The 71810-nt window shown below is 42.5% G+C and overlaps 5 protein-coding genes across 34 annotated transcripts; 2 read left to right on the forward strand and 3 right to left on the reverse strand.

The window, feature by feature from the left end:
* The first annotated feature begins 12732 nt into the window (after nucleotides 1-12732).
* Nucleotides 12733-19756, forward strand: LOC109785321 (uncharacterized). 29 transcript variants are annotated; one of them, XM_073507686.1, is made up of 6 exons: nucleotides 12733-13189; nucleotides 13979-14053; nucleotides 15897-15944; nucleotides 16754-16820; nucleotides 17715-17843; nucleotides 18037-19756. In XM_073507686.1, exons 2-5 carry the CDS (start codon nucleotides 13979-13981, stop codon nucleotides 17831-17833), a joined length of 309 nt encoding a protein of 102 aa, XP_073363787.1. In that variant the 5' UTR covers nucleotides 12733-13189; the 3' UTR covers nucleotides 17834-17843; nucleotides 18037-19756. The 29 variants fall into 29 exon arrangements, 4 of the variants coding, with proteins under 4 accessions (XP_073363787.1, XP_040257225.1, XP_040257226.1 ...); XM_040401291.3 differs by having other exon boundaries at nucleotides 17715-17791; nucleotides 18034-19756; XM_040401292.3 differs by having other exon boundaries at nucleotides 12735-13189; nucleotides 17715-17791.
* LOC109785320 (uncharacterized) lies at nucleotides 14352-15500 on the reverse strand. The gene has a single exon (XM_020343917.4). It carries the CDS (start codon nucleotides 15498-15500, stop codon nucleotides 14352-14354), a length of 1149 nt encoding a protein of 382 aa, XP_020199506.1.
* Nucleotides 19757-22388: 2632 nt separating the features above from the next.
* LOC109785323 (uncharacterized) lies at nucleotides 22389-23538 on the forward strand. The gene has a single exon (XM_020343919.3). It carries the CDS (start codon nucleotides 22481-22483, stop codon nucleotides 23270-23272), a length of 792 nt encoding a protein of 263 aa, XP_020199508.1. The 5' UTR covers nucleotides 22389-22480; the 3' UTR covers nucleotides 23273-23538.
* Nucleotides 23539-31699: 8161 nt separating this feature from the next.
* LOC109785324 (meiosis-specific protein PAIR3) lies at nucleotides 31700-38876 on the reverse strand. 2 transcript variants are annotated; one of them, XM_020343921.4, is made up of 11 exons: nucleotides 38559-38876; nucleotides 37609-37686; nucleotides 35683-37494; nucleotides 35417-35564; nucleotides 34404-34493; nucleotides 34214-34277; nucleotides 33988-34137; nucleotides 33793-33851; nucleotides 32891-33025; nucleotides 32266-32357; nucleotides 31700-32182 (listed from the first exon to the last, which is right to left on the reverse strand). In XM_020343921.4, the coding sequence occupies exons 2-11, from the start codon at nucleotides 37639-37641 to the stop codon at nucleotides 32114-32116; spliced, it is 2652 nt and encodes an 883-aa protein (XP_020199510.1). In that variant the 5' UTR covers nucleotides 37642-37686; nucleotides 38559-38876; the 3' UTR covers nucleotides 31700-32113. The 2 variants fall into 2 exon arrangements, with proteins under 2 accessions (XP_020199510.1, XP_020199509.1); XM_020343920.4 differs by having other exon boundaries at nucleotides 34353-34493.
* A 2427-nt stretch (nucleotides 38877-41303) lies between these two features.
* On the reverse strand, nucleotides 41304-46639 carry LOC120974836 (uncharacterized). The gene is made up of 5 exons (XM_040401294.3): nucleotides 46163-46639; nucleotides 44788-46054; nucleotides 44601-44699; nucleotides 42981-43107; nucleotides 41304-42119 (listed from the first exon to the last, which is right to left on the reverse strand). Exons 2-5 carry the CDS (start codon nucleotides 44893-44895, stop codon nucleotides 41944-41946), a joined length of 510 nt encoding a protein of 169 aa, XP_040257228.2. The 5' UTR covers nucleotides 44896-46054; nucleotides 46163-46639; the 3' UTR covers nucleotides 41304-41943.
* Between the last annotated feature and the right edge of the window lie 25171 nt (nucleotides 46640-71810).

A 71810-nucleotide genomic window follows, 5' to 3' on the forward strand; every position in this document is an offset into this window, starting at 1 on the left:
ATGCCCGATCTGCAAAAAATGTGCAGAGGATGTATCTCACGTTTTATTTGAGTGTGGCCGAGCTAAAGAGCTGTGGAGGCTTCTCGAGCTACATGGAACAATAGGCACCATTTGCACTAGAGAGAAATCAGGAGCAGAAGTGATCGAGGCTCTCTTATGTGACCAGATTAATCACAAGCAATACTTGGACGTGGTCCAGATCCCAGATATGGTGGCGGTTACATGCTGGTATATTTGGTGGCAACGGCGCTTGATAGTCAGGGATGAGGAGGTCCAAAATCCTATCCGTAGAGGAGGTGCTATACAAGCTTTGGCGCTGAATTTTGTTCGAGCTATCGGCAAGCCTGCTACTGCACCACGGATAAACAATTGGAGAAAACCACTAACAGGTCAACTAGCTCCTAACGGTGATGCCTCTTTTTTGGAGGACTATTCAGGATCATGTGGAGCAATTATATGAGATCACCGAGGTATGTTCATAGCTGCTTCGACTTCACAGCTAGAGCATGTTCCTGATATTATTTCTGCGGGAGCTGCCGCACTTGTGGAGGGCCTCAAGCTAGCACTGAATATTGGATGCAACTCCATATATATTCAAATGGACAATTTGGTGATTGTTGAAGCACTTAAACAAAACACAGGATATTCGATGGTCGCTGCCCCTATACTTGACGAATGTCGAAGTCTTTTAGAGGAATTCGGGAAGGTCCTTATTGAGCATTGTAATCGGGAATCTAATTTGGTAGCTCATGCACTGGCCCAGCAGGGCCGTGTTGATCCACCGATGATGTGGTTGGACGCACCCCCTGGCTTTATTTTGAGTTTCTTAGCAGATGATGTAACTTTTATTTGAGTTAATAAAGCTAGTCATGAAAGCCTTTCCGTCAAAAAAGCGTTCACCACAGGCCAGTAGGTCACTCGCAACAGTCCGACGTTTGTTTCTTTCGATCTCCAGCACGTCTTATGGTGGACCCCAATGGCGGACAAGTAGGAGGGCGAGGACGGCAAAAGCCGAGTAATATAAGGCAAACTCCAATGCGCCAACCCAAAGTGACGCGAATTTGGTTTTTTTGTCCGTTTGGGTCGGTTGGACGCGCAAATCTGGCCGATGCGCCCAACCAGTCGACCCATTTGGTCCATCCCGGCCTTTGGGAGGCCAAATTTTTACAATTAGACAGTCTATGCATATAAATCCAAATAAAAAGAAACATTACAACCAAATAAGTCGCATAGTTTTAACATCACTATAAATAGTTTACGGCCAAATAAAAATCTCATAGTTTACGACCAAATGAAATCAAAATTGCTACAGATACATTGAAATAAAATGGTCGATACATCTATTGATTGCCAAGGTGAGTCCACGTATGCTCAACCAAGACATTATGAAGTTGAATGTGAGTTATCTAATCACGTATTTTTGTATGAAATTGGAAGAACTGTGCAAATGTTGTCGGTCCGTGCTCAGGCTCAACATTTTCACCTTGGAAATCCAACCCTTGGTCGAAGATGCTGTCATCACGCTCATCCTCTACAATCATGTCACCTCTCACATCTTCTTTGTGCTCCATATTCTAGTAGGGTGTCAAAAGTCCATCGAAATTGGAGCACACCAAAAGCACGCTCCATATACTTCCTAACAATCTCTTGTGCTTTGGCAAACATAACCATCTTCTCTCCTACCGGCTTGGAGATTGTCTTCACAAGAGTTGACCACTGAGGATAGATATCATTAGTTAGGTAGTATCCCTTGTAGTGGGTGGCCATTGATCTCAAAGTTAACCTCTGGGCAGTTGCCTTCTACAAGCCTTCTGAACACCGGAAATCGTTGAATCACGTGGATGTATTTGTATGAGCCTGCCATGCCGAAAAAGAAGTGCCAAATCTAGAGATCTTGTGATGTCGCAGCTTCAAGTATGACCCTGCAAGCTTTAACATGCCCCTTATATAGCCCCTGCTAAGAAAATGGACAATTTTTCCACTTTCAGTGCATACAATCTATGCTATCAAGTATTACTGGAAAGTCTCTCGATTCATTGATCACCTACAACCGGGTTGTATCCGCAACATTTGATTCCCTCAAGTACTCTGGGCCAAACACTGCAACCACAGCTCGACAAAACTTGTACAATGATGCAAGGCATGTGGACTCACTCACGCTTAAAGACGGTTTGGATCTTCGCCAAACTGATTGGTCCAACCTTCGCCTATGCCCGAACTGATGTTGTACATTGTAGTCAGAGATGATATCGTCGCACTATGAGAAGTTCCGCATTTTTCAGATTGGATTTCCTCAATTTTATATTTCAAAACCCATTTACCTGCATTAAATATCTATAAATTCATTTAATGCCCTAAAAAATTAAATTAACCCTAATAGGTGCCAAATTGTTTCATAGAACTTCCAATTATGTACCTTTAATGTAGAAAAAAATTGGATCGTAACATATACCTAAAATAGTAAAACCCTAACATTACAAAAAAATTGCCAAAATTACCAGTGGCGGGCCGGCGAAAAGAGTCTGCCACTGGTATTTCCATCCATGGCCCAAACTACCGGCGGGCGGCACATATTTGTGTCCCCCACTAGCACCTCAAGTACCAGTGGCGGGCATGTGTTTTGTGCCCGCCACTGGTACAGTGGCGGCCATGACTTTGCGCCTTCCACTGGTAAGTGGACAGGTTAACCAAGGCAGACGCTAGAGTGCACCCGCCAGTATTGTGACCCCACCTATAAATAGTTTCCTAATAGTGATACCTGTTGGGATACGTGAATGTTGGAGGATACCTCCACTCCCCACACCCCCCCGGTTGCTGGCCTTCGCCTCCCCGCCTAGCTTCCCCATCTTCCGTCTCAGTCGACCTCTCCATTATCCGCCACAACTGGCCTCTCCATCCTCCCCATAGTCAACTTCCCATCATCGGTCTTCATTCATTGCACCTCCCATCATCTCTCGTTGTGTCGCCTACCATCTCTAGTCGTCATCCCTGTCCTTCGCCTCGAACAACATCCATGTCTAGTACCATGGTCGGATCTCGAGTACTGGGGACAAGATGGTGCATCATCGTTTTGGCTCAACATTGTACATGGCCAAGGCAAGAGCAAGAGCTGCAGGGGCATGTAACGTCGGGTTGGTGTACCTCCTGGCATAGTCGTCGTCCTCTATGTCTCCTGTCGTGCAGTTGTCCACAATAGTAGGGAGGCGGGGGTTGCAGTCGTGTAGAGTTCAATTGAGGCATACAGAGATGCTTATGGATGAAAAAGGGAACAATAAATGTTCATTGCTTTCATATTAGCTTAGTCAGGAAGAGATAGTGTCTAAATCTACACCAATATAAAAAAACCAAAGGGGCAGATCCAACTGATCTCGGTCATCGAACTAAGTCAATCCAACGATCTAGACGCGAGCGTTAAATGTGTTTAACGTGCAATTAATATCATACCAAATATTGTGCTAATCACAGGATTAACGTACAAATAATAGCATACCTAATATCCGTGTAAAATTAATATATTGCCTAAATATTAACATGCGTTGCACGTGTACATTTACTAGTAATACAAATTGCACACCTGCACTCTTGCGACGGACTGGTCCATTTCGGGTGGGGTTTTTTTTTGCGGCCTTCTAACTCTAGGTTTTCTAACAAATCGTGTACCTATCGTCTTTTGTGAACATTTTTTAAGAACTTAGTGTGCATATAAAAATCCATCAAATACTTTCAAAAATCACGAAAAAATAATCCTAAAATATTTATTTACATTCTTGTACTTTTAAATATGTGAACAATTTTTAAATCCACGAAGGTTTTATTAAACCTTTGCCTTTATTTTCCAAACATATTCAAAAATGTGCATATTGTTTTCAAACGCACAAAATTGTCTTTTCCGGAATATAGGAACCGCCTCAAGATATAGAGTGAATGCTATACTTCGCTTAAAGCGAGTATAGCATCCATCTCACCTGAAGCATGCCTGCATATGGACCGCCCCGTTAGCGCACCTTGTTCGTGCCACTGTAGTTGGTTCATGTCGCGATAGTTCACTACGCTCTGTTATTTTTTCTTTTCTTTTCTTTTTCACTTATTTTCTTCGTTTTTTGCAGTTTCAAGGTCTTTCCTCCTTTATTTTCTTTGTTTACCTTTTTTTTATTCTTTCTTGGCTTTATCCTTTTTTTCTTGTTTCTTTTTTTTGCATTGGTATTTCTACGGTTTTCTTGTTTTCTTTTTCTTTCTCTCTTCAGTTTTCTTCCTTTCTTAGTTTAGTTTTCTATGTTTTTCCTTTTTCCTTTTCTTCTTTTCAGCACATATTTACTTTTTTCTTACACATCTTCCATTTTTTGTCGGCGTGAAGAATATTTTTTAGTACATGTTTAGCATTTTTAAATACATTATTAACATTTTTCAAGTATATATTTTGGTGCATCTTATTTTTAAATTATATTATATTTGTACACCTTGTACATTTTTGTGTACATCCAAAACATTTTTTATACATGTTCAAAATTTTCCATATACATGATTAATAGTTTTTTCAAATTTATATTTTGATATCTACTTTTCCCGTACACATTTCACATTTTTGGTATGCATCCAAAAAATATATATATGTTTCAAAAAGTCTATGTTATACACTAGCAAAAGAGCTCGTGCGTTGTAATGGGAGAAGAAAATACCGCACGGTCATAACCCAATAACCATGACTAAGACCCCAATAGGCTTGCGGAGGCGTCTCTCTCTCTCTCCCTAGGCATAAGATGAGAAATATTTTCTTTCATGCAAGAGTTTACTGAGGCATACATGCACAGTTATCGATGGTTTCTTTCGTCTCCAATTTGGCTTTGATGAGGTGTTCATTGCAATCCGGGTCAGTGTCGGTACAAAAGAAAGATGGATCGTGTGCTATTAATTAAGGTTGCAGCCTAAACAACATTTTGAAAATATTTAACAGGTAAAATAACATCATATTCATATTCTTCCCATTTTTCTAATTAAACTTCACATATAACATGTTAAAGTTGGAGTTAGGGTCTAAAAGAAATGGGCATTTAAAAAAATATTATTTGTTCTAGATGGATTATGGATAAATTATAGAAATGGAAGTGAGTGTTCCTTAAAAATACTGATTGTGAACGGGCAAAAGCAAACCGTACTTTATTAGTAGGTATACATTATTAAAAAAAAAGTTAATTTGTTTTGATTTCTATTATTTTTGTACACATTTTACTTTTTTTATTACATATATAAAAAATATACATTTTTTATAAAATTCATATCCATTATTTTAAAATATATGTTTTGATGTCTACTTTTTCTTTTATGCATCACCCATTTTTATTATACACTTGAAACATTTTTTTAATTAGAAGAACATTTTTGTCTAAAAAACTAGAAAAACATTTTGGGAACATTCAATAAACTTTAAAAACATAATGTACAGGTTATGAAATGCGTGAACATTTTATAAATGTGACAGGCATTTTTTTGAAAGCTATCAACATTTTTTGTAACTTATGATAATAAAATAATTACACTGCGTTAAAAATATTATAATCCCTTTTTTTAGTTTTGTGAAGTAAATACGATATTTTCCATTTCAAACTTTAATTAACGTTCTAAAAGGAAAAAAAACGACGAACGAATGACCATAGTGAACGAAGAATTAACTGCGCCGGCAGTTATCGACAAAATGCGCACCACGTAGATTTTGGGACGGCCCAAGGAGCGCACGATCACTCTTCGGGTTTTGGAAATGTTCCGTTACCTTCCAGACCGGGTTTGTTTTCCTTTTCTTTTTGGGTTTTTGTCATTTTTTCATGTTCGTTTTATTTTTAAATTTACTTGTTGTTTTCTTATTTCTTATTTATTTTATTTTCAGGAAAAAAATTCAAATTTGAGATACTTTTTTGTTTGTCAAATTCAAAAACAATTCATGAATTTCTAAAAATGTTCATCAAATTTAAATTTTGTTAAAAAATCAATTTTTTGCATCAAATTCAGAAAAATGATCAATTTCTAAAAATGTGCATCAGTTTCGAGAATTTTCAATCAATATGTTATTTATATCTATCAAATATTTTACAAATGTAAAATAATCAAACAAAACACATTTTTTTATTTTAGCTCTTATATTATTACTCCAAAAATCCATGTTTCATACAATGAATATCATTGAAATATGTTGCAAATATTCACACAACAACGGGCGGGGTACCGTCCAGTAACTAAAAAATAAATGGAAAAGAAAGATGAAACAGAAAAATGAAAGAAAGTGGGTGCCCCGCCATGCACATGGGCCGGCCCAAAAGAGGCGCTTGGTTGGCTTTCTATCGCGCGGTCGTCAAATAGGAGAACCCATAGGGAGCTACTATTTCTCGGTAGCAACTAACATAGGGGTACTCCTTCAGGATCCCCTGCAAGGGTCACCAGGGAAGGGGTGAGAGGGCGCCACTTGACGCGCTCGCAGCCGCTGCCACTGTCGCGCTCTGAGCGCTTCCTCTGATTTTTATTTTATTTTTTCGCACGCGTTTCGACTTTTTAGATGTTTTTCCAATTTTTTCGACTCCCCCCCCCCCCCCCGGTCTTTCTTAGGTTTTGGAAAAAAAATCAAAAAAATATGAAAAAAAACTCATTTTCTTTTGCTTCCATGAGAGGCACAGTCGTGCCTCTCAAAACCGGAAAAAACATGCCTTTTATTTTCTTTCACGAGAGGCACGGATTTGCTTCCACGAGAGCCACAGTCATGCCTCGCGAAAACAAAAAAAAATGTTTTATTTTTTCCCCTTCCATGAGAGGCACGGATTTGCTTCCGCGAGAGGCACAATCATGCCTCTCAGAAACGAAAAAATTACTTATTTTCATTTATTTTTCTTCCGCAAGAGGCACACATTTACTTCTCTTGGAAGCACGGATTTGCTTTCGCAAGAGGCACAATCGTGCCTCTTTCGGAAAGGAAAAAAGTGCTCTCGGTTCAGGGTTTTTTCGTGGAAAAAAATTTCGTCAAAAACTATCAATATAGGATCTAGTTTTGAAGAACTCGACGCAAGAAATCCAATGGTGCAAAGTTTTGAGATTGGAACGCACCATTTAAGATATAAAACATTTTGAATACATGGATCTACGAAAAAAGAAAGAACTCTCAAGTTTTGTTTGTTTAGGCAAAGAGAAAACTCTCAAGTTGCGACAAGTGGCGCACATGCCAGCGCGCACCCACTCCCCTCTCGCGCGCCCCTCATGTGTCGGCCCATAAGCGGGGTTGCGCGCCCAAGTTTTTTTTCCCGTATTTTCCATATATCTTTTTGAAAGAGTGTTCATCTAATTAGAAAAGGTGCTTGACACATTTTTACTAAAACCACATATTTAAAAAAGTGTTCGATGCATTTATGAAAGAATGTTCATGTAATTGGAAAATGTGTTTGCCACATTTTTACTAAAATCATGTATTTTAAAAAGTGTTCCATGCATTTTTGAAAGAGTGCTCATCTAATTAGAAAAGGTGCTTGACACATTTATACTAAAACCACATATTTAATAAAGTGTTCGATGCATTCTTGAATGAATGTCCGTGTAACTAGAAAAGGTGTTTGAAACGTTGTTAAAACTGTTCATCCCTCCTATCCTACTTAAAAAGAACGCAAGGTTCTGTCGTCCACCTCATCTATCTTCCAACATTTCCCCTTCCCTCTAGTTTTTGTTGACTTATTAACTTACCAAATATTATATATCTTGGCAAGACAATAAATTCTTTCCAAATAAAATATTAAAAACAATTAGGTAGGTAAATCCCATGCATGACTTGATAAACAAATTTATACAATCACTATAATGGAAGGTGATCATGGGCTAAAATACCATCGAATATTTACACATGTTGGAACGAACGGGCACTTATCTAGTGTACCTCAAATAAGTGTTTGATGCATTTTTAAATAACATGCATGTAATTAAAAACAGTGTTTGAGACATTTTTAAACTTGTTCGTGTAACTAAAAACAATGTTTGATGCATTTTTTCCCCAAATGTAAGTAATTAGAAAATTGTTCACATATTAAAAAATGTTCATATGTAAAAATAAGAAATGTTGAATACATTTTAAAAGCTCGTCCATGTGTCCCTCCCTTACCACCCACAACCCTCCCACCATTTCTTTCTTCCGCTCAAAGACTCCTCTATCTTCCACCCAAGGGCAGTGCAGAGTTGAAGGATGCACCCTCGGAGGACATGTGTGTGGCTTCTTTACCCCCTACGTCCATGGTCTGGACAACGACAACCCTAAATGGGCTAACTGGACCAAAGTGAAGACTCGACCTAGACAAAATTATCTATAGGTAAAAAAATCAATAAAATATCTTGATCACCTATAAAACTTATTGGAGATAAAACATAATAGTGCGTTTTATTTTGCAAGTAAAAAAATTTAATTCAATCTAAGTTTAGAGCTTCGATGTTGTTGTTTTTAGTAAGCCCTTCTTTTGTTTCCATTTAACGTTGCTACAAAAAAAATGCAATTTAGTGCTAATTCATATTTTTGTCATCCACCAAGCGTTCATGCTTGAAACACACTGTAAGATATTCTTCCATGAAGAAAGTTGAACGCAATAGCTCAAAGGAAGGAATTATGGTGGCTGTAGTAGAGCTAATAGTAAAAATAAACAATCTAGTTACTGCTATGACCAGATCTTAATCTTTTGAGAAAACTTTGTCACGAAAAGCTCGTGAAGTCAAGGGGGCATCTGTTAGCGAAAATGACTCTAGATCTTAGATTCCAGTAGATTACTCTAGTTACAATGGTGGTCACCAGCCATTTCATAGTGCTTGAGGTTCTTGGAGGACACTTCCATGCATGTCTTGTTCTAAAGCTTCTCCTTGAGAGCCACATAACGTCGGGTCGGTGCACCTCTATGTCCGTTCATCAGCACAGATAGAGATGGCATCTAAATTTCTATAGATTATTACGTATGCCCTCTTGCAACACGGACTAGTCCATCCGGGAGTTTTCCTTTTCTTTTTCGGGCTTCAGACTTTGTTTTTTCCTACAAACCATGTACCCACTAGTATTGAAAAATAATATACATTTTTAAAAATTCATGAACATTTTCAAGGATTCATGTACATCTGTGAATAATTTTTAAAAATTTATGTCCTTTAGATATGTGAACATTAATTACACTAATTTATTTTTGAAAAGTTTATTAAATCTATAAACATTTCGAAAATATGGGAATTGTTTCTAGACGTGCAAACTTTGTCCTTTTCAAAATAGGAACTGCGCTGAGATTTTTATTTTTGAGCAAAACCGCGCTGAGATATAGCACTGGCGCTCGGTAATGGACCCAAACCGCACTATCTGTGGCCGAAAACTGGACAGAACTGCCCAATGAGGCCCAAATATATTATTTGCCAATAAGGCAATAAGGGCCTAACAAAGATGCGCCCCTATATCTCGCCTTCAGCCAGTCCACCTCCCGACTCGCTGAAGGGGCGAGCAGAATGGGCCGGTGCACGCACGCGGCAGGCCATAACCTCTTTTTTCTGTTTTCTGTTTTCATTTTTTGCTTTATTTTTGTACTTTACTTTATACTTTAACATATTTAAAAAATGTTGAACGAGTATTCGAATATTTTTAATCAAGCATTTGGAAGATGTTGAACGTCTAGAGGAAAAATGTTGATCATGTTTTTAAAAAAATGATGGAATTTTTTAGCATTATATAAAAATGTTAATCAAGCATTACAAAAACAAATATTGAAAAAGTATTTGAAAAATGTTAATCAAGCATGTGGGAAATGTTAAAATGCGTATAAAAATGTTAACAATGTATTAAAAATGATGAAATAAATTGCTCATGTATATAGAAATGTTAATCACTCATTTGAAAAAAATCAACAAATGTTTCAGTAATGTTAATCAAGAGTTTGAAAAATGTTAAATGTGTATAGAAATATGTTGAACATGTATACAAAAAATGTTAATATTTTTATTTGAAACTGTTAATTAAGCATTTAAAAAATGTATAAAAACAATGTTGATCATGTATTAAAAAATGTTACTCTTGTATATAAAAAACTTTAATCAGACTTTTAAAAATGTTTAAATGTGTATAAAAAAATTATTGACCATATATTAGAAAATTGTTAAGTTTTATTGAAAATATGTAAAGCGTGTATTAGAAAAAAATGTTGTTAACATATACAAAAAATGTAGAATGAAAAACTAAAAAGGAAACAAAGAAAACCAAAAATATGGAAACTGAAAAAGAAACAAAATAAACCAGAGAAAAAAGGAAATGAAAAATAAAAGTAAAGAAACAAATGCAAAAAAGAATGAAAAAAATAAAAACCGGAGAAGAAAAAAGATAAGAAACAAAAGAAACGGAAAAAAGAAAAAAAAAACTGAGAAATCCGGCTCTAGTTACCTCGTGAAGGACGCCACGCACGACTAGACACGAACACCGGGTGGGTGGAGTGGCTAGCAGTGCTTGTCTTCTTCTTGGAGGAACTATGATCGATCCCCCATGCATAAGCGATATCCTTCAGCGAGAGCAGCTTCCGTCCCGCTTAATGGAGACATAGCTCTCGCACAAATAAGGCGGCTCATGTGATTTCCTTCAGCACAAAATCCAGACGAGAAACAAGAATATTCCTGTGTCACATGCACTCCCTCCTCAAAGCAATGCATCCTTTACTGTTTTGGACTTTGATCATGATTCTTTTAATTAGAATATATGCATAAAATCAATATAAAGACATATGACATAAAAATATTTCACAAGATAATACGAGGACACTATTCATATATGGTAAACCCAACTATTTTGTTACATGTCAATGGTTAAAGTCGTGCATCAAATACCACACGAAGTCAAGCACACTTTATATTTTGAGGAGGAAATAATGCATAGCACTAGATAATATTTGGAAAAACGCTAGGTAAATGTTTGGGTTCCACTTATCATGCAAACATGCGGAACAGTGAACACCACTAATGATGCTAATCATACGTTTGTTATTACCGTGTTGAGAAATGCTACAAGCTTTCTTATTGCTGGAGAGAATGTTATTATAAGCTACTCGCTCCGTTTCTAAATATAAGAACATTTAGAGATTTCAATATGAACTACATAAGAATATATATAGGCGTATTTTAGAGTATAGATTTATTCATTTTTGCTCTATATATAATCTCTATTGAAATCTCTAAAAAGGCTTATAATTAGGAACGGAAGGAGTAGTAATTAAAATGTGAACCAGAGGGGTCATGATCATACCAAATGGGAAATATATGCATACATGACTATATGAGCATAGGCGCATGTACTGTGCTTTTAAGGGTCAGAGGTATCATCCAAGAAATATATCACATATTTTCTTTTTTGAAATGTACCCCAGTTTTCTTGATCCAAGTTTTGGATGGAATGTGAACCAATCTATGGTTGAATGTTTAGAGCACCTACAGTCGGGTACCCCAAACCCTCCTCAAACGCCCGGGCGGCCCGCCTGATCACTGATCGGTCACGATTGTTCGACCTAGACGGAAGCCTCAAACGGGCCTCAAACGTCTGGGCTGGCCGGCACCTCTCATATCCAGCCCAAATAAGGGGCGGATATGGGGCACTCGGGCGTGCCCGGGCACGCCCGCCACGTCGAATCCGGCCCATGTTGTCCTACCGACCCCACATATATTCGTCCCCATCTACGCGCCAGAGCAAACCCTAGCCACTTCCCTCCACTCCCCTCCGCCACCCGAGCTGACCTCCGCGGTTTCCGACCTTCTCCGTCATGGCAGGCAGCGGATCGGACTCCAACCAGTTGGGATCCGTCAACTGGAGTGTCATCCCATGCAGGTTGGAGGAGGCAATGGCAGTCCGCATTGCACTCCCCCGCTCCCGGGAGGACAGCGCCCGGCCGAAGGAAAGATCTATCCGCCGTGACTCCATAGCGTCGGCTCACTGAGTGCTCGGGTCCTCTAGGGCGGGATCCTCGCGGTCCCGGCAGCCGGAACACCTCTCCTTCTCCATCACCAGTCAAGCAGACTATGAGTCCCATCGGGAACGGGCGCCCCGCCGTGGGAAGGAGAGGATAAGGGCCACCGAGCCCCGTATCGCGGCGGAGGCAACTGGTGCGGCGGCACAGGCGGCCGCAGAGGAGGAAGCCATCCACGCCCGCATTGTGAAGAAACGGCAGCAGAGGAACACGCGCGCCCTCGTCCGAGAGCAGAATCGGGCGGTTCGTGCCATGGTCGGACTGCCACCGATGAAGGAGAAGGCAGACAATGACGGCGAGGACAGCTCCGGCGATGAGCAGTTCCAGCTCGATCCGTACTGCGTCTTCGACCGGTACTTCCGCGAGAAGGACGGCAAGGACGTCGAGAAGGGCCAGGGGAGTCGTGGATAAACTCCACCGTAGCCAAACATGTCAAATTTGGTTGTCCGATGGCATGTCTAGTTAGTAGTGATGGAGTAGCCGGACGATGTGTGTGCATCAACGTAGTTGCATGAGTTTATATGGATTTAAGATATGATAATTGAGGTGTCCGGATGTGGATTACATTATTTTAGAGGTGCCCGGTCAGTGACTGCGAACGCGCCCGGGCGCTTCCGCAGGCATTGCTCTTAGGGAGACAGTCATATCCTCATCCCACCAGGGTTCTAATCCTGGTGTTGGCATTATTTCTGGATTTATTTTAGGATTTCCGGCGAAGCGCGTTCAGTGGGAGGAGACGTTCTCGTCGACCAAGAGGCGTCTGCGGTGAGTTCGTCAATGTCAAGATGATATCCCAGCCTAGTCTTTCAGAGATGCTCATAGAGGTAGAGTCTGCGTGTATGTTTTATAGGGATGAGTGTATGCGCGTATACCGTGTTCTCAAAAAGTTTTTGATTGATCAAATCATTTTCAGTTTTCTCCAGCAAAAAAAAATGTTAGTCTTTTCCGTGGGACCCAATTGTCAGCGTCTAGTCCATCTCCAACCCCCTTCATCCCCAGCCGAGCCGCCAAGCACAAGCACGCAGGTGTCGCCGTCGTGCGGATCCACGGTGGTCGCCGACGCAAAGCTGGCGGAGGGAGGGAGGGGAGGCGCCTAGCTCGGTCGGTTGCGCTTAGGGCCTACGGGCGCCGGAGCGGAGCCTCGCTGACGGCAACCTCGCAGATGCAGCGCGCCGCCGCGTTGCTCTGCCGGTTCTTGGAAATCCCCGGTAAACTCAATCTAAACCTTCTCCGACCTCCCAAATCTCGCCAATTTTACTGATTTTTTCAAGGACCCAGGCACCTAAGCAGACTTATTGAATCTTGATCTAATCGCGTCCTGTGATTGCAACTGCAGCCTGATCTGATCTGCATTTCCAATAGCGTTACCGTGACTCTACAGAGTTGATGGTTGGTATCAGAATGCTAGCCAGACCCAGAACCCTTTCTTTTGGTCTGATTTCTGCTTGCTAGCAGACCAGCTTACCGAGACGGGCTAAGTGATAGTGCGGAGTGGCAGCAGTGGGTATCTGATCTGCCACCTTAGATGATGTCGTTAGTTGAATTCGCTATCTAAGAAAAGCAGGAGGGGTTGTTGGATCTGATAAAATATGGTACTCCCTCCGTCCCATAATATAAGAGCGTTTTGTTAAACGCTCTTATATTATGGGACGGAGGGAGTACAAGTTTGCTGTACGTCAATTGAGATACGGCAAGGCACTGCTACCTTCATGTGTATCATCCTGACCACGACTTGTCACATGATGAACAAATGATTTATGAGGGGGTATCCTTGATTCCCATGCGATGCGATTAGAGTGAAGTCTTGTTCCGGTCTCACACCAGGGTCTGCTACAAGTGCCCCTAATGACACAGTTGGTGATTCCTCCTTGATTGTACAAGGCATCGTGATGTTGGGTGCACGCCATATATGGAGAGGTTTATGTTGACTAGTCTGATCCCCTTGTTCAGTATGCATGTGCAACGTTTGACCATGGAATTTGTTTGGGTTTTTCCAGATGAACTTCAGCGAAGACTGGAGAAGCGGCGGGCAAATCATTGGCAATGGAACACTATATGCTCTTTTTATCCTGGTCAGTTATGATGAGAATCACAACTCCATGCTTCAGTAATCTTTCAAGGTACATGTAAGCATGTTTGTCTGTACATTTGCTCCTCTGGTTGGTTTCCTCAGAACATAATCAGTCTCCTTGATTCCCATGTAATTAGAGTGAAGTCTCCTTTCGGTCTAACACTAGGATCTGCTAGAATTTCCCCCAATGTCACCCTTAGCGATTCCTCCTTGATTGAAACATCAATTGTATGATGTGTCGTGCTAAGTGGACACAAAGCAAAGTCTGTTATGTCCAGTGGATGCCCTTGCTGTATGGCCTATTGGTTTCTGTTAGCATATCTTCTCCCCTTGTCCAATATGCAACGCCAAAACTGAACATTGAGATTCTTTCTCAACACATCTGCGTACAAATTTGTTGCGACAATTGAACCTTCCATATTCTGCAACACCTTGACGAATTCATCTGCTATTTGTACTAGCCATGGATGTTCTGCACGGTCTACACTTCCGAATGCCAGCTTCTTGAAAAGGTACCTCAACTCGTCGTCAGACAGAAGGCTTAGGAAAATTGGTTTCACTGATCCAAACCGGGCTAATCTTTTAAGTTTACTTATGATGATGATCTTCCTTCCTCTGCCCATTGTTATGACAAATGAGTGAAACCTTTTCCAGTCATCGTCACTTACATCAGAAGCAAACTCAATAACTATCAAGATCATCCCTTCCATGGTCCTTCCATGGTCAAGTATTCTCAAAAGGTTGTCTCCATTCAAGTGCAGTACAGAGGAGAAGCTCGAGCGAACCCTTTCGTCGCCGCACATATGAGCAACCAAAGATTTCTTCCCCGTTGTGGCATCACCTATGATCGGAAGAACTGCCAGAGTATGATCTCCAGGAGGGCCTTTACGCTGCAACAAGAAGCTCAAGAGCTTTTGCTTTTCAGCGTGTCGGGCAAACATGAAGTTGTCGGTGTAAAGATAAACATCATATGGCCTACGAGACATACGCTCAAATCCACCCAGAAGCACAGCAAATTCTGCCATGTTAGCAACAGCAATTTCTAACCTTTCCAAGGCACCATGTGACTCGAGGCACGTGGCCATATCATTTGTTATTCGTGAGCGCTTGGCTATATATAAGTTGTTCCTAGATGAGTCGTTGATTCTAACCTCATCGAAGCCGGCACTGTCTTGGAGGGCATGGTACCTTGAGTTGTCCAGCACACGGTATCCTCGGTACATGGCCTCTGAGAGCGTCTTAAGCTGCATCATCATCCCGGAGTTGGTTATATATCGCGCGTCTGCCTCCTCAACGATGGTGCCAGCTCTCATCAGGAGGTGCTGCAACCTCTCCACCGCCTTCTCCTCCTCTGACCAGGCATGGCTGAAGGAGTTGTACTTGTTCATCAGGAAGGAGATGAACTGGCTCACGAGTTCACCTGCAACTGCAGATATGGCAGTCTCCATGGCTGGGATTGATGAGGTAAGCTGCTGGTTGGTCTCTGGACAAATTAAATTTGGCCTCTGCCAAGTCTTGTGGAGATTCTTGGCAAAATAGAAAAGTCTCCATGGATGACTTGGACTGTGACTGTGGACGGGTGACACACGGATACTTGTCTAAATGTCCAAACATGTGACAAGGACAACCGAACTGCCAAAGCAGCATCATTCTTTTACCAGTATTTCTAATATTCACGGTAGGTCCAAATTGATTATTATTCCATTGCAAAATGTATATTTAATTTATTTGGATTTGTCTACCATTGGATTCCTTTTTCCATTTTACATATGCGGCAATGGCATCCCACATGTGTAGTGTACTATTGCAACGTTTGACCATGGAAACTGTTTGAGTTTTCGTAGATGAACTTCAGTGAAGAAGCAGCGCCACAGCTCATTGACAAGGAAATTGTACGCACCCTTTTATCTCTGTGAATGATGAGAATCACAACTCTATAGCTTGGTTTCGGAGCACATGTAACTAGTTTGTTCTACATTTGCTCCTCTGGTATCATCAGTGTCCTTTGTGCCTATTTTCGGAGCAGACGAACAATTCCAGAAAAGAAAATACACCTGCGCCACTATATTTACATGCCGCTAGATAAATGTTGAAAAAATATTGAGCTCCATGGGATGTCAAAACAAGAGTTGAGCTCCACCTTGTACTTAATGATGGCACTCGTGCTCTGTCTCACTTAATGCACAAGTGTGCGATCAAACAGGGCATGCCACTAACTCGTGGCTTCGTGTGGTTGTTTATCACAATTTTACCACAGTAGAAGTTTCAGAGACCATGGTTATGATCATATTTGAGAACCATGGTGGACTTTCTGATGATCCCCGTATTTGCCTCGAACTAGTCAGGTGGCATTAATACAACAGCAGGACTCTTGGCAAAATAGAAAAGTCTCCATGGATGACTTTGACTGTGACTCTGGATGGGTGACACACGGATACTTGTCTAAATGACCAAACATTTGATAAAGACATGCCAACTGTCCGAGCAGTATGAAAATATTGACTAGTAAATCTAATATTCATAGTAAGTAGATTCAAATTTACTATTGTTCCATAGCAAAATGCATGTACATTTACTTATATTTGCATTTGTCTTCTTGCCTTGGAACTCCTTTAATCCTTTTACCTTTTACATGGCATCCAATATATGCGCACTCTACTCTGGCAAAGGTTGACAGTGAAAGTTGTTTTGGGCTTTCTAGATGAACTTTGGTGGAGAAGCAGCACCGCAACTCATCGGCAAGGGACGATATGCGCCCTTTTATCTTGGTCAGTGATGATGAGAATCATAGCTGATAGCTCCATGCTTCAGTAATCTTTCAGGAGACACGCAACCTGTTTATTTGTACATTTGCTCCATGCTTCAGTCTGTAATCGAAAACTGTTGCATCTTAAACATCCTTCATGGTTGTGGATTCTTCATGGTTCTGATAGTATGGTGCAAAACTGGTTTTGTTTCCTTTCAAAACTGGGAGTTGCTTTACCCTTGTAATCACTAGAATATCCGTTCAAAACTAACTGGTAGCATTTGCACATTATTTTTTTAGGCTTGTTAGAGCAATTACAGATGCACGAGACACTGAAATTTGCACATCTGTATGCCAGTTTTGGAGGGCTAACCTCGTCGAAGCCTGCACTGTCTTGGAGGACTCGGTACCTTGAGGTATCGAGCAGATGTGACCTCGGTACATGTCCTCTGAGAGGATCTTGAGCTGCATCATCATCCCATAGTTGGTTAGGTATCGGGTACCCGCCTCCTGGATGACGGTGCCAACTCTCATCAGGAGAAGCTGCAACCTCTCCACCACCTTCTGCTCCTCTGATTGTGCATGGATGGACGAGCGGTACTTGTTCATCAGGAAGGAGATGAGGTTTGCTGCCAGTTGGTCTGTGGACAAATTTGACTAGGCTGGCCTCTGCCAAGTCTTGAAGAGACTCCTGGCAAAATAGACAACTGTCCAAGCAGGATGAGAAAAAGACTGACCCACCAGTATTTGTAATATTCACGGTCGGTCCAGATTGATTATTATCCCATGGCAAAATGTATATTTGATCATCTTTACATTTTTCTTTTGTTGGACTGCTTACATTTTACATACGGGGGAATGACACTTTACTTACAGATGTGCAACTTTTGACCATGGTCCATGGAATTTGTTCCAGATGAACTTCAGAGGAGACTGGAGAAGAGGCGGGTAAATCATCTGCAAAGGAATACGATACAGGCCCTTTTTATCTTGGTCAGTGACGACGAGAATCACAACTCCATACTTCTTCAGTAATCTTTCAAGGGTACATGTAGCCTGTTTTTCTTGTACATTTGCTCCTTTGGTAACTTCAGAACCTGATCAGTCTGTGTGTGGCTTCTTTTGTGCTAGTTCAGTTTTAAATCAGACTCTTAAGAACTTACTTTGTGCGGTCTTCTGAGCTGATTTTGATCCCCACAATGCTAAAGATGGAATCGTTCTGTGCCTGTAATCAGCAGGACTAGAGCAATCACAGAAGCCCGAGACATTCTGAAATGGACCAAAAGTGCGTCGTCGTTGTAGCCCAAAACCCAACATGATGACCTCAGAGAGGGCCGCGCGGCCCAAGGTAAGTTCTTTGCCAATGAGGCCCAAAAAGGGTGGCTTTTCTGCTCATTTTCAGACAAGAGCTGTAAACCCGAACGTTGATGGCTTTTTTTTTTTTTTTTTTTGCGAATCTGAACGTTGATGGCTTGATACTGAATAAAGTGCTAAACCTTCTTACTCTTGTCTCACTCGACAGTTGACACGCAAACGTGTGAACAGGGTGCACCACTAACCCGCGGCTTCGGGTGGCTGTTGATCACGCGTTTATTACCGAGGATATTTTGTGGACTGTGCGACCTATTGAAGAAATTTGCATTTCGTAACCATATCTGGCTAATGATTCCATATCTGGCTCAAACTATTCGACGCGCATTAATCCAGAAGGTCAGTGGCTCTAGCTACTATACCGCTGGTACACATATGAACGCATAGAAATCTTATAAGCTACTGGCGAACTGGGGGATATATGCATGCGTACGTGCATGGTCTATAGCCTTATACAGAAGCAATAGCTTAGATATCATGATTCTCTTGACTTCCGTTGTTGATGACAAGACATGGCAAACAGGGAGCTCAGTTTTCGTTATCAAATTGATTAGTTATGCTCATAGACCACTAATTGAACTAGTTAATGAATCAGTCTGCATGCTGGTGTAGATTAATGCTAATAATCACACGAGTAGGGGGTAATTGAAAATCAGATCTCTACCTTCTTCGCAAATTTGCGTCTTTCGCTTCACAACTTTTGACCATTGCATTTTTTTCCAATACTGTTTTAGGAAGAAGACGTAATAATTGTACCCGAAATGCACCACAGAATCCTTTCGTGGCTTTGATGCAAAAATATCTTGATAACTTTGCGTGATTTACTGGTCAAAAAGGTTGATTGTACGCATTCTACGGTGGCAAATAAAAGAGAACAGAGGGTGTAGTAACCTCACTGTTTTGTAACCCCTTGCCTTGTTTTTATCATGACTTCCTAATGGGAGCGCAACCACATGAGATGCTAATTAGAGTCGTATATGTAGCATAGGTAGAAGGAAATGCGTTGAACTTGAACAGGGCTGTTGTGCGTTCAAATGGAGAAATGTTGGATGACAGTGGTACACACCTTGTCAGCTCTGCCTAACCAAGTCTTGGATTCTTGCATGAATATTGTGTGATCCGGCCCCACGCTGCATCATATCATATTGTCATCGAAAATCCACCATTCTTTGCGATGAAAAAACATATCGTGACTGGAAATCCACCGAAGAGATAATCTCACAGGTCGATCATACATGTCGATGGCACAGTCGTTAGAGCCTGGTCGACGAGCAAACGACTTCCATCCGGTTCTCATAAGACAATCGTGATCCTACAGAGATTGTCTAAATTTCCCTGCTAGGAAGCACATCCCATAAATGAGATCAGCATAACAAAAAAAGTACACTATAATCCCGGAATTGTCAACTAAACCACCACACTTTTTCCAAGGGTTGAAGCTCTAGAAGCTATATGATTTGCCCCTCTCCATGTTAGACACGGAGACTTTGATGTCACCATGCATATGTCAAGTAGTCCTCTGAAGTTCCACCTGAGAGGTACCCCTGCTTGCTACCAACTCACAGCCATACATGCATGCATGCACACACGGACAGTACATTCTCCTAGTCATGAGTCATGACATGTATAATATTTCTAGTGGCATGTACTATGCAGGTTGGCATGCACGCATGCAACTTTAGTTTGGCCTATCCTTTTCCCACAGAGCTCATGTGAAAATGATATCTCTGGGGTGTAATCATCAGTGCAAACATGCTCAGAGGCAGCTAGCTAGCTTCCTCCTGGTTCCAACAGGCTTTCACAGTTCACATTTGCGCCACTTGCAGTGCAGTGCAAGCCCATGGCTAGCTAGATCCCAAACAGGTGAAGAACTATTTTTTTAGCTGCAACACCTTTCGGATAAAGTTGGGCAAAGGGTGAAAGATGACTTGCCCGGTGATGATGATTACAGATAGGGACACAAGGCAGAAGAACCTAGGGCCAAGATGCATTATTGGCTACTGGAACTAGAATATGATGGCATGCATGTCATGCATGGTAGCAGTTCCCATCTTGGATTCCCTTGTTGTGGAAAACATAGGATCCATGCACAAAAGGGAAAGGGGTGAAATCAAAGCAAGCTAACAAAGATACACAAAAGGAGCTTGTTGAATTAACCATATTAACTAAAAGCCATATTCCCTTGTGAGTAAATTGCACATATGTATGTGTGCCGAAAAAGGAACTTTGGTCACTTTTCAGCCGAGGTCCGCGTCCCATTTCTCGGTTAATGGTGGATATATATTTTGTGATTTGTTTTGTACATTAATCTTATATTTAAAAAGCTGTTCCAGAAATAAGTTATGGAAAGTGTGACTCAAGTGAGTAATTAAAATCAAACAATTTATATTTTAAAGCAATTGATTATTGAAAACCGCAAAAAATACAATAATCCACCATAATACAAACCAAAACCTACGAGAGCACCCTTCTAATCCCGAGCTCAAATGCTCCTCTATAAACAGTAAAATAAAAAGAAAAAAAATCTTCTTTTTTGAAAAACAAAATCTGACTTTTTTTTACAACAAACATTGCTTAGTATTCTTCATGTGTACAAATTTTGGTAATGAAATTGTATCTGTGGAGGTCTGAAAAAATAAAATAAAAACAGCACTTCAAAATGCTTCAAAAAATAGTCTTTTTGAAGCATCGATTTTGTTCATTTCACTCAGGGCATAAGCAATGTTTTCTTCTTCACGTAGACTTGCATTTTTTTTAACACGACTTGCATGAATATAGAACATTCAATAATGATTGTTAAAAAATGAACTATTTTATTATTTTCTTTGATTTAATTCTTCACGGTGGTGCATTTGAGATCGGGAGCAGAATCTTCATGTCCCCCGAACGTACGAATTTTGTCGTGTGCTTAATTATTTTACCAGTCATGCATCTTGCACTTTTTTGTTTTTGCGAGGAATGCATCATGCACCTTTAGCACATAAGGATTCGTGGATACTATCGGTTCCCAAGGCAAAAAGGAGAAGACTCTTTCTAGCTTTTTGTTTAATTTGGAGTTGTGTTGGGTGGTTGTGAGCCAGCATGTCGCCCTTGTTTCAGGGAAACGATGTGCCTGTGCACTTTTGTGGGTTTCTTTCCTCCTCTAATCCCTACTCCACGCTCTAGCGTGTTTTTATATTGGGTCTGACTGCTCACAAGTCGACTTGATATCTTTTACATACTAGTCAACTGGAATATTTTTACGCTGCGGAGGCAAGATTAAAGAAGCCAAATGATAAGTGCAACACGTGTGGCACGAAGTAATCTGGTCTTGACGTTTTTTACAACTAAAGTTGTCATCCTAAAATAGAAAATAAACCCAAAAAACTGACAATTACCATGCTTGACAACTAAAGTTGTTATTCTTGTATCATTAAATTTGTCATAAAAAAGTTCAGAGTTGCCATGCGTTCATGCCACATATGTGGCACTTATCAGGGTCCTTAAAAAAAATTAGTCATCTGGATATTTCATACAAACCAATTAACAAAAAGTTTTAGACAAACCAAACAAGTAGAATGTTTTACACACCAGAGGAAAGACACAAATCAAATTAAGTTCAGTGACACAAATGAATCATCAACACATTAACAGCACAAATTTCTGTCAGCCAAAAAAGAAATGCAAGAGTCATCGGAAAAAAAAGCAAGATAAGAACATATGCAATAAAACAAAAACAACGGTTGCACAAATTTGTAATGTGCATCTACCGTAGATTAAAAGTGCACTGCATAGGAAAAGAATAAATGGTTCATTTCTTTAAAAAATCGACTGCAGTAAAAAATAAATCAAATGGAATAAAAAAGCACAGCTGACTGGCAGGAAAGACAATTCCAGTCGACTGATATCCAGCAAATCTGTTATATTTTTGTGTTTCTTGTATGTGCTTTCTTGGTTGGGCCTACTTCAATCATTTTTGTCAATAAAATAGCTAATTGTTGTTTCTGCAAAAAGCATATACCACCCTTCCAAAATAAACATATACAACCTGCTAATATATGCATTTGCAATTATTAATATTCATACCTCCACCACACCTTCTCTAATTACATTATCCACCAACAATCTTATGACAACACTGTTTTTCTATTTTATTATTTTAAAAAAATGATAAAGAAAGCTGAAAGAGATCGTGTGTATATATATCCCCATCCCCAAGCCAAGATCCCACGCACGCACCCACACCCATGCACATATCATCCTCACCATCATCATCCCATCATCCTCGCTAGTAGCACACATTTCAAAACCCAAAAACCCAAACGCTCCTCCATGGAGGACCACGGCGCCGGCTGCCACCCCTTGCTCCACGGCCACCTCCAGCCGGCCCACCCCGCGCTTGCCTACGGCCCGTGGGACCCGCCCCTCGTCCCCTTCGACGACGGCAACCACCACCACCAGCAGCAGCTGGAGTGCTTCTCGACGGCGTCGGAGCTGCGGGACGCGCTGCTGCGCGCGCTGGCCGAGCTGGACGCGGCGCGGGGCGCGCACCGGGAGGAGCTCCGGCGCGTGGAGCACGAGGCGGCGCGGCTCGTGGCGTGCGCGGCCGCCGAGCGCGACGAGCTCCGGCGCCACTGCCACTCCCTCCTCCTCCTGCTCCACCACCACACCGCCGCCCAGCCGCCGCCGCAGAGCGTGCCCGACCCGCCGCTCCACGGCGTCCTGGGGCTGGGAGGAGGAGGAGCGGGCGCCATGGCCGTGGCCATGGACGAGGCCGCCACGTCGGAGGAGGAGGCCGAGGTGGAGATGGCGCTGGCGCGGCGGCTGCCGGAGAAGGGGCGGCTGGTGGAGGCGGTGGTGTCGGCGGGCCCGCTCCTGCAGACCCTGCTCCTGGCCGGCCCGCTCCCGCGCTGGCGCCACCCGCCCCCGCCCGCCTCGGCCGACGTCATACCGCCCTTCAACCCCGGCCGCCCCGACGGCAACTACTCCCTCTCGTCCGCGTCCGCGTCCGCGTCGTCGTCGCCGGAGAGCAACTGCAGCGGCGGGAACGCCCCGCCGGCGGCAGCTCAGCCGCAGCACGCGCTCCCCTGCTTCCACATGAGCTCCTCCTCCTTCTGCATGTAGCGGCGGCACGTGTCATGCAGACCACTCATGGATCTGTCACTCACTGCCGCTTGTACTACGGTCTACTGCTACTACTAATTATAATCACGTCCGCGGTCTGGGACTAGTATAGCTACTTAGCTAGTATATATAATTATATAATGATTAATTAGTATAATTAGCTGGTGATTGTGTGTGGTTTAGTATCAAATAATTGTTGCTGCCTGGTTAATCTGTGTGTAATAATTAATTAAAAGTGGGCAAAGATGCCATCACTTTGTCAGTGAGAGGATGTGTGTATTTCAGTATGTATCTGTGTACTCTTTGAGTGACCACTGCACAAGAATGCGCTGGGTCGCAATAACGCTGGAAGGTGATCTCTGCATGGAAAGCGATCTCTCAAGCACTCACGTCCTTCGTTCAAGGTGATGAGCATGGCTACAGTGCATTTGAACTAAAATCACGAAAAGAATTATGGAACGGGTGAAGTCCAAAATAAGCCAAGGGCGACGAGGGAATTAACCAAGTCTCATCTGATTTTATGAATTGTTCAATAGATATCCAAAAATATATCCATATTTTTGTTTTCATAGCTTACAAAAAATAAATCGTGCATGGATTCCATTGTACATGATGTCAATTTGACGTTGAGAATTAGCAAACCCGTGCTCTTTACGGAGGCCCTTTCGTAGGCTTTTTTGTGGGAATGTCTCATGTAAGCGCCCTTTATCAAGTTAGAGAATAGTTCATTTTTAGCTTTGTTATTGGCTTTAAATTAAATTTGAACCAAATACCAAAAATCTAAAGAATGCCCCTCGTATAAACACCCTCAAGAAGTGGTCTTTAGCAATTGTTCTAGAATTCGACAGCATAAATCCAAAATATTCCGAACAAGTGTGTGCAATAGTGGGTGAGATAAATAGAGACCGTTATTTTATCTACAATACTAGACAATAAGTGACATAAAAAATGGCACCATGATAATTAATATGTCTTAGTCCATTAACGTTAAAACATATTATACATTTTGCTTATTTCAAAAAAAAGGTTGAAACCCTCGGCCCTCTGCATCACTGTGATGCACACAATCATTCTTATTTGTTACTCCCTCCGTCCCAAAATAAGTTTCTCAACTTTATATTAACTTTAGTACAAAGTTGTACTAGAGTTGTGATATTTATTTTACGACGGAGGGTGTATTAAACAGAGTATGTAATAAATACAACCACTACAAAACTGTTACGGGGTATGAAATAAACACCTACAAGCAGCGGCGGCGCCAGGAATTAGGCAAGCCCCAGGCCGACCCAGGCAGCCTTCGTTCATTGTAGCTTACTGTAGCATTATACGTACAATACTCGCTACTGTCAATGAAGCAAACAAGCATCACGCCCCAGGCAGCCGCCCGGGCTGCCTGGGCCTGTCTCCGCCATTGCCTACAAGTAAATTGACTTCTTCCACATCAACGCCTTCAGGGATACATCGATCGAAGGCGTTGCTGTGAAAAAAGTCTATTTACCGACGAAATAGCTCCCATTTGGTGACATGTCTTAGTCCATTAACCTTTAGGGATACATTTAGTAATATGTATATTTTGAAACATCAACACGAAAAAAATATTATGCTCCTGGAAGACGGGTAGCAACTAGCAACAGACGCACACAGCCAACTACATCCCGTGTGTATGGATGTAGGATAGCACCTAGCTGTTGCATCCATGTATAGTAGCACGAAAATACTATGCAGTGATTGTAGCATAGAACTTTTCTTTTTTTCCTTTAGGGAGTAGCAGTACCATGGCACTTTTACTAGACCAGGTTCTGAACTTTGCTAGGAGCATATGGGACCAACATGGATTCCACACAAACATAGTTCAAACTTCAAACAGGCCTTGCTGCTTGCTTTGTGTCAGTGCAAATTGGCCGGTGGGCCATGCTTCTGTTTTGACAGGCAGTGGGCCCTGCACATCTCTGGCACAGGGTAGGGCCGTCTGTTCTTGCACTCGGTTGATCACAGCCGTTTATTTTCCCTTTCTCTGACGAAACAGCTCGAGTGCTCCACAGTCACGCAGCAGGCACGCAACAGCGTGCGTTCAAACGGAGGATGCCTCGTATACGTTATACACAGGTACAATGGTTCTCTACGTATACATATACTCCTGGAAAGAATACCGCAATACTTCCTTTTAATGTATTCACATACAAAATACGTGAGTTGCGGAAAAATATCATGGTGTGAGCACTCAAACGAAATTTAAGGAAAATGTAATCTGAAAGAAAAATACGTGAGAAGAAAAAAAAAACAAAGATCTCTAGCTAGAGTGCACTCGCCGTCTATCACATGGGCTTGAGCGAGCGTGGAGTATGCATGGCGGCAGCATCGGATCATCCATACGTACGTACGTCCGAGGCCAGGAAAAGGAGGTAGAGAAAAGTGTGTATAGCCTAGCCTCTAGACTACTTCATCCATACATCTAGAGTATATCCTCTCCTCTCTTTAACATTTTGGACTTTTTTCCCTGTGGCTAGCCCCAGCTCAAGGGCCACCCAATGTGCAGCACATGGTGCACGCATGCTTGCTTGTTGGCTCGTTGCTCCAAGATATCTTTGAATATGTGTGGGTGATAAACTTGTGTGTGCATTACAACTTTTTCATAACATGCATGCATTAGTTTTTTCTTATGGAAAGGAAAAGGGGAGGCCATCCATGTTTCATGGGAGGGATGCATGGTTGATCACTTGATCTCATTCTGATGATTTCTCCACGTGATTTCCTTAAGATGGTGTATGAATATGTGGTTATCTATGGGAAAGTACCTTTGAAACTACTGGCAAAAGAATATATGTATTCCAACAAAGGTTATACGCGTGTAAGGCACAATGATGTGCAAAATAAGCCATGTACTAGGTCGGTGCGGTGGTGGGTTAATGTAGGCTTGCTATAAAACCATAGTCTAAAATGCAATCGAAAACTCTAGGAAAAATATCAAGAATTGTATGTGAGATTCCCGCTCGTCATGGCATGCCAATCCAACGCGTATGTGGAGTGATTGATGGGTAGTTAACATTGAACCATCACATAGTTGTTTCCCACAAGCCGCATTTGCCAAATGGATCGCCAATGGAGTGTGCATCGATGCACTCATCGACATGTATCACTACACTAGCGGTGATGTGATCATCGTATTTTTTATGTCTATGCAATTATAATGGTACACTTTTATACTGGCAAAGTGGTTGATGCACATCCTACAATCCCATATCTCTCAGGACCACAAGGTCCACTATAAATTTGTAGTGCTCGGATCAAGCTTACACCCACCTTTGAATGTAAAACCACATGTAAAAGAGAAAAATTTGGCACTATGCATGCTAACCTCCAAATGGTGTCATAGGTGCCATGTGAGTAGCAACACACTCCCACATGCTTGCTATGGCTTATCGACCTTGCACACTCAAAAAATCAGCCTCTCCATGGCCATGCGTGCTGCCTCCCCTTAGCCTCTTTTGGACTGGTCCATAGCAACAAGAGAGGAGGATAATGCCACTGCTATTGCTACACTGCCAAACAATGTGGTGCATCTAGAAACATGTGTAGTACCACCCTAGCTAGATCCATTCATGCACCTTTAGATTTATTTTTATTTTTGCTCGCCAGTTTCTCATGAAAATCACTATAGTGCGAGTCACATCCAGGATATGTGTATCAAAATTGCTCATGAGTCACTGGTGTGCCAATCACATCGTGTATCAAATAAGGGGGGAGCAGCATGGTGAGGAATTGACTAGTGATACTCTAGCTGCATAGGTAGCCATGAGAGCTATGCTCTCTCCTTTCCGAAAAGGAGAAGAAGGGAGGAGGGAGCAGAGATATAAAATCTTTTCAATCATAGGCTACATAGTTTTTGCTCACTAGGCACTTGTTTCTGTCTCAAGGCTGCAATCACAGCGTACGTGCTGTCCTTGCTCTGCACTGCCCTGCTTTATCTTGAATTTTTTGTGTCTGTGTTTTTAAATTTGTTTGGCCTTGGAGAAAGCAGGACCCTGCCACTCAAGTGCTGCGAGACTGCACGGGTATGCATGCTACGTGGATGAGTGGGCTGGATATCATCATATATAATAATAATATTTATCTGATTCTCTCATTATTTATTTAGTTATGACTTTTTAGATGGTTCTAGAGTGTACATTTGTGTGAGAGAATGTAGTATGCTTGAGTTTACAGAGTTGAGATGGTTCTCGTTTTTTCACATTAGTTTTGTAGCATTGTGAAGAAAACATTTATTCAAAAGTTTTATATTCAGGTAGTTTTCTCAGGAAAGGTTGTTGACATGCTTCTACCCACAGAAAGGTACCACGTTTCTACCGACTCAAGTTGCCGACATGATTATAGTTACCCCATATCCTTGTGACAGCTTAAATTTATACTACATAATATTGTTCTGAAGTTGCCTTATATATGTATTTTCAAACGTTGTTGTAGAACTAAATGCACATTCGTCATCGGAGCAACAAGCTAGTTTCGCTCACATCTGAACTCTTCCGTGTGCACGTAGTATTACTTTCTAGACAGACAAAATTAAACCATGGAAAATTCGTTGGTGTAAAATAGGGAGCAAATCAAGAAAGGGCATGCATGCATGGTTCGACGGTATGATATGGTTGGAGGAAATTGGAAGATGCACAGACAAGTCATGTTTGCTGAATGAAAAATAGAAGTGTGAAACATGGCACAAAGCTGGCATCTTGAGAGAGAGAGAAAAAAGTTATGCAGTGCAACTGAGCACCAAAGGCTTAGAGCATCTCTAGCAGACCCCACATCCCGCCCCGATCCACAAAATAACCGCCAAAATACGGGTCGGCGCAGGAAAACCTGCCCGATCAGACACCACATTCGCAGCCGACCCGTAAATTTTTTTGCGGGGCGTGGCAAAAGATCTCCCCCGACCTCTAGATTCACAGGGTGGGAGGACGACCCGAGCTCGGCCCCTATCCGCAGCGAGATTTTGCGGGTGGGACATTTCCGTGCGGCCGTTCCTGCTCCCCCCACCCTCCGCCACCATTGCCCCGCCACCTCCCGCTCCGGTGCATCTTCCCTGACCGTCCTTCGCCGCCATGGATGACTCCCTGCTGTCCCCCGTCACCGTCGAGGTCGCGCACGCTTAAGGGAATCTTCAACGCGGACCCTCAAACCGCACACAACCGTTCAGACCGCGCGATCTAGATGAATTTTGTCATCCAACACGGTCATGTATCCGTCCGCTGGTTTAACATACCAAAAAGGAGGTCCAGCTGGCATTTTGAGAGAAAAAAAAGAGTTGTGCACTACAGCTGAGCACCAAAGGTTAACATACCAAAAGGTTACAAGCTATATATATCAGGACTAAGTCAAGTTCCTTTACTGAAGGAGTGAGAATACACAATTTACACCACCTAGGTTCAATTCGCAGACATGAATTTACATTATAGATAGCTTTCTTGCACACATATATAGGTTTTATTAATACTAACGAAGTTTTTTCTAAAAAAAAAAATTCTTTTTTTATGTTTTATGTGATCCAGATGCAGTGTTTTTTCCTCACTCTCAGTTTTCATAAATCTTATGCACCTAAAATTGCACGTAAGTAATTCGACGTTGCATGTTTCAAAATGAGCACATTTTAGTGTAAATTCCTGGAATTAAGATGTACTCTAGAGGTTTATGTGAATTGAAGTGAGATAGGAACGATTAAACATGTTGATGCACATATGCTTATTAGAAAGGTGACTAAAATGTAAAAGACCCTCAACTTATAGTGTAGAACTAGTGTAAAACTCATGCTTTGTTGTGGTATGATTAGATGTTTTCAGTGAATTTATTACACACGCTTATACATGAAATTATATTTTTAAGGAGTTGCAAAGTAAATTTTTGTTGAAGTGTATAAATGAATTAAAATGCAAACAAAATTGTACATTCATTTTTTTGAAATGGTTAAGTCGATTTCATTGGTCTCATTTTTTACGAAGTTGCCAACTGGTTTTTGTAACGTGTCAGTATACAATTATTATGACTCTTTTCAATATTTATTGATACGTATTTTCATGAATAGACATCCTTTCACCAAAGGGTCGGTCTTTCTACAAAGAGATATATGTTCACCAAGTGATGACATGCCTTTAGGAGGGGTAATGATGGTGGTGGGTCTTCGGCTCGCTCCAGTGACAATAGTTGTTGCTAGATGGTCTCTGGACATGGATGTAATTTTTTTTACTTCTGGTCTTCTTTGTACTGTCATGACAGTTGATGAATAGATCAAAAGTTTTTCCAAAAAAGGGACCGCATGCCTTTTTCATGAAGATGCATCTATTTCTTAACGGGCGTATCTTTCCACAAAGACACATCCTTTCGGTAAGGGACATGTCTTTTTAACTAAAGGACATATTTTCACCAAGGGGCTTGTCTTTTAACTCAAGGACATGATTGTTTGTAGCCTCCAACTGTCAAGATCAGCAGACTTAATTGCTACTAAGGTCGACCCTGAGTGGGGGCTCGGGCGAGCACGGAGCAGAGAGCATCCTTTTCCCAATCACCATTCAAGCACTAGAGACCTGGTCAATGCGTCTCCGGGAAGGAAAAAAGCTGAATCGGTTTTCCTTTTACCAAACTGGGCCTTCGGACTTTCTCTAGGAGGAATGATATTAAGTGGTGGTAGGCCTCAGTAGTTTTGGCTAATACTAGCTCTAGTTCGTTTTGGTGCTCTGTTTTGGGGCATTGCCTATACAGCGCCTTAAACGCCGCTTAAGGGCCATTTCATATATGGCCCACATCCCCCTTCCAGTTGGGCTGGCCCATATTTTTTTTTACTTTTCTCTTAAAGGTCAAAAACAGTGCGCACGGCTGACACGATCAAACCCGAGATATGTTTGTTCGGAGAGAAGCGCATCAACCACTAGGACATCGCAACGCATGTGCACACGTACTTTTTTTTTGCATTATTCCTTTTTCAGTTTGCGGAATTTGATTTATTTTTCTTTTTAATTTTTTTCTTGTTCTTTTTAATTTTTTGTTTTCATAAATGTGCAAACTTTAGTAAAATTTGTGAACTTTTTTTAAAAATTGATGAACTTTTTCCATATCCGCAAACATTTTCTTCAAAGTTGATGAAATGTTTTCCAAATTCGTTAATTTATTTAAATCGACAAACCATTTTTCTGAAATTTGGCAACCTTTAAAAAACAATTGATGATCTTTTTCAACTTTGTGAACTTTTTTTAAAAATGATGTAAGTTTTATCAAATTTGTGAACTTTTCTTTCAAAATCGATGATTTTTTTTCAGATTTGTGAAGTTTTCCAAATTTGATGAACTTTATTGGAGTTTGTGAATTTTTTTCAAAATCGTTGAACTGTTTTGAATTCAAAGACTTTTTCGTAAAACACACAAACTTTATCTCAAATTAAAAAAAATAGATCTATGTTTTTTTTTCTTCAAATAGTCTACGGTTGACTGGGGTAACGTTGACCGGTCAACCTTGAATCGTGATAACCCACCACTGTGCGATCGAACGAACTGGCGATGAAAAGGTTGTACCATTAGTTCACCCTAGATGGACCAAACGGAGTTCTTGGACACATTGAGCACTTGATATATGGACCTAACACAAGGAGGTTGGTCCACATAATTAGGGGTTCTTCACCAACATTTAACTTAAACAATGCCATGACATAGATCAAGTCCCCGATTGCCTACTACAAGGTTTGCCGGGCTCCGGCGAGGGAGGGACGATGACGGCGGCACGCCTTTGCCTTCTTTCATCGCTTATAGTCGTTGTTAGGTGGTCCACGGACCTGGTAGTAATTTTTGTTACTTCTGGTGTTCTCCGTACATCCACGACAAGTGATTGGAGATTCCCGTAAGAAAAAAAATCTCATCTCAAAGATAAATGTATGTCCACTCCGTTTTTTAATTCTTTTTGCATGGAGTATCCACTCTTGAAGCGCATACATGTTCCGTGCCAATGCATCTGATGCATTCCTATGCACAATGCTCGGTCAGAATGCTGCGAGAGACGGTTTCTCTATCAACCCGTGTCTGGCGGCAAGTTTTGTGATTTCTGCTTCCTGCAAGCTGCAAACCGGAATATGCAACACGCATAACGTGTGCCATACCTACCAATATCTCTCATCGCATCCAAACTATTCCAAAAAAAAAAGAGAAAATCTCTCATTGCAGTTCTGTTATCTGCGAAGGGCATGGTAGGTTCCTGTTTTGCATGTACTACATACTTTATCATCGGCGTAGCAGCTTGCTTTTGCATCTACTGTGCCACAACTTGGGTACATACAGCTGGAATAATAACAGGTAAACATCTGCCTCTAATTTCCTCTAATCTAAATCTCATGCACAAAAGCTCGAAGAAAAAGAGCATTGGCAGAAAGAAATCAAATATGTCACCAGACGAGTACACTTGATTTAAACCATCACATTCACATGGCAGCAAATCTAACTTAAGCATTTGCGACTCTGTACTTGATCATTACATTACTCAGTCTGGAAACAAGAAACAATACCAGGACATTATTCATTTAAAGAAACGCGGCACGGTTAAGTTAGCGATTCACTGACGCAAAACGGTAGAGATGGTGAAACGGTATGCATTGTAACTACGGATAGCCTCCTACTACTTGGCATAGTTCTTCAAACTGTAAACTGTAAGCAAAGGAACCAGATATGCGTTCTGGCACCATCCTTCTATATATACCCTACAGGTTTCGCCTTAGCTATCAACTCCCTCCGTAAAGAAATATAAGAGCGTTTAGATCACTAAACACTCTTATATTTCTTTACAGAGGGAGTACTTCTGCAGAGCAGGTGAGATTGATCAATCTGCGGTGTCGGTGATGAGCTCCTTGAGCACATGTTTCAGGCCATTCATCTTCTTCCGGGCTCTCTGCGAAACCATTTTCATTTGAAAAGGTTAGCGTCTGATCGATACATACGGCATCCCTCCCTGGGGAACAGTGTTTGCCTTACCTTCTGAACCTTCGCGATTTTGATTTCGGCATCGTTGAGCTGAGAACCAACTCTGCTCTCGGCATGTTGGAGGAGCTTCTTGTGTGATGCTTCTGTTGATGCAACCATACAAGTACACCATGGTTCAGTGGTAATTCAGGTAAGGCCAAGCGGTTAGAGACAGAAACAAAGCATTTAAACAGATTTCTTCTAGTGGCCGCTGTATGATGATTCATTCCATTTGCTTCTTAACAATGATAACAGTGAGCCAAAAACTATAATTACTTAACAAAATTATAAAAAACTTCACTGATGACTTTCTTCTAATCATGTGCCAATGGAGATTGGGCAATCATTCTTCTCAATTAAAAAGAACATGCGATTTAACCACATTATTCAGCAACAAACTTCATGCATGAAACAATGTTGGAATCTTATGTGCCTGGATCAGTTATATGACATAAAGCTTGCAATCTATAATCAAAGTGCTCCAATGGTGATACTTCATAAGGCTCCGTTTTGACAAAGGTTAACATGATTCCACATTTTTGGGAGTCCATGCAGAGCATCAGTTTGTAATAAATAGTGCGGCGAGTAAGTATTTCATTTGCATTCCGCAAGTGTAATGTCTTAAGTTAAAACTTACTTTGCTTCTCAGCTACTGCCTTAAGTTCTGCATGATAGGCTTCAAATTCCTCGAGAGAGTTCTTGCAACCAAGCAACTGCTGGTTAACCTCCTCCTTAAACTTCTCATGAAGAACCCGTAACTGTTCTTGTTGCTCTGAAACCACAAGACATAGAGGACAAGGTTATATCATTTGAGTAACTAACATTTATTCCAAGAGAAACAACACAGGACATGCAAGAAGACAAGGTAAAGTATAAGTATTTACAGAGGAATGTTGCCACAAGTGTGCCTTCTACTAACCAAACAGGCAACTAACCTGGTCATATACCTAACTAACTTGTGGTGTGGCATGGTCAGCATTCCAACCAAACAGGCTCTAACCCTATATGCATACACAGTATAAAGTCCAAAGAGCAGAAGATAGTAAATAAGAAATAACCAAACCAGATTGGATAATTGCAGGCAGATTCAAAGAAGTGGTGCATTAAATTTTTCTCAAATTAATCTTTCATCGCACTGATTTTATGATTCAGTATTCAGACAATGGAAGTGATTCAAGAACAAAATCAACCTATTTAAGGTTAGTTCTTTCTTAAGGGAGGGGTCTTTTATATGCAAGCATTCATCTTATTGTGTTTTCTTGAAGTTTAGGATATGCTGGACCTACATAACATAAAGGAATCCAATCATGACTAACTTTATATGCCTATATGATTACTCTACTTCTTATTGAAATAGTACGTTGCCTGAGCTGAATAATCCAAATAGGTGAAGTACGAGTGGCACAATGTATCAAAACACCAGTACATCACATCTATATAGATACTGCTTTCTGAACAGTTTCTGACAAATGGGTCTCATTGTCATAAAACTCATGATTCACAATATTAATTTCTGCAGTGACACAATATAGACTGTACCTTCAAATGTTGAGTTTAGTCGCTTCCTTTTAGATTTTCCTGCATTGACCAGCTTATCCCTGAAAGTACAGTTGAATGCGTCAAAAAATAGCTTCACCTCAATATATATGATACTTCTAACAAGCCTATATATACAATTAGGTGTGCGTATGCAGATAAGATGTAGTTTCTTTGTAACACCAGTAAAGATCTTACACATCATCCTGCATCTGCACCTCAACTCCCTCGAGGTGCTGGCGAATTATCTCTCCAGTACCTGCCAGTATCTCAGAACTTCTATTTCTTGTTTCAGACTTGATCTTGGTTTGAAACCTTCCCAGCACCAGCAGTAACTCATCAAAAGCCCTGCTCACAATCAAGAAATGAAATTGGACCAACCAACAATATCAGATTTGTATTTCTTATACAACCTAAAACGGACCTGTTTAGGTAGTCATCTGGGCATTGCACGGGTTCTTTGTCTGACATTATAGTTTCTTGTGTTCCTGAATGAATTAGTAATGACATATTAGCTCTAAACTGCAACTGTTAAATCAACGCAAGAAGGTAATCAACTTTACCAGAAGTGGCAAAAGGAACAGGCGAAGGTAAGCGCCGTTTGCTTCTTTTACCCTCTTTTAGATGTGATTTCCTATCCAGATTTTCTGGAGGAGATTTATCAGGACTGTCTACATCTGAAAGCCATTTGCGAGTTCTATATCCTGCACATGGAGAACCAGTTACAAATAAGTAACACATCACAGGTAAACAATCTTTGCATATGTGACAATGTAATTTATACATCTCCAACGGCACGAGGGAAAAGCTTGGATCACGTTTTTAATTTTCCAGAACTAGAGTGGTCAAATTCCTAAACTTAAAGCACTTATCAAGACACAGTAATGAAACGCATTTAAAGTAGCATGCATGCACATGACAGAATATGCCACATGTTGCTTCTATTCCATTGGAATGGCTTCTCATGAGCAAGCACTACATACAATAGTTAAGAGTGAGTGTATCATCTTAGCATACCAGCAATCATGGCAGTACTTTGGAGAGCCCTAACCTTAAAGCCACAGTAGGATTATTGGAGGGTCTGGCACTGATAGTGATTGATCAATGATTGCTATGAAAATTCTGTGGAAATAGAGCTGATGCAATAGTAGGACTATTGGACATAGTTAAAAAAAGGCGTGCCTAGGCTCTATGCGATAGCAAAACGCTTAGCGCATAATTGCGCTTAAGCGTACACTATGGTTAGAAAAGCGCAAGGCAGTGGCAAAATGCACAATTAATGCCTAACTCTTTTTTTTTTACTTTGCTACTGGATGCTCGGACCCCCAATGTTTAAATATTTTTTCAGGAAAAGGGCAGAAGCTCTGCCAATAGTGTTTAACTGGTAATGGACGCATAGAGAAACAATCGATCTATATATGTAAATACATAGAGAAGAATGTGTTCTACATGAGTACTGTCCTCATGCAGAACAAAATGGGTAGTACTCTGTAAACTAACACTGTCACCTTCAGTTCTACAAATGTGGCAATAAATATGAAAGGAACAAAACATACTCTAGGAAGCTATTGTTTTGCTTGTATAAAGTATCAATGTGTATTGAAAGTTGCAAAGTTGATATTCTGACCTTTCCCAAAACTTGGAATAGAAGTTTGAGCCATTTCATCTTCAGTTGGCAAAATGGGTGAAAGATATGGTTGCTTTTTGTTCTCTCTTTCTTCTGAAGAATTAGGAGATTCACTTTTAGGTAACTCATAGGTTTTATCCATCCCGTCCTGGATATCAGCAGTACATGAATGAGTGACAAACAGATAGGAGTTACTCTGTTACATGAGTATAGACAAAACAAATTTACTATGGCTGTGAAATGATTCATAGATGTGGAAAGCCTACCAATGGCTCAGACCCTGGATCAGAAGCAAAGGAACTTGATCTTGACCTGTTCACACTTTTTGGATACTTGGGGCTGTATGTGTCATCATGTAGCACTTTACTTCTAGTGTGGTAGCCATTTACATTAGTTGCAAAAGTAGGACTTGCAAAGTCATCTCCCATGTCTCTGAATCTGTCTGCCAATGGACTGGCAAACTTCTCTCCCAGTTTACCATTTATCTGGGGGCTTGCCTCGTTCTCCCATAGGTACTTTTTCGCTTCAGGTGATGGACTAGCAGCGCCAGATGGTTTGCCATTTATCTGGGGACTTGCCTCATTGTCCCATGGGTACATTTTCGGTTCAGGTGATGGACTAGCAGCGCCAGATGGTTTACCATTTATCTGGGGACTTGCCTCGTTGCCCCATGGATACATTTTCGGTTCAGGTGATGGACTAGCAGCGCCAGATGGTGGCAAGTTAAAAGTATTCCCCGCTGGTTTATGTGCCTGAGGGCTTCTGTCTGAAGCTTTGCTCAAATTAGAATTCTCCTTCTGGTGCAGCAATGAAGAATAATTTTCCTTGCTTTTTGATGAAATATTCTGCGAAGAGACCTTATCTTCACCCTCATTCAGTGTCGTGGGCAGCAACTTCTCTGACAACTGCATCTTCTGAAGCCCAACTTTAGCCATTCCATTCAGCCGTTTCTCCCTTGTAGGGCTTCTAGAATGGCTCTCAGCAGTTTTTCCAGTTCGGGACAATGAAGAAAAGGAGGTGGTTTTCTCTCCCTTATTCTCTGATGCTGCATTTCTAGAAGATAGCTGTCCTTCCCTAGCATCCTGTGTGATCTTGTCAGAAATCTTGTCAGAACAATGGACCTTCTTAAGCTCTACTTTAGCCTTCCTATTTGAGCTTCTAAGATTTCTCAAGCAGCGAGAGTTACCATTTGCAGATTTCCCCACGGTTTTGGGTGTGCATTTCTCATCAAAAACAAAGACATTGTCCAGTGTTTTCTGTTTGGGTGCAGAACGTGAAGTAGACAATGGTTTCTTTGCACTCTGGTTCTTATCCTGCTTCTTGGAGGCTGCTGGTGCTTTCTTGCGACCCAAGGTGCGAGTAACAGGCCTCACTTCAACTACTTGTGGAGTATCAGAATCTGACTCAATTGGATCAGAGGATGGTTTGCTCTTTGCATAGGTAGCTGTTTGACAGTTGAGCAGATCAGGTGTCTTGATAATATCAGGAAAACGTGACGTGTAAACCTTCTTGATCCCTGAAGATGGTCCATTGGTTGCTAGACTTTTAGGTTGGTCAGGTGTCTCAATGTCTTCAGGGTTTGGTGAAGCAACAGCCTGCTTGGTTTGTGATGTACCAAGGATCCCCCGCAGCTTCATCCTGAGCACTTCGCTGTTGGACTTGGTCTTATCTGCAGATTCCACTTGGCGCTTTCCTTGTGAATTGACGAAGGATGTCTTCTGCAGTTGGTCAAGCTGGCTGCCTTGTTCTTTTCTTGTTCCAAAGGAAAAGGTTCCGGTTTGCTCACGTGCATGGTCATCAGGTTGTGACAGAGAAACCCTAACATGGGCAGCTTCAGGTGCCTCTGTAGCAGATCCACCATGGTTTGCAGCTTCTTGTGAGACCCGGAGTGAAGCATTATCCGCCTTCGGGGGTCTAGATCTTCCATCAGTTCTCTGAGACAGGTTCCTCTCGAATGCAGGGGCAGCAGCAGCAGCAGCAGAACTTGACCTTGTATGAAGTATGCCAATTGATACCTTAGGAAATTTACCAGATGGATACTGGTTGCTGGCCAAACTCCAGTGATCACTTGATGTAGCCTAGAAACATCATAAAGCATGAGTTGTTAAAATAGCACTAGTGTGAGGGAACAGCTAAACCTGAAACAGGAAGCACATCCTACAATTTAGCACAGGAAGGAAGTTGCTACTCACTTTCTGGATATTCGGCAGCTTGATCTCCGTCATTGCAGCTTCTGGGATAACAATAGACCAAATTAACTAGAGCTGAAGCTGGTAAACAGGAGAACAAGAGCATTAGGTAAGGTTCCACCAATGTTAAAGCATCTTTTATTTAGGATCAAATTAAGCTCCACAGAGATGTATAAATACAATATATATGAGACTATAAACCATGCCTGAGACTGGGACCAGATTTAGAAATGAACAGTAACACAGAAGACAGAATTTGTGCAAGATACTCTTGTCAAGTGTAACTTATGCCAAGGTCTGAAATGCTATGCAGTAGTAATTAAAATGAGTCAACTGGAACAGGCTGCTAGCTGAGAGCAAGAGCATACCAACCAGATCAGACTTAGCCTAGTCTGAGAAATGCTAGGTATGACTAGCCCCTTGTAAGCATATTTGAATTAATGGCAGATTAGAAGTAACAGGTGCAATGCAACTGTATCATATACATTGGGCCAAACGTGGTCTCAGCATTCAGAGATCATCTTCCACAAGCAATGCATACAGCTTAGGTCGTCAGATAACTTAACTCGGGAAAATGCTGGGACAAAGCAATACTAGTGACACATTTGCAAGACTTGCGGCAGCTGACCTAACCCAATCGCCTGTACGGAAGCATTCCAACAAAGAGATCCATGGAAGATCAGGTCTCAGGTGCTTGACCGACGGCGACCAACTGAATGGAACCAAGCGAACCACGGCCAAATCAAACGACGCGAGCAAAACAAATTCGCAACAACAAGCAAGCGTGCGACGCGATCGAGGTGAAATTACAGCATACAGATCAGGAAATCCACGGCTGCGGGCGCCTGATCCCAGCCCATGAGTAAACCCTAACGAAACCTTGCGTGCGGGAGACCAAGGCGCACGAACCGGGCCAACCCAACCCAGCCCGCCGGGGGATTCGAAATCGGTACCTCAGGACTGAGAGTCCCTGGCGGCGACGGCCGGCCGCGCGCGGCGACCGGGGACGGCGCTCCCTGGCTCCCGCGGCGGCGGTGCGGCGCTCGGCGGGGAGGCGGGGGCTCGATCTGGGCCTGGACGGGCAGCTTCTTGGAGGGTAGTCGCCGCGGCGTATGGCCGGCCGGTGGTGGTGGTGGCGGTGGCGGAGGTCGGCGGAGGCTAGGGTTTCGTGGAGAATTGAGGACGGAAGAGAGAATTCAAAATCGAGGTCGCAGTCGAAGGGAAGGAGAGGGGAGACGAAGGCAGGGGACGACTGATTTCATTTCTTGGATAGCCCGCATCAGTGGAGTGGTTCGACTTGTATCCCACACACTTCTGGCCCATGGGCCCGACGGGTGAGCCCCACACTTACTTACAAGGCCCAAGGCCCACGCAACACAACACACACTGGCCCATTCGTATCTGAATCCATACACAGACTCTCACTGCCTCTTCTCATCTTTTCTTTTCGGATGGGCGACTCAAAGAGCGACAACATCGTTGCTCCACTCCAATTGCAGCCTCTGTACCAAAGCCTCTAGAGTATTTCTTGTAGCAGAGGTTGATACCACGAAGAAGGTGTTTCCAAAGGATTTCGTTGTAATCCTTAGTCGTAGGAGTTACTTTGCATTTTCTTGAATCTTAAATCCAAGTCTGCGTATCTGTAATTGTAATGAGTATATGAATAAAATTACACATGTTTCTCAAAAAAAAAGGTCTGTCAGCTCTGAACCTCTTCCAGGGTAGCAGTGATGACAGCCGTCAGACTGTCTCTTGGTTTTCCCAGGTAGCAGATTCTGCACGTAAACTAGACCAATGAGTGAGCGCTTGTAATAAGGATCCATTGTGTTTCTTGATCAGCCTTCTCTCCAAAACTTCTTCTGGAATGACATTGTGTATGTCTAACAATGGTGGTTCAGTCACATTAGTGAATACTAGACTGTGGTTTGAAACATGAGTGTTACATTGAGAAACATGGCACACGGGGTGAACCAGGCTTTTAGCTGGTAACGCCAGTCGATAAGGAGCTAGACCAATTCTTTCCAGAATGGTAAAGGGTCTAAAGAGCTTCATGGAGAGATTTGGAAAAAGGTTTGTTGACCACACAAGTCTCTCCATAGAATTGAAGTTTTAGATATAGTGAATCTCCCACAACAAACTCTCTGAATGTTCTATTCTTATCAACATCAAATTTCAACAAACTCTCTTGGAGACAATTACCCAACTCGGCATGTGCATTATGGAGGGGTTGTGGCAGTTCCCAAAATGGACTCATGCCCATAGATGGCTTCAAAGGAGTACACTCCAGTGAAGAAAGAAAGGTTGTATTGTACCAGAATTCTACTTAGAGTAACCACTGAGCCCACTGTTTGGGAGTGCCATGTACATCACGCCTCAAATACATTTGCAAACATTGGTTAACTCTATCAGTCTAACCATCCATTTGACGATGATAAGCAGTAAACATGTAAAGCTTGGTGACCCACATTTTGAATAATTTCTTCCAAAATTGCTAGTAAATATTTTGTCTCTATCTGAGGTAATTGTATGCAATACCATGTAACTTGACAATGGTCGATAAAAAAGGATGTGATATATGTGCAACACTGAAGGGGTATTTCAAGGGTATAAAGGGACTCTACCTGGTATATATTTGTCCACCACAACAAGTATAGAAAAATAGTCAGCAGACTCAGGCAACCCTTTGATAAAATCTATAGAAATGGCTTCCCATGTCCTTGGGAATATGTTGAGGATACAACAATCCAGGATACTTACAATGCTCATGTTTTGGTTGTTGAAAAATCTAACACTATTGAACAAAGTTATTAAAAAATTTAATTGTAGTTTTAATCCCTGCCCACTAAAAATGCCTCCCCCCACTTTTGTAAGTTTCTTGGCTTTCAGAAAATGCCTCCCCCCACTTTTGTAAGTTTCTTGGCTTTCAGAAAATGCCTCCCCCCCACTTGAGATGAATATAATGCTTCAATGATTTTTGTCTGAAGGCCGGGATTTACATCTACCAAAATCCAACCTAGATTTTTCAAAAGGCCATTTTCCAAAGAATATTCAGACTCTTCATCAGGGTTCATTGCAAGTTTATGAAGCTATTGACGATCATGAGTGTCAATCTCAGAAGAGTTCATAATTTCTTCTATCCAAACTGGTTGAGTTGAAGAAACTGTTGGTAAAGCAAACACATGTCCCACTCTAGAAAGGGCATGTGTTGCCTTATTTTTAGAATCTTCTTTATACTGAAAAGTGAACTACAAGCCCACTAATTTTCGCATGGCCTCTTTTTAAATCAATAATTAATTCTTGTCTGTCCAGCTAATAAAGGCTTTATGACATGTTTTTATAACAAAAGGACCTCTAAGGCCTATCCACTACCACAGTAATGGCCATAACCTCCTTTTCAGAAATGCTCACTTTCTGATTAGATGGATTTCCTTCTTGGCTGAGCACTACTCCAATGCTAGTATCATAGGCATTTGTTTCAATACAAAAATGTTTGTTAAAGTCAGGGAGGGCCATTACTGGAGTTGTTGCCCTGGCTTGTTTCAATTTCTCGAAAGCTATTTGAGATATAGGATACCACATAAAAGCTTTCTTCTTCAAACTTTTGCACAGAGTCTCAACTCTTGAATTGCTACATTAAGAACCCTACATACATGTTTCGTGCCAATGCATCTGATGCATTCCTATGCACACTGCTCTGTTAGAATGTTGTGAGAGACAGTTTCTCTATCGTCCAGTGCCTCTCTAACGATAAGTTTTTGTGATTTCTGTTTACTGCAAGCTGCAAACCGGCATATGCAACACGCATAACGTGTACCGTACCTACAAATATCTCCCATTGTGGTTCTATTATCTTCCAAGGGCATGTAGGTTCCCATTTTGTATGTACATACTTTATCATTAGCACAACAACTTTCTTTTGCATGTGATCCGCCACAACTTGTGTACATAAAGCTGTAATAATAACAGGTAAAAGGATCAAAGATGTCTAACCTTCTTTGAGTACGACCGTACATATACATTTGCCTCAAATTTCCTCTGATCCAAACCTCATGCACAAAAGGAACATATTAACATAATTTATTGAGGTCTTCGACAATCATTCAACCCAATTAAGTCTAGGGGATCATATCCCCCTTTTATTCTAAAGACCGACTAAACTTCGTACTAATAAATAAAACAAAAGCAATACCAAATGATGGCCAAATATGTCTTGTAACTTCCATTGGTGCTTTATATAGTTTAGATCCTGGTTTAATGTGCCAACCATTTATTCATTGCCTAGTCCCATGTTTGTTTTCCCTTTGAAACCTAGTCATTTTTTGTTTTCACCGTCTATTCTTATTCCACATATATGTCTCCATCAGTTTGCGTCACTACTTCAGATGGCCTCCCTGTTGGACGCCTTATAGTTTTGGAGGAGTATGCTTCTTTCCCATTAGCCTTCATGCTTTTCTTCTTGATTTTTTGGTTCTCATCTGGTGAATATAAGTTTGTAGAGGTGTTGTTGTCCCCATCTGTAACAAATAAACCAGAAGTTATTATGAAAGAAATACAAATACGATCCTTAGACTAGCTCCATGTATTATAGCCTTGTGCATTCTATAATTTTGCAAAGAAATCCTAACTATTTTCATTATGTTTTAAGCTTTTCGGAAAAGAGTACAAGCAATGTGTATTAGGGGCGGAGGAGAAATATTTCATATATCTTAATATGTTCTTTAAACTTTTACATATGCACCAATATGGTTTTCAAGAAAACCAACATAATTTTTAATTACTCAAAACTAATTACAAAATTGCTTGCAAATATACTTGAACGTTGATGTGCAAAACTGACAAATCAATTGAAAGATCCATGTTTGATTCAGTTGTTAGTGTTCATTTTCTAAATCTCACATAAATATAAACTATGTATATCAAACATTTATTCAGTTATATAAATCAAAGTATCTTGAACGCTTTCCAAAGCTTGGGAAAATTGCGTATAAAGTCATTAAGCAACTTGAAAAAGGTTGTAGTTTACTTGTAGCTTTCTAACTAATGGACATTCTAAGATAGAAAAAGAGCAAACAAATGTAAACACGCTCAGGTAAAGCAATCTCACACAAAACAGAGGAGTGCAAATAAGCACACAACAAAAACTAAGTACCCACAAGATTATGTAGTAGTATGAATGAGTATTTGTTTTCGTCATTTATCTACTTGTGCACTAACATATTTTATACTAGCACATGCTATTTCTATTTCTCCTCAATAACAGTGTAAAGTATTTATAGTAACTTGGCTAGATTGGATGGCAGAACCTAAAGGAAAAAAAAGTGAAACACATGCATGTATATATAAATACCATAGCAATGATGAGAGAAGGAACTTACAAACACTAAAATTTCGCTCATTGAGATTTATATTTTTCCCAATTTTTAATCTTCTAGGTATCGACGGACTTGCTTGAGATGTATTAGTCATCACATTTTTCATAAGCCTTTTGCGGAAACTCTCATGCTGCAAAAAGAAACAATTAAAAATAAATACCAAATATCCAGAAACATAATTTACTTACATATTAGAATTTTGGAAGTTTAATAATGTTAATGCAATCCATTTGTTGATAAAGCTAACAATTCAAATAGTTGGACACATTTTCAACAAATTATATATGATATACACAATATCATAACACAGACTACATAAAAAGCATATGTTTTAAGAGCTGGGCTATTTTCAGCCACCACATTAAGATATCAAGTTGGCATGTTATGATGGGTCTTATAACAAGTTACTAAGCTCTACAAAGTTGCCTAAAACAATTGACACGCTAGTGAAAGAAACCGAAAATTCATCATTTCCATGTATGGTCTAACGTACAGGTAGACCAAAGTCATGACTTTGTTTTTGCAAAAAATGTGTTTCTCATGTACATAACAAAAAAAAATTTGTTCAGTGTGTACTCAAAAAATAGAGGAACATTAAGTTGCGCACACTTGGAAACAATAAAAACACTATTATATTGCAGCTGATGATATTTTTTTTAACAGAAAACAGTAAGGTATACCAAAAGATACAACAAAACCAAAATGTTCCATTTTTGGTGTGGTTATGAACCAAAACCTATGATACACCTTATTGCCTAATAGGTTGATAGATAATTGCAGAATTAGTCGGGAATGCACGCATTTATATGATGTGACGGCAACTTTGAAATATAGGATTGCAAAACAAAGAAAAAAAATGCAAGGACGATCATCTCGATATAGCACATGCGTAGCATATGAAAACTACACTAATCGCACATTAATCTTGCATGAATAAATGAAAATGTGAAATTAGAGTGATCACATAATTTCCTACATAATGAGAGGTAGAAGGGTGGAATCCGCAAGAATTATGTAGCATTATCACTATGACCCTCCTTCAATAACACGAATCAAGTAAAGAACCTACAATCCTACTTAAGCTAGTTTAACTGGTCTAATTATTTCAAGAATAACACAAAATCAAATTATATGGAAACTAAGTCAAAAAATATTCCACTTGCAAATTTTAGGATACCTTATTATTTTCACATAAAGTGGAGAATTTTGAACAATTAGAATGGCAGTTTATAAAAAGATATAAATTAAATTTTAAAGAGTATAAATGCTAATGGGAATACCAATGTATGTTCTTCTAAGACAAGTGAAGTTCTTAGAATGACACATTAATTTTGAGAAAATGAAATGATGTACGAAAATTACTCATGATACATAATCTTGAAATGCTTAGTTACGAGATCAACAGACTTCTCAAAATTGTACAATTCATCTACACTTGTCCTTTGAACAAATGATCGTTTTGTAAGTTTTCCCGTTTGAACGTAGTGAAGTGCAGACTTCAATGTCCTGAATGCACAATGGCTAATAGGGTCCGTGTAGTACTGTATAATTAATAATGATTAGGACTATGAAAATATTTAATCGAAAAACAATGGAGTGATTTTGGTTTTCATTTTTATTTACCTGGTCTTTCCTTGTTCGTTCCAATGTTTTTCTGTATTCCAATTCCTTCACCCAGCCATGTGGCAGCTCAGATGGGTTGAACTCCACTTCTGCAAGGATCTATAAAACAAGGAAACATATTAGCTTTGGAAAGTCAAACCTTGGTGTACATAAAAAATTATTTATTTAGTGATAGCAAGAAATACACATTATCTCGAGAGTTTGTGTCGCATTGTCCATTAATATCACAACTGGAGATCTTCCCTTCCTTAACATAGAGTAGTACATCTTCTTTAGAAAACAATCGTACTCCCATTGCCGCAGAAACATAAAACTGCAAATTAATAATCGTGCAAGAATTTACAATCAAATTAAAGTTATTTGTTGACAACTTGACATGAGTAAATAATATGCTTGAGATCCTTAATAATTATTTTTATGGGGCTAATGAAGGTAGCTAACTCTAATCGTTGATTGTTTGTTTTTTGTATAGCTTACACACGTGTGCAAAGTTACCTTACACACAGGGGGAGCGAGAGAGACCGAAAATATATTGCAAAATTAGTTCTCAAAGCAAATCAACTAATCCTAGGAATGTATCTGGCAAACATGTTCATGTCTAATCCTTGACCAAACTGAGGGTTATTCATGAAAATTATAATGGTTGTGAGCATAAAAGAATATTTGGAATTCCTAAAAGATTCAAAAATAACATAAGTTACTATATATCAACGGTTGGTGATCATTTTTAAATTATGTACATATAAATGAAGCTTTTTGGGGGGCCATTCGACAATACATCGTTGGACACTACCAATATTAACATTTTTTGCATGTCACTTTTAATTTCCAGTGAATTAGCAATTTTAGACAACAAATGATTTCTTTCCTGATTTTATTACCGTCCTCACTTTGTTATACTAGACAGACAATAGTTTTATTATGAGCATTTTTTTGGAAAACTTAGTATTGGTAAAAAGATGGACATACAATTTATAATTCTGGTGTGATAAAGAAATGATGTGCATTTTATGTTATAACGCATGAGGAAAGATGTGAACCTTTGGTGACGATTCTTCATCTCCTCTCCAATAGACAAATACAAATAAGCATTGTTTGAGCTAGGAAACTACCAAAGTGAAACTAATAGATTTTGGTGGCACTTTTGTATTCCAATTAAATAATCACATCTATACCATCGAAGATGAGCATAATTTAATAACTTCGCATATGACATGATAACATATCCAGTTAAAGGATTGGATACTCATGGGAACAAATTAGTAATTATGAAAAATATTTTCATGAAAGAAAACTTAGATTAGATTGACATTTTCTTGGAAGTCATTCATTATGAATAGAGAGAGTACTTGCAAGGAAAAAGGTGAAAAGGCTACCTTGTACATCTTGTCCATATTCTCGCCGCCAGCTCTGATCTCGACCAACCACCCCTTTGGAAGCCATTCATGTGACTTCTGCATATCATGACATATCAATAGATGGATCAGGGATATGGAATGTTATATGTATATACACACACATATATATATACATAATGACTACATTATATTAACAAAACATACAGAAAGCATGCTATCAGCAACAGAATAATTGGCTTCTATGTAGTGCTCATCCATCTCAGAGAAAAGGTAGTCCAGGACCTTGGACTTCATCGTGAATTTTGCCCCTGACACTGGAGAAATGAAATACTGGAAATAAAAAAAAGCAAGGAGAAATATCAGATATTTCCAATAATTAAAACAATAAAAAAACTAAAAAATATAGAGCACAAACACATGTTAAATATATTTAATATCATGTTTGTTTGTATATAACATACCTGATAGAGGGCACCATCGTCACCACGTCTAACCTCCATGATCCAACCATCTGGTAGCCAATCTGGTGCCTCCACCACACCATCTTCCATCTTCTTCTTGACATCCTCGAGTAGTTTCACTTCCTCAACATCCGAGATCCAGTCTTCCATTCCTAGAACTGCAAAAATTAATATCTCCCTTCTCTTTCAACTCCTTGGAGATAGACCACCATAACATTACTCCTCGGTGAAATCCCTCAGTGGTAATCCACCCACACACTCCCATGGAAACGATATGCAAACCCACACTTCCTAGCTAAACTTTGTATATGGACTTCTCCAAAAATGAATCCACTGTCGAGACTCTAGCTTCCCAAAAATTGAAGTGTTCAATTCTAGATATCCGTATGATGAAGCATGAAGGTATATCACACCCGCAAAGCCACATGGGAGGCTGGATTTGATCAATCAGATAAGGAGTCAAAGAGTTGGTTTCATGCCAAAGTAGCATCACTCGTCTTTTGCTATTGTACTAGCAGCGAGAGTCACAGCGGTGTTTCTCAGTTCTCAATTTGTCTAGAATATCAAAAGTAAACTTGTGCAGCATCTGAGTGGGCAACGGAGGAGACCAAGGTTGAGCAGTGTTCTGGGAGCACGCGAGGCATGGGAACGTTCGACTTTGCATCCATATTGCCACTAGGATCTAGTGTGGTGGTGCTACCATTATTTGGCATGCCTAGGATCCGCGGCTGCGGTGGTCTAGCATGCCTTGGTGCCAGGGTGGGGTGCGGACATCGACAACGACTTTGGGACACCGGCTGCATGCAGTGGGAGGCGTCGTCTAGTGATTTTACTTTATTTTATTTTTGCCTCGGATCGAAATAGCTCAAGAGCCATAGTATCCCAGATACGACACAATATGACTTTACTCTCTTTCTTCATATTTTTTAGAGAAAAATATTGGACCAGCAAACAGAACGTCTGAGGCCTCCTTTGTTTTGGAGGAATTTCATAGGAATTCTATAGGATAGGATTCTTGTAGGAAATTTTCCTTTATAGCCCTTTGGTTCATAGGAATGGATTCCTATTGCTACATAGGATTGGTTCTTACCCTCCATATTTCAAAGGAAAATAAACATGAGACTAGACTCAATGGAAATATTCCTATAATGTGAACCAAATGGCATCTCTTTTTCTATTCCTACTCATAGAATTTGAGATACATGTCATCTCATTTCCTACAAATTTCTTGTTCCTATGATTATCCTATCCTATGAACCAAAAGGATTTTTTGTTCCTATGTTAATCATATCCTATGAACCAAAAGAGGTATGAGAAGATACAATAAGTGGCTATGCAGAATTAAGTACAGTCAAAGCCCTGACAAACAATCCAAAACCAAAAGCCATGGGGAAAATATAAATCTGTAAATCATGGCCTCCAAAACAACCCTGAATCTATCATGCAAGCTCAGTCAAGGAGCGATGATGGGAATCGACACCGAGGCCACTAGTTGGAGCCATCATCATCTTGTGACCTCAGATAAGAATGAATCGAGTTCCCGCTACATAGATCAGATCCAGCTAACGGAAAAACAGAAACTCTAGCTAGTTCCATCCCCATGACGGGCTTGGGAAAAGTTTCTTCCTATAAATGGCACCTCCAAGACCGCTACACAGATCGGATCACCACTACAACCAAAGTTGGAAGCAAAGTACATGAGCCACATGATGATAGTAGTACATGCACTCTGCGAAACAATCCGTCCGTCACGACCCAAATCCGTACCACCAAAAAAATTCCTAATACATCAATAGACAGACCAAAGGGTCGTTCCCCAGCGAATTCTGGCGCCCAGATCCCTGGCGCCACCAGCCCCAAACCGCTCATCATACCTTCGTCAACTCGCGAAACCCAGACACGACCATGCCTCAGATCAAACTCGGAACAGAGCGGACCATCTTCTAGCGACCTCTCTGCCCCGTAGGACGCCGCTAAGCGAACAAATCTCTATCTCCCACCCCATTGATTACCAAATAAAAGGTGATTAGTAAGGAGAAAGGAGGATTTTTTGCAAACCTTGGGTCACCGTTGGGTGTGCCATTGAATCGCAAGGTGGAGAGGACTATCCGACGACTTGTTGTTGTCACCGCCTGCCCTTAGCGAACGCTCTCGCTTGGAGATGTGGAGAAGACCACGGACGATGATGAGGCAACGAGACAAGATGCGGGGTGGCTGGAGGCTGGCTGTGGATGATGGAACTGTTGAGGGCCTCGGTCAGCGCTATATATAATCTGACCGGGAGGAAAAGGTAAGTCGCTTCCACCGTTGTCTTGTCCTAGCCCTAGATGCTATATATAATCTGACCGGGAGGAAAAGGTAAGTCGCTTCCACCGTTGTCTTGTCCTAGCCCTAGATGGTCCATCGGACAGTGGAGAATGAGTTTGTAGGAAAAGGGGTCTAGGGTTGAGAAGGCCAAAACTAGGTAGGTCATTGAAATTTCAAAATGGGAAGGGCGGGGTTGGTGAATTTGGTCCAAAAGTTTTTTCTTTCTTTCTTTACTGGTATTTAATTTGGTTATGTGGTCTCACCGTCCATTAAATATTGATTTATTTGTGTCCTAGAATTGATATAACTTTAATTGGTGATATTCCAAAGATATATATGAGGATACGCATGGTTCCACTATTGACTTTTTGCAATTAAGGAAATTATTTATTAGAGGCTGTGTACTGGCTGCCAGCGTAGACACACAAGTGTTCTACCTAGAGTTACCAAAAACCTGTCATGTCGATACGTGACCGAGCGAATTCCTGCCAGATCCCTCGGTAGGGTTCATGACGAGACCGGAAGTACCATAATGGAGTCTGCACACATAGTTTACCCAGGTTCGGACCTCCGAAGAGTAATACCATATGTCCTGCTTTGTCTTGGTATTCACGGACAGGGGATACCTCGTCCAGAAGATTACAATGGTGGTTTGAGATGTCTACCAAGAGTTTGTTCTAGATTGGATCCCTAATGAGGGCCCTAGACCTCCTTTTATATAGACATGAGAGGTCTCTAGGGTTTGCACAGAGAAGATATCAGACGGATCTGGCCGCCGCCGTCTTCCTTGGGGACACGATCGCCGCCTCTCCTTCTTAGGGTTCCTTGTCGCTCCCTGGGCCTGGTGGGCCCTGGCCAAGAGAGGTTGGGCTCCTTTACGTTAGACGCCCTGGGTCAAGGACCCCGTCAGTAGCCCACGAGTGTGACGGAGATCGTGAGCATCCAGGCTCCAAGGTCTCCGTCGGGCTCTTTTTCTTGTGCCTCCGGCCTCCCGAGTCGTTAGTGGGCAGCCCCGTTCTTCGTCTTGTCGGCAACGTCGCCGTGCCGTCTTTGGATGACAGGACTGGACAGATAGTTAACGTGCCGGCCCACCAGCCGCGCAAGCTTCGTCCGGGGGCACGATTCGTATTCCAGCTCCCCTTTTAAGGTGAAAACGGAGTGGCGCCTCTGGAGAGCGATGATACGTCCATTTTGCATCATGCTTTTATATCAATATTTATTGCATTATGGGCTGTTATTACACATTATGTCACAATACTTATGCCTATTCTCTCTTATTTTACAAGGTTTACATAAAGAGGGAGAATGCCGACAGCTGGAATTCTGGGCTGGAAAAGGAGCAAATATTAGAGACCTATTCTGCACAACTCCAAAAGTCCTGAAACTCCACGAAAGTTATTTTTGGAAATAATAAAAAATACTGAGCGGAAGAAATACCGGAGGGGGCCCACACCCTGGCCACGAGGGTGGGGGCGCGCCCTACCCCCCTGGGCGCGCCCCTGCCTCGTGGGCCCCCTGTTGGCCCTCCGGTGCCCATCTTCTTGTTGGGGAACGTAGCAGAAATTCAAAATTTTCTACGCATCACCAAGATCAATCTATGGAGTAATCTAGCAACAAGGGGAAGGGGAGTGCATCTACATACCATTGTAGATCGCTATGCGGAAGCGTTGCAAGAACGCGGATGAAGGAGTCGTACTCGTAGCGATTCAGATCGCGGTTGATTCTGATCTAAGCGCCGAACCACGGCGCCTCCGCGTTCAACACATGTGCAGCCCAGTGACGTCTCCCACGCCTTGATCCAGCAAGGAGAGAGGGAGAGGTTGGGGAAGACTCCGTCCAGCAGCAGCACGACGGCGTGGTGGTGATGGAGGAGCGTGGCAATCCTGCAGGGCTTCGCCAAGCACCGCGGGAGAGGAGGAGGACATGGAAGAGGGAAGGGCTGCGCCAAGAGGGAGAGCAAATCATATGTTGGGCAGCCCCCATACCTCAAGTATATATAGGGGAAGAGGAGGGGCTGCGCCCCCACCTAGGGTTCCCTCCCCAGGGGTGGCGGCAGCCCCAGATCCCATCTGGGTGGCGGCCAAGGGGGAGAAAGGGGGGGGGGCGCACCTAGGGTGGGCCTTAGGGCCCATCTGCTCCTAGGGTTTGCCCCCTCTCCTCTTGAGGGCGCCTTGGGCCTTGGTGGGAGGCACCCCAGCCTACCTAGGGGCTGGTCCCTTCCCACTATTGGCCCACGTAGGCCTCTGGGGCTGGTGGCCCCACCTGGTGGACCCCCGGGACCCTCCCGGTGGTCCCGGTACGTTACCAATAGCACCCGAAACTTTTCCGGTGACCAAAACAGGACTTCCCATATATAAATCTTTACCTCCGGACCATTCCGGAACTCCTCGTGACGTCCGGGATCTCATCCAGGACTCCTAACAACATTCCGTAACCACGTATACCTATTCCCTATAACCCTAGCGTCATCGAACCTTAAGTGTGTAGACCCTACGGGTTCGGGAACCATGCAGACATGACCGAGACGTTCTCCGGTCAATAACCAACAGCGGGATCTGGATACCCATGTTGGCTCCCACATGTTCCACGATGATCTCATCGGATGAACCACGATGTCGGGGTTCAATCAATCCCGTATACAATTCCCTTTGTCAATCGGTATGTTACTTGCCCGAGATTCGATCGTAGGTATCCCGATACCTTGTTCAATCTCGTTACCGGCAAGTCTCTTTACTCGTTCCGTAACACATCATCCCGTGATCAACTCCTTGGTCACATTGTGCACATTATGATGATGTCCTACCGGTCTCGATTCGTGCCAACCCAACAGACACTTTCGGAGATACCTGTAGTGCACCTTTATAGCCACCCAGTTACGTTGTGACGTTTGGTACACCCAAAGCATTCCTACGGTATCCGGGAGTTGCACAATCTCATGGTCTAAGGAAATGATACTTGACATTAGAAAAGCTCTTAGCAAACGAACTACACGATCTTGTGCTAGGCTTAGGATTGGGTCTTGTCCATCACATCATTCTCCTAATGATGTGATCCCGTTATCAACGACATCCAATGTCCATGGTCAGGAAACCGTAACCATCTATTGATCAACGAGCTAGTCAACTAGAGGCTTACTAGGGACATGGTGTTGTCTATGTATCCACACATGTATCTGAGTCTCCTACCAATACAATTTTAGCATGGATAATAAACGATTATCATGAACAAGGAAATATAATAATAACCAATTTATTATTGCCTCTAGGGCATATTTCCAACACTTCTGCTATATGAAGTCTTTCGTCCGAAGAAAAATCATAAGCAAGCTTTCGGGACGAGACTCCGCCGCCACGAGGCGAAACCTTGGCGGAACCAATCTAGGGCTCAGGCAGAGCTGTTCTGCTGGGGACACTTCCCTCCGGGAGGGGAAAATCATCGCCATCATCATCACCAACGCTCCTCTCATCGGGAGAGGGCAATCTCCATCAACATCTTCATCAGCACCATCTCCTCTCAAACCCTAGTTCATCTCTTGTATCCAATTCTTGTCTCTAAGTCTGGGATTGGTACCTGTAGGTTCCTAGTAGTGTTGATTACTCCTTGTAGTTGATGCTAGTTGGTTTATTTGGTGGAAGATCATATGTTCAGATCCTATATGTATATTAATACTCCTCTGATTATGAACATGAATATGCTTTGTGAGTAGTTACGTTTGTACCTGAGGACATGGGAGAAATCTTGCTATTAGTAGTCATGTGAATTTGGTATTCGTTCGATATTTTGATGAGATGTATGTTGTCTCTCCTCTAGTGGTGTTATGTGAACGTCGACTACATGACACTTCACCATTATTTGGGCCTAGAGGAAGGCATTGGGAAGTAATAATTAGATGATGGGTTGCTAGAGTGACAGAAGCTTAAACCCTAGTTTATGCGTTGCTTCGTAAGGGGCTGATTTGGATCCACATGTTTCATGCTATGGTTAGGTTTACCTTAATACTTCTTTTGTAGTTGCGGATGCTTGCAATAGGGGTTAATCATAAGTGGGATGCTTGTCCAAGTAAGGACAGCACCCAAGCACCGGTCCACCCACATATCAAATTATCAAAGTACCGAACGCGAATCATATGAACGTGATGAAAACTAGCTTGACGATAATTCCCATGTGTCCTCGGGAGCGCTTTTCTCTATATAAGAGTTTGTCCAGGCTTGTCCTTTGCTACAAAAAGGATTGGGCCACCTTGCTGCACTTTATTTACTTTTGTTACTTGTTGCTCGTTACAAATTATCCTATCACAAAACTATCTGTTACCTATAATTTCAGTGCTTGCAGAGAATACCTTGCTGAAAACCGCTTATCATTTCCTTCTGCTCCTCGTTGGGGTTCGACACTCTTACTTATCGAAAGGACTACGATAGATCCCCTATACTTGTGGGTCATCAAGTGACCCCCATCATTCATGCTCGCCTTTCGTCGTTGCCGCCTCGCGTCTAGAGTTGTTGACGCGAAAGGTCGTCGTCTCCTCTAGTCGTCTCCGAGAGGATCACCCAGCCAGTTCTTCATCCGATCGCCCCAGCACCGCACCATAGTGGACCGGCGACTAGAAAAAATCTTCGATTACTAGGAGCGATTTGGATCGGTTGGTGGAATTGGGGTGGCTGCCGAAAAAATCTTCAATGTCGTGGTTAGCGCCTGATAAGGATGAGGAGGTACCGCGCCCATTGCTCTAGAACCTGGTGGTTCATGTGGCGTTCCTCTTCCGTGGGCTCTGATTCAATTTGAGCGCATTCACTCGAGGGGTCCTTTACCCACTATGGGCTTCAGCTGCATCATCTGACTCCAAGCAAGGTACTACATTCGTCTTGTTTTATAACTTTCTGCGAGTGCTTCCACTTCGACCTCTTCAGATATTACTTTGAGGTAATCCCTCGCCTGAAGACGGGCAAGGTCCCCTCCTGTGCCAGCGAAGAGCTTTGACCTCGCCCGAACGCGGGTTTCTTTGAGGTCCCAGCTATCGATGGTCCAGAGTCGTGGGAACGCAGATGGTTCTATGCTACTGACATTGCCCGGGGGCATCGTGAGATTGGGCTGCCAGTCTTCTCCAACATTCCATGCCACCCAACCCCAGGGTGGAGCTCAAAGACGGACTTTGAACCCAAGACCGGCTACCTGATCCAGGCGGTTTTCAAGATGTGTGAAAGGGGTTTGGCCGGCAACCATCTCGTGAAGACATGGATGGAGAGGAGCATTCCTCCCCTTATTTCTAGGGTGTCCCTCATGTTTGAGTATCGAGGCCTGAATGACCAAAATCGCCTCCTTCGGAGGGAACTCCCCGAAAGCAAAGTTGAGGCTCGTATGAGCTTCGTGACCGGCCTACCTCTTGGTGATATACACATGGGGTCACCTATGAGCCCTTCAGCCTGCAGAACCCCCGATCGCAGGTAAGGCGTCGTACGGATTAATGATGCATTCGCTCCATAGATGTTTTATAACCATGCTTATTTTGCATGCTTTCGATGGCCTTGTGTCCAACCCTCCCCAACCGAGAGGTCCTGATGCAGTATTGTATGTTGTTCAGCACGGGCATATCTCACATGCCAGCTACTGGCCCGCCGCGATCGGGGCTCCGTGTGACACGGGCTCCGAAGTCCTTCCGGGAGCTGTGCATGTAGAGGTCACGGCGTCGGAGGAGAGGAGAAAAGAGAAAAGGCCCAGCGGATCGTTGGACGACTCCCCGATGGCAAAGGCCGCACACTCGACGTCGTGCTCTTACCTCATCATGATCGACAGGGACGGTAGATCTGGTGGCCCGGCGCCATCTTCTAACCTTTCTGGGGCCTTCGGCAAGGCCCCGTTACTTCTTATAGGTCTTCCGAAGGCAGGTCCACTATTATCTCTTCGCAGAAACCCAAGGTTGCGGCCAAAAAGAGGATTGCAAGCCGTCGGGCACCTCAGTCGCCCGTGATCTTGCTCCCTTTAGGAGAGTGGCCGCCCCATGCTTCAGGGTCACGAGGGGATGCTTCTCTTGACGGGAAGAACAGTACCCCCGATCCATCGATCTCGCCACTTAGGGCCATTTTAGGAAGATTCCCAATGATGCGTCGTCTGGAAGCTACTCTTCAACTAAGTTGTCCCTCCGGTCGGTTTGTGCAATCCTGCATCTCCGATCTCCGCCGAGCGTTGGAGGCCGGAAGAAAGGTGAGATAGTCTTGCCCCTTCCAATAGCCCCCGAGCCTTAACTGGATTGGTTATCAATGTACTTGAGGCTTGTTAAAGATCTTTGTGAGCCGCGCTGAACAGCTAGATCTGCGGGTCCAGGAATTGGAATGGCAGGCCATGGTGGAGAAAGGGTGGTTTGCCCGCTTACAGAGGTCAACGACAGATGTCTGGTGTGAGTTGTCTAACCTGGAGCTGGTTGTTGCTGACAATGATTGTGTGTTTGATTGTCCCGTTGTGTTCCTTGTTTGCAGCCTTTGAGCAACTTCAGTAGTTGCAGGCTCAAGTAGATGTCGGTCGTGGGGCCTTGCTGGCGGGGGCCGGGGTGAGTGCTACGAGGGACCTCAAGGGGTGGCGTTGTGGTGAACTACTCATGCATCATCGAAAGGATGATGTAGAAGCCCTCAGTGATCGATTCCACCTCTGGTAGAGTACCGAAAAAGACCTCAAGATGGGATCACGGAAGAACCAAAGCTTGCGGCGGAAAAAGTGTTTTGGGTTGCTCTCTGTTGGTTTGGGAAGATATGTGAATTTGTAGAGGTGGATTTAGGTCAGACGGAGTTGCGTGGGTCCCACGAGCTCAGGGGCACATCATGTGAGCTCGTGGATCTCGTGTGGCTCTTCTGGCCTCCTCCCGAACCTTTTAGGGTGCCTTCTTGTCCAGAAAAAATCGTCGTAAAGTTTCATCGCGTTTGGACTTCGTTTGGTACTATTTTTCTGAAAAGCCAAAAACAAACAAAAAAATAGGAACCAAGACTGGGCACTGGTTTAATAGGATTCGTCCCAAAAAATGATATAAAATACAAAGATGATATAAAATAGCATATAAATGCATATAAAACATCCAAGATTGATAATATAATACCATGAAACAATAAAAAAGTATAGATATGTTGGAGACGTATCAATAATCCAAATGAAAAAGGTAGTACCATTAATTCACCCTAGATGAACAAAACGAAGTTCTTGGACATTGAGCACTTGATATGGACCTAACACAAGGAGGTTAGTCGACATCATTGAGCACTTGATATGGACCTAAGACAAAATGGTCACACCATCGGATGGGCGACTCCACTCCAACTGCAGCCTTTGTACCGAAGTCTTTGGAGTATTTCTTGTAGCAAAGATTGATACCACGAAGAAGGTGTTTCCAAGAGATTTCACTGTAATCCTTAGTCATAGGAGTTACTTTTATTTTTCTTGGATCTTTAATCCAAGTCAGCATACCTATAATTATTATGAGTATGGATATAAATTACAGGTGTTTCTCAAAAAAAATCTAAAGGTCTGTCAGCTCTGAACCCCTTCCAGGGTAGCAGTGCTGACAGTCGCCGTACTATCTCTTGGCTTTCCTACGTAGCACATTCTGCGGGTAAACTAGACCAATGAGTGAGCACTTGTAGTAAGGATCCATTCCGTTTCTTGAGCAGCCTTCTCTCCGAGACTTCTTCTGGAATGACATCTTGTATGGTTAACAATGGTGGTTGATACATCTCCAATGTATCTATAATTTTTTTATTGTTCCATGCTATTATAGTATCAATCTTGGATGTTTTATATGCAATTTTATATTATTTTTGGGACTAACCTATCGACCTAGTGCCCAGTGACAGTTCATGTTTTCTGTATGCTTTTTAATTTTTAGAAAATCAATATCAAACGAAGTCCAAACGGAAAAAATATCTTTGGATTAATTAATTTGTTTGAATAGAATGTGATGTCTGCTAGAACTACGTCGGTATTTCCCCAAAGAGGAAGGGATGATGCAGTACAGCGATGGTAGGTATTTCCCTCAGTGATGAGACCAAGGTTATCGAACCAGTAGGAGAACCAAGCAACACTACGTAAACAACACCTGCACACAAATAACAAATACTCGCAACCTGACGTATTAATGGGGTTGTCAATCCCTTTCGGGTAATGGCGCCAGAAATTGGCAAACGGACGTGAGAGATTTGTAATAATTTGATAGATCGAACGCCAAATAAAATAAAGTGCAGCAAGGTATTTTTGTATTTTTGGTTTAATAGGTCTGAAAACAAAAAGTAAAGGAAAATAGATCGCGAAGGCAAATCTAATAAGAAGAGACCCGGGGGCCGTAGATTTCACTAGTGGCTTATCTCGAGGAAATAGCAAACGGTGGGTAAACGAATTACTGTTGGGAAATTGATAGAACTTCAAATAATCATGACGATATCCAGGCAATGATCATCATATAGGCATCACGTCCAAGATTAGTAGACTGACCCCTGCCTGCATCTACTACTATTACTCCACACATCAACCGCTATCCAGCATGCATCTAGTGTATTAAGTTCATGGAGAAACGGAGTAATGCAATAAGAACGATGACATGATGTAGACAAGATCTATTTATGTAGAAATAGACCCCATCTTGTTATCCTTAATGGCAACGATGCATACGTGTCAGTTCCCCTTCTGTCACTGGGATCAAGCACTGTAAGATCGAACCCATCACAAAGCACCTCTTCCCATTGCAAGATAAATAGATCAAGTTGGCCAAACGAAACCCAAATATCGGAGAAGAAATACGAGGCTATAAGCAATCATGCATATAAGAGATCAAGAAGACTCAAACAACTTTCATGGATAAAAAGGTAGATTTGATCATAAACTCAAAGTTCATCCGATCCCAACAAACACACCGCAATAAGAGTTACATCATATGGATCTCCAAGAGACCATTGTATTGAGAATCAAAAGAGAGAGAGAGAGGAAGCCATCACTACAAAAAAAAATACACTTCCGTGATGATACGTGTTTGTCACAGTAGGTCGCGTTTTTTGTCATGCATGTACATCCATGACGAATTTATGACAGAATCAAGATAGTCATACCTGTGCTGTCGTAGAAGTGTTCCATGACATTACCAAAATTATCATCACGGAAGTGTCCACTTCCATGACGATAAATCGCGCGTCACAGAAGTGCTTTCGTCAAGGGTGACCGACACGTGGCATCCACCGTAACGGAACGCCGTTAAGCTATCGGGTCGGGTTTTGGATCCGATAACCCATTAACAGCCCCGACCAATGGGGATTTTCCATGTGTAAAATCATCATTGGCTGGAGGAAACACGTGTCGGCTCATCGCTGGGACAGATGTCATCCACTCATTGGACAGAAGGCGCCTATGATACGTCGACACGTGGCACGTCCCTCAGTGGCCCATTCCTGTGAAAAGGCCGGCCCGTTGACTTGGTCAAAAGCTGGCGGGCCGGCCCATGGAAAGCCTGTTAACGGCCTGTTCGCATATAGCCCATTTACAGCCCGCTAACCCAAGGCCCGTTATGCCCTATTCGAATTAGGCCCAGTAGCGTCATCTGGGCCATCCAATATGATTCCAGCCCGTTTTCACTTCTGGCCCATGTATGGCCCATGACGTCTTTCGGCCCATATGAGGCCCTATGTAACTCTTGGCCTATTAACGGCCCGTGCTGAAACTGGCCCGTAATGAACAGTGTATTACTTTACACCCATTAACGGCCCGTGGTGAAACTGGCCCGTAATGAACAGTGTATCACTTTATACCCATTACCGGCCCGTTATTCCGTTGGGCCGTTTCCAGCCCATGTTATCTTTCGGCCTTCTCAGAGCCCATTTATTCTTGGGCTATGTTCCAGCATTCGTTTACTTACAGCCCGTTACTGTCATTTTCTGCTTGTGGGCCAAATTCAGCCCGTCGTTACAGTCGGCCCGTTTGTGGTCCGTTAATACGTTGGGCCGTTTTCATAGCGTCATGAAATATGGCCTATTAACGATGGCCCGTTATGGTCGGCCCATGAACGGACGATTCCAACTCTAGCCCGTTTATGGCCAGAATGCGGTCTGTTTGGCCCATGTTTGGCCAATCGATCATACGGCCTGTATAAGGCCCATTGATGATATAACCCATAGAAGGCCCATTGTTTCTACGACCCGTAGAAGGCCCATTGTTTCTACGGCCCGTAGAAGGCCCACTGTTTCTACGGCCCGTAGAAGGCCCACTGTTTATACGGCCCGTAGAAGGCCCACTGTTTCTACGGCCCGTAGGAGGCTCAGTGTCACTACAGTAAATATTAGCCCATGGTTATTGTGGCCTAGTTTTAAAAAATAGGTTATTGCAGCCACTAGCAAACCGCAGAAAAAGAACTGCACTGACTACAAGCAAACAAATAAACAAGACAACAAGGAAATAAATAAGCAAGCAACTTACACTAGGCTATCACGGCTATTACACATATTACATCCACTCGGCATCAAAGTTCGCCACCAGTGCAAATATAGGGAACACAGCAGCATATAAACGCCGCAGCAAAACAAGTCCAGAACTGAAACCACTTCAGAAGAGCTCAAGAAACAATATCCTGGGTGCCCATAATGCTGGCAAGATGCTTAGCAAGCTTATTAACTTTCTCTTGTTTGGCGCTTAAGTCCTCCAGCGCTTGCTGTTGCACCAGAAAGTATGCATCTGAATTCTGCAGGGACTTCCTCAGTCCTTTGGCTTCCCGTCGCATAACATCTGATCGATGTCTTTCAACTTGAAGTTGAGACTCAAGAAGCCGAACTGATTCAGGCAACGAGTTCGAAGAGCTGGTGCCAGCAGTGGTAGCCAGTAACTCGAACACTACATCAAGACAGGACTTTGGGGTTGTCTCAGTGTCTTCAATATAGTTTTTATCAGCTTTCTTGGAGACCAACAGGGATGTCTCACTATCTTGAACCTTATCTGCATTACTTCCTTTACCATTGCATAACAGGGTACTCTTCTCCAATATTTTATCCGCGTTCTAAAAGAGAAACAAACAAACACATCTCAGGTTTACAATGTAGTATATGAAACTCCTTTTGGTAAACCAGTTCAGTAGTAAGGTGGACAGGATAACAGCATGAAACAAACATATATCTATGTAGTATGGTCACTGTATGGTCTATATCATTCTAGTTTATGTTGCCAAATCAAGATAGATACAGTTCGAATCATATCTATTTAAGACAAAGCAGCATAGACAGAATATAAGTGTGGGAAACTACACAGCAATAACAACACTTGTAATGTGCATGGCATGAGAACATAACTGTTTATTCAATTAAAACTGAAATCAACATAGAGCAAGTTACAACAGCAAACAGCCAAACACGTTGAAGAAACAGGTTTAAAACATACATGTTGCACCACTGGAGTTTCAATTGCATCCTTCAAATTTGAAATTAGTTGGTATCAGTAAATACAGTGATGCAAGAGCAAAGTAGTATGAACCATAGCTACGGAACCTGACCTGGGAATAATTCTTCTTCTGCTTTAAGCGTTGACTTCGGGTTCAGAGTGGTGGTCCTCATGATTTGGGCACTGTAGTTGCCTTACTAACTGCTCGTGTTTGGGTGCTCTGTGGTGGAGACGGTGTTGTGTCAACGGGAACTGGGTGTCTATCTGCTAGGGTTGGGGTTAGAAGGGGTGTAGCTGGTTCTCTATCCAACTGGGTAGGGGTACAATCTGCATGAGTGTGGGTTATGTGTGGTGGGGTTGGTTCTTGGGCAAGTACAACTGTGGTTCTATCTGCATCGACAGGTAGCACGATCTTTTCTGAAGACCGTGTTTTTACTCCCACAGATACTGCCATCACTCCCTCCAATTGAAATGGCTGATAAACAAGAAAAGTAATTGAATGTACAAACATTGTAAGATAGACAGGTGCAATGGATAGTAGGGAAGAAAACAAGGCATGAAATAATTCACATTTATGTTGTCTAAGCAAACAGAATAGCAGGACATAATTTCACATATATGATGGCTAATTAAACAGGATAGCATGACACAATTTCACATGTATGATGGCTAACTAAACAGGATAGAATGACATACTTCAAAATATGATGACTATGTAAACAGGATGACATGATATAACTATACGATGTGTCTATTAAAGTGGTTGGCATGCCATAAATCACAAACATGCCGTCGATGGAAACATGATGGCATGATGTAATTCACGGATAGAATGACATAATTTAAAATATGATGACTATGTAAACAGGATGAGATGATATAACTATATTATGTCTTTAGAAAATGGGTTGGCATGCCATAATTCAGATACATGCTGTCTATGTAAACATCATGGCATGACATAATTCAAATATATGATTTATATACTAAGGAAGTGAGCAGAGGGCAATCGCATATATGATGTGTCAACTAAGGAGATGGCATTCAATATTGTGTATATGATGTAAAAACTAAGCATTGCAATACAAATATGCATTATATGAGTAATATAACCCTGCCAAGTTTGAGCATACACCTCAGGGGGATAATAGGACTGGTCATCTGCCTCTGAATCCTCTTCTGAAGAGCTATCTATAACCAGCAAGATATCTGCTTCAGCAGGTAGCATTGTCTGCTCTGAAGACATTGTTTTCACTCCAGATTTCTCCATCACCAATTCAAATGGCTGATGCACAGGAAGAGCAGTTGAATATACAAACATTGTCGACAAAAGCAATGAGAAATACAAAAAAAAGGACGACATGATATAATTCACATATATGACGCTTGCCTAAACAGCATGGCATTGCATAATTCACATACATAATGCCTTGCAACAAGATAACATTGCATAATTCACATATATAATGTCTTGCAACAAGATGGCATTGCATAATTCACATATATGGTAATTAGACACTAAACAGGTGGCATTCACACAAAGCATGTCTAAACTAAGCAAATGACATAGCAATGCAAGATACCATACGCATGATATGAGCAACATAACCCTGCCAAGTTAGGGCATGCACCTCGGGGGGGAAATATGACTGGTCATCTGTCTCTGAATCCTCCTCTAAGGAGCTATCGGTAACCAGCAAGACATGCGCTTCGTCAGATAGCATTGTCTGCTCTGAAGACCTTGTTTCCACTCCAGATTTTTCCATGACCGTGCCGAATGGCTGATGCACAGGAAGAGTAATTGAATGTACTAAAATTGTTGACAAATTTAACACGTAATAAAAAAATGATGGCATGATATAATTCACATATAAGATGACTGGCTAACCAGGGTGGCATTGCAAAATTCACATATATGATGCCTGGCTAGACAAGATGGCATTGCATGATTCACATATACGATAAAGAAACTAAACAGATGGCATTGACACAAAGCATGTCTAAACTAAGCAGATGACATCTTTAATGTATACAGTAAGCAATGCAAGGCACCATATGCATGATATTACCAACATTAGCATGCCAAGTTAGAGCGAAGACCTCATGGGGTAAATAGGAGTGGTCTTCTCCTTCTGAATCCCCCTCAGAACAGTTATCTTCCTCTTGATTACGATCCGAAATGGGTGGAGGGGGGGCTGCCTTTGCGCCCACCATGGAACGACGTCTGCATGAAATTTTATTGCCATGCAAGGCTCGTCTCTTTTGCTCTACATGATCAGTTCCATTGTGTACAATAACTGGCATGCATAGGAATAAAACATAGTGAGATTATATAAGGAGTGCATGCACAAATCCAGATTGATGGTAGCAAACTATGGATAGACCCAAAACCAATGATAGCAGGCAGATAATAGCTTTAGTTAAAAAATACAGATAATGGCTCCTTTAATGTTTGTTTGCACCCAACGTGAAACTCATAGTAGACACCGGAGATTAACCAGATAGTAGACAGATAGTACTGATTGCTGCCCCAATATGTACCCCACAACCATTTAAAAACTCAAGTTTCAGCATTAGTTTGGACCTGACTCGGAGTCTAATAGGTGAACACGACGATAATGTAGCATGTCATCAAAGCGACACATAACGTAAGCAGACACGGAAGAGTGCGACCTCTCTTGCGGACCCGTGTAGTCCTCAAGGTCATCTGCTTAGTTGATGATGGTAATGCAGTTGCCGTGGCTGCCAACGGAGGGGAAGAAGATTTGAGGCGGCGAAAGACAGTCTGGAGAGCGGATCCCTACTGTGGTGAACCCTTCCGTCGTTGGAGCAGCTGAGCTGGGGTGGAACACAGCGCCGCAGGAGCAGGACAAACCACACAAGGTTTTCTTTGACACATATCTGTAACAGAAGTAATTGAGTAAGGGCTTGTTTGAATTTGAGGATTCTAACAATGCAGGGATAGGAAATAGACAGGAATAGGATAGGAATGCACGTGCAAAAAAGAGAATTTAAAAACACAGGATTTCTACCAATCTGGGTGTTTGATTCACAACAATTGGAAGATCACGGGATGCAAAAAAGCATGGTGAGATTAAGTCAGACCACAAGAAAATGTACGGTTATAATTCTATTATGTTACTATCTCTTAGTCTTGTGCTTGATGAATAGGAATATGAAAACGAGGAGAAGTGGAAATTAGAATTCCTACGGTTTTTCTTTCAAGGAGACACTAAAGGAACAAATCCTACAGTTTTCCTTTGCTCCATTCCTTTGCACCAAATTCATGAAAAGTAGTACCATAGGAAACTTTCCAATTCCGATGTTTTTCATTCACTTTTCCTTTCAAGCACTGGCGATTCTAGTAGGCAGGCTTGAGCAAGGAAAATCCTACACTAAAAAAATGTTTTTGTGCTACTTCTATTACTTTGGACCCAGGCCACTGCCATACTAGCTCAACTCCCAGGCCCATCGACAAATGCACAGCTCAAACGCGCAGAGATAAATAATGATGGCGTTCAAGAGAGTCCATCACGGATAGCTAAGTTGCCTGGTACCTCACTGCTTGTCATATAGTAGGATAAAATAATCGTATTTCCCGTTACTACGAGTGCTCAGTGGACAATATATATAACATGTAGAGTAAAAAAGAGATGCAACAAGTGTACAACCTCTTTGGCGAAGCCATGTCGATCTCAGCGTGATTGGGTTGGCCGGTGAGGATGCTCCGGCTGACTTGGCTGTCGGAGGAGGGGAAGAAGATCTTAGGCGTCTGGAGATGGAGCCCGAGGTACTGCTCCGCTGTGATGGAGGGTTTCGTCGTTGGAGCAGCTCCGGTGAGTTGTACGACGCCGAGGCTGAAGCAGGACAAGAGAGACAACGAACAACGTTAACCTGAGTGGAATTCTAATAGCATCTCCAATACATGACGTAAAATACATAACCACAAAGTGCTACATGTAAAATACATCATCCGCTCATCTCTGAACTTAACTGTCGAAACTGAATTTAACTGTCAAAACTGAACTTAACTGTCGAAACTGAACTTAACTGTCGAAACTGAATTTTGTTGTCGAAACTGAACGCATTAGCAAGGTGAGGCTACACGTCGGTCGACTGACTTTTTCATCTCTGGTCAGTCAATTTTGCAGCCGTTGGATACAAAATCAAGGGCCTGCGGTTCATCTTCAACCTCCACCCCCCAGAGCCGCCAGCCACCACCGGCCAAACAGCAGCCCCCCGCCGCCCGCGGCCGGCGGTGCGCCGCCCCGCCCGCCCCGAAAACACTCCCCACCGTCGGTCCGCCGCCGCCCCGGCCATCCCTCTAGGCCCTCCCGTGCCGAGCTTTTTCTCCGGCGATCCCCACGCCACCACCCCGCCACCGCCCCGCCACCGCCGGCGACCACCGCCCCCATCCTGAACCCTAAGATAGATAGTGGGGTACCTCTCCGGCGAGCCCCCCTCCCCACTGCTGTTGGTTCTTCCTTCACCCCGGCGAGTCCCCCCCCACCCCTTGAAAATCGACTGACCCAAAAGTCGATTCAGTCGACTGAAGTGTAGCTAAATCGGAGCAGCATCGCAAGCAAGAGCAAGAGCGAGAGCAGCAGCGCGAGCAAGAGCAATAACAAGAGCAGACCAGGCAGGGGACCGAGAGCAAGAGCAGAGCAGCAGCGCGAGCGAGAGCTAAAGCAGCAGCAGCTCCTACTGATGTGGACGTCGCCGCCGAGGGAGCGACGCCGTGGAGGAAGTGGCCGGCGACGCCGCCGTGGATGGAGCCGCGCCGTGTCGGCTCGGGACCGAGCGCCGGCAGCACCATGAGATCGAATCAAGAAGAAAATGCGGCGATTAGTGTACAACCTCTTTGGTGGCGCCGATTAGGCCGCAGCTTCATCCGAGGAAACGGTGATGATGATGCTCTTCCGGTGGTGCAGGTGAAGACGGCGGTGTGGGAATGGAGGTGGCGCGAAAGATGAGGGGAACATCGGGGCAGCTCCTTGGAGGTGGAGGACGGGGTGGCTGAACCGGCGGGACGATGAGATCGACGACGGATCCTCATCCGGTACGGTGGATGAGGGACGTCGAGGTGTTGCTGTGGACGATATCGTCGGGGAAGAGGCTCCGGCTGGGTGGCGGATGGAGCAGGGTGTGGGGTTTCGTCGCGGGTTTCCGCGGCCTCGGTGTACGAATGGGTGGGCGGATGGGATGGCAGTGGGGAACCATGGCTTAGAGACGCGCTTGTCCGAAATGTGGGGTAAGTTACGAAAGTACCCCCACCAATTTGAGGCGGTTCTTTCGGTTCAGGGGTACCACGGGCATTTCGCGTGTCGGGATTTCACAGGAGGTGGGAGTTTTCGCACGCGTTGTAATTTCGGAATAGCAAGGCGTGGGTTGAGATGGAGGGAGTTGTCGGAGCACAACGAGACAAAGATATATCTTAAATATTTCGGGCTAACAAGGCGCGGGTTGAAGAGGCGGGAGTTTCGCAGCACGATAGGCAGAGACGCTAGCTTGAATTTTCAGCATAACAAGGCGCGGCTTGAAATTTCGGAAGAACAAGCTTAACGTGTACCCAAAAAAAAGACAATTTGCACCTCAACACGCACAACACACACACAAACACCATTTAGACTAGAGTAAGGTACACGTGCATTGCACGCATGAGATTTGGCAACCAAATTATGAATAAATACCACATTATAGCATGCAAGCTTTGAGTCATATATGCATGATGTAGATGTTCGTTTAATTCTTATAGTTCATTTCATTCAAAATCATCTAGTTTTTATAAGAAAGCTAATCTATTTTAAGATTCATGGAATTGTGCGTCGTAAGACATAAAGTAAAAACAAATAATGGCAAATCTTGTAGAAAAACATTTGGGCAATTCTGATATGGAAGATTCTAGAACAAATAAGAAGTGCTTGTGTTTTGATGTTTGTGCATTATGCTTAAGTTCAACCATGGAGTCTTCTAGATTATACATGTGACGAAATCTCGTGGAATCTAGATGATATCCAACGGCCAGTAGTGCTCAAATTTGCCATCTTTGGACCATCGGATTCGCCTCAGCCAACGACCATCTTTCAAAGCTAAAGTTACCCGCACACAATATAAAAAAATATAAAATATAATATATATAGGGGTATAGATATAGATATGTGATGCGAAAGCCGCCCATCATCTCCAATTAGAATAGTGTGTCCATGCACGGATGCGACGTGGCCAAATGATGTCTGCCATCGGTATCTCAAATTCAAATCAGTCTGACCTTGTTCAATGTGTATACATTACAACATGCTCGTTTCCAAACCACACCGCGCAGATCTCCGTTATATTCATGCATGCATGGGTTTCAAACATCAGGATCTCTTATTCAAATATTTGAATTCAACTTTACATTGATTATGACCTCACCTATTCTTTTACACCCACACAGTAGTCTTCTCTTTATAATTGTACCACTAACTTTCTCTCGTGCATGCATGCACACACACTACCAGTCGGCATTATCCATCGCATGCATGCAATCTTTTTCTTCAGGTCGGTCTCCCATGAAGGCACACACCCACACACATCCCCCTCTCCATCATATCGGGCATTCTTTATCTCTCACGCGTGCATGCGCAACGATCGATGTTCCTCTATGTATGTGTGTATATAGCTAGGTCTTTCATAGTTTTCCACACAAACCGATCAATCGATATATCCAGTGAGGTCTCACCCTCTTTCCCACGTCCACATCGATCAATCTATACCTCTCTATATAGGATTAACATATATAGCTAATACACCCACATTAATTATATATCCAACGTCCCCCTCTCATCATCCATGCCTCCCGCTTCATCTCTCAGACGCGTGCACAATGGCGAAGACAGGGGGCAGTAAGGGCCCTGCCCCCCTCCCCCCCTAACATCACTATATATCGAGGCTAATATGAATGTGATCATTAGACAATTGCTGCTAAAAATGGTTTAAGTTCATGAATTGACCCTCCTCGTAAAGGATTAGCAATGCTTGGCCCCCTAGCTCATTTATTTTTATGGCTCCGCCACTGCGCGCAACAGCGCACGTGTTCGCCCCCTCTCTCTAAATATCGATCTCGCACTTGTGCATTCCTTCATAGTCTCCCTCCACTCGGCCCCTCGCACCATCTTCTAGCCCCCACCGGATTTTGCCACATGTACAATCTAGCAGACTCCATGGTTGAACTTAAGCATAATGCACAAACCTCAAAACAACAATGGTTCTCTTTTGTTCTAGAATCTTCCGTATCATAACTGCCCAAACTTTTTTTCTAGTTGAATTGCCATTATTTGTTTTTACTTTATGCTTTACAACGCACAATTCCATGAATCATAAAATAGATTAAGGGCTTCTTTGATTCAAAGGATTCTCAAAGGAATTTTGGAGGATTCTAATCATTAGGAATTTTTCCTATCTTGGTTGTTTGATTCGTAGGATTGTAAACCATAGGAATTTTTCCATATGATTCATTTGCACTAGATTTCATAGGAAACATCCCATCCACTCAAACCTCTTTGAAAGAATTCTACATTTTTCTATGCACAATCAAACACTCATACAATCCTGTAGGATTCAAGACGACATTTCACTATAATCCCATGTTTTTCCTATTCCCGCGTTCTTAGCTTTTTCATAAAAACTAATTGATTTTGAATGAGATGAACTATAAGAATTAAACGAAGGGCTACATCAGGCATATATGACTCAGAGCTTACATGCTATAGTGTGGTATTTATTCATAATTTGGTTGCAAAATCTGATGGGTGCAATGCACGTGTACCTTACTAGTACTTCGAGTATGTGCAAAACACGTAAATTAGAATACCAATGGCACGCTACACAGTGTCTCTCTTACAGTTCATGAAGCCACGTGGCACATGTGGAGGCGTTGTCGCAACCTCCTTGCGTGGATTGATCACAGTGATGTGCTGCTGGTTCCAGAAGAATGTACTCGTCCTCCATGAGCCATACTGGCGGTACATGCACGAAGCGAAGATGTGCACGCACGCCACGCACGCACTCATTCCCTCGCACGCACACGCGGGTACACGGGCGGACGCAATTTTGTACCAAGATCCACCCCATGTGATAATTTGACGCGTGTAAAGTCGTTCACTTCATTGATGGTCAATTAATACATCGCATGCAAATTGAGTGGACGTGAGGCCGGAAGAAAGACATTATTACTCCACTGCGCGCATGCGAGTAGTTAAATCGTGGGTTGCTAGTAGTACTTCCATTGGTCTCCTTCGTATTTTGTGCCAATTTTTGACAGTAACATAATATTTACGCATTTGAGCAGTGTAGTACTTGAAATTTATGTTCCGCTAAACTCATCGGGAGCCGTTTCGGGCCTCGAAACCAAAACCATCAATTAATCTTTACCTTGTTCCCATCACATTCGAAAGCCTGCTCACACCTACTAGTACGTACCAAACTTGAACGTGTTCCCACTATGCAGGTATTAGTACTAGTGCTAGAACTTAGGTTATAAAAAGGGGAACTACCTAACCGAAAATTACTCTACCTTTCCTCCTCATAAGTGATTCTTCTTCGTCCGTCGTTGCCATGGCCGGTGAGCAGTGCTCTAGGTCGAGAACTACTCGTAACAAGGGAGCAGCAACCAAGGCTGCGAAAAAAAGAGAGGGCTCGCCGCCACGCAGAGACCTCGAAAGATCTCTCATGAGCAGGCGATGGCTCCCAGGAGCGCCCTAGCCGCGGAGGCGAACATGCCGAGCCGGCGGAGCTGGAGTCGTTATCCCTCGACGGCATGCCCGATCAGCTCAATAAGCAGAAGGAGTTCATCCAAGGCTTGATGGAGCTGCTGAAGGAGAGCCTCGACGACATGCCCGCTGAGCTCAATCAGCAGGGGGAGTTGACCGCCGGCTTGGTGATGTTGCTGAAGAAGAACATTGCCTCAGAGAAGAAGGCGACCGGCGAAATCCTGCGACTTCAGGAGGACAAGGCGATGCTCTGCCATGAGATCGACCTGTTGAAGGAGAAGAACGCCGGCTGGAAGAAGCTGCATGAGAATAGTAGTTCCTCGATGAAGATGCTGCAGGCCCTCGTCATGAACAAAAGGAGGAGTTGGCGAAGCTCCGCATCGAGCACCCGGCTGCTGTCAAGGTATGTAATGTGGCCGTGGAACAGATGATGAAGACTCGCGTCGAGAAATCCCGCGTCATGGACAGAATGAAGAAGATGGCGGAGGAGACGCGCAAGGAGATGGAGGTCGTGGAGGCGATGAAGAAGTAGTTACGACTCCGCGGCGAATTAGATCATTTGGGGTGATAATCTTCCTTCTTCTTTTGCTCCTGTGTTTCATCTTTTGCTTCGGTGTTTCGCCGCACGTGTCACGTTCTCTGCGAGGCATGAATAGAACAATGGTTTTTTAGGGAATGAATAGAACAATGCTAAAAATGAGATGACTAGCAAATTAGATCATTTTTTATCGCCATATGGCACTGGGCTGCCGTGTTTCGTGCTCCTCCGTCGCAGTACTACTCCAGTGGAAAACTTGAGTATACCGCACGGTTCTTTGCTCCTCCTCGATCAGGTCGTCGGTGCATTTATACGAGCAGTCAAATCACAAGGCCCCGCCTTCCAGCAGTAATGAGCCGTCAAATCACAAAGGCCCTCGCCTCTCGTGAAACCGACCAAGCTAGATTGCCCCGCCCTCTAGCCTTTTAAAAAATGTATACTTTTGTACAGCAGTAGTATCGATGGATTGCGCCATGGAGCAAAACTTGAAAATAAAAAAAAAGGTGGTACATATAGAGAGCGCTCGTCGCCAAATTATGCATATAATACTATTAAAAAGGCTAGTCACAATAATGGTGTTCAGCACAACCCACCCCTCAAATAAAACTAAGAGGGTGCTTGGATACGTTTTAGTCCCATGACTAAAAGTAGTGGGACTAAAACATGCTAGCCTCACCCATGCTTGGATCCAAATACTAAAAAGGCTAAAATCAAGTTAATGAGCATTTATTATCCTCCAAACCCTCCAATCCAGAACTCACATGTGTTAAAGGAGAGGAGTTAAATGCGTAGAGAGAGGACTAATCCACATTTTAGTAGGGGTACCCCTGACTAAAAATTTTTAGTCTCAAGACTAGTTTTAGCCCCTCTTTAGTCAGGGGTGCTTGGAACTTTAGCCTCTTAAAGAGACTATTTTTAGTCAGACTAAAATAAGTCCCTTGGATCCAAGCACCCTCTAAGCATCCTGAAATTCTTTGACAAAACTAAGCACCCTGAAATTCTTTGACAACTAAACTGCTGGCTATATGATGTTGGCCATATATATTGTACGTATATAATGTGAAGAAACGAGTGGTAGTACTATACCAACTAAAAGATGAAATGTAAGAAATACTAGTATGTACGTACTGAAGAGTTAAAGTAACGAGAAGAAACATAACATAGTTCTGCTGGGGGCTCAGCACAACACACCCCTCAAATTAAATTAAGCACACCTGAAATTAAACTTTGCAACTATTCCGGTAGACACTGCATTAGAACCACCATGAGCAACGACACTGCCACCTTACTCGGAGTCCTCGTCCACGTCCTCGACTTCGTCCTTGTCCCTCTTCCTCTTGGCCGATACTTCTTTGCTTGAACCGCACACTTGGCTGTTGCTCTTCATCCAACCCTTGTAGATATTGAAGCAAAGGTAGCCATCCATTGCAGCATAGTGGATGTGGTCTATATCTAGTACATTCCGCTGCCATGCATGACGATGAAACGTGTATGGAGGTTTCTCCCGTTTACCGTACGAAGGATGAACCATGGCTCCTGCCAGGGTCAGCATTGAAGGCTGACGAGAGGACACCAGCCGATTCTTCTGGAGGTCGAAGGTGTTGCCTACAACGAGGCCTATCCGACGCAGGACTTCTTTGTCGTTACCAAAGTCTACAGTAACGAATTTGACTAGGTTGCTCTCGAGGAAGTCCTTAAAATCCTGGCACTCAACATCGGCATGGCATATGTGGTAGACCAAGCATAAGTCATGCACGCAAACCTGGATCACGGCGGGCTTCTTCCTCTCTTCGTCCTTTAGATCCTTCTCTCGTCCCAGGACTGTGGTGTAACACCCCGAGAATCATGCTACAGTAACTCCCTGTGATTAAGCTAATCATGTCGCTAAACAGGGCTTGATCACATTTGAATCACATTCCTTTCAAACTCCTAGTTCAAACTTCAATTAAATTTAAAAGTGGAAAATAAAACTTTTCAAATGTCAAAACTAAAATGTTCTAAAAGTGACAAATAAATCATATGTAATATTGGTGGAGGAACCAAGTCTTTATAAAATGTTTAAATGCACCAAACTAATTAAATCAGTAGCTAAAACCATTAATTAAATGCCTTTTGTATTTTGTAAAATATTAAACTATATTATTTTGGGATGAAACTTTTTGTGGTTGTGACATATTTGGTAACAACAAATTAGGTGCCATTTTGGTAATTTGCTAAAACAAAATAAAAGAGAAACTAGAAATAAAACAGAAAAGAAAAATAAATAAAAGGTAAAAAGAAAGCAAAAAGAAAGAAAACCCCCCGGCTCCCCAAGGGCCTTGGCCCACTGGCCCAGCCGGCCGAATCGGTCCAGCGGCCCAGCACCTCCCCCCTCCCCTTGTCTTCTTCCCCCCTCCTCGTCTGTTCAACCG

This window comes from Aegilops tauschii, chromosome 2 (genome assembly GCF_002575655.3).
Source record: "Aegilops tauschii subsp. strangulata cultivar AL8/78 chromosome 2, Aet v6.0, whole genome shotgun sequence".
Lineage (NCBI taxonomy): Eukaryota > Viridiplantae > Streptophyta > Magnoliopsida > Poales > Poaceae > Aegilops > Aegilops tauschii.

Coding starts and splice junctions, on each gene's coding strand:
- LOC109785323 (XM_020343919.3), top strand. CDS start 22,481: ATGGAGGACCACGGCGCCGGCTGCCACCCCTTGCTCCACGGCCACCTC.
- LOC109785324 (XM_020343920.4), bottom strand. CDS start 37,641: ATGACGGAGATCAAGCTGCCGAATATCCAGAAA. Junction 34,278..34,352: donor TGTTCCTTTTGCCACTTCTG/GTAAAGTTGATT, acceptor TAATTCATTCAG/GAACACAAGAAACTATAATG. Junction 32,183..32,265: donor AAATCGCGAAGGTTCAGAAG/GTAAGGCAAACA, acceptor ATGGTTTCGCAG/AGAGCCCGGAAGAAGATGAA.
- LOC109785321 (XM_073507686.1), top strand. CDS start 13,979: ATGAACTTCAGCGAAGACTGGAGAAGCGGCGGGCAAATCATTGGCAAT. Junction 14,054..15,896: donor TATATGCTCTTTTTATCCTG/GTCAGTTATGAT, acceptor GAGTTTTCGTAG/ATGAACTTCAGTGAAGAAGC. Junction 15,945..16,753: donor AGCTCATTGACAAGGAAATT/GTACGCACCCTT, acceptor TGGGCTTTCTAG/ATGAACTTTGGTGGAGAAGC.
- LOC120974836 (XM_040401294.3), bottom strand. CDS start 44,895: ATGGGAGTACGATTGTTTTCTAAAGAAGATGTACTACTCTATGTTAAG. Junction 44,700..44,787: donor ACACAAACTCTCGAGATAAT/GTGTATTTCTTG, acceptor CTTGTTTTATAG/ATCCTTGCAGAAGTGGAGTT. Junction 43,108..44,600: donor AACGAACAAGGAAAGACCAG/GTAAATAAAAAT, acceptor TTCTTTTTGCAG/CATGAGAGTTTCCGCAAAAG.
- LOC109785320 (XM_020343917.4), bottom strand. CDS start 15,500: ATGGAGACTGCCATATCTGCAGTTGCAGGTGAACTCGTGAGCCAGTTC.